This window comes from Rutidosis leptorrhynchoides, chromosome 4, assembly GCF_046630445.1.
Source record: "Rutidosis leptorrhynchoides isolate AG116_Rl617_1_P2 chromosome 4, CSIRO_AGI_Rlap_v1, whole genome shotgun sequence".
NCBI classification, from domain to species: domain Eukaryota; kingdom Viridiplantae; phylum Streptophyta; class Magnoliopsida; order Asterales; family Asteraceae; genus Rutidosis; species Rutidosis leptorrhynchoides.
Genome location: NC_092336.1, coordinates 145,914,251 through 145,986,339, shown reverse-complemented (window position 1 = coordinate 145,986,339; position 72,089 = coordinate 145,914,251). Strand labels below are relative to the sequence as shown.

The 72,089-nt window shown below is 33.8% G+C and overlaps 1 protein-coding gene and 1 pseudogene across 1 annotated transcript; one reads left to right on the top strand and one right to left on the bottom strand.

Moving 5' to 3' along the window:
* Positions 1-11,570: 11,570 nt before the first annotated feature.
* Positions 11,571-13,862, bottom strand: LOC139841104 (uncharacterized). The gene has a single exon (XM_071831337.1). It carries the CDS (start codon positions 13,860-13,862, stop codon positions 11,571-11,573), a length of 2,292 nt encoding a protein of 763 aa, XP_071687438.1.
* Positions 13,863-48,403: 34,541 nt separating this feature from the next.
* LOC139846039 (small nucleolar RNA R71) lies at positions 48,404-48,517 on the top strand (annotated as a pseudogene).
* The last annotated feature ends 23,572 nt before the right edge of the window (positions 48,518-72,089 follow it).

Below are 72,089 nucleotides of genomic sequence, written 5' to 3'. Positions count from 1 at the left end.
CTTAATGAACCAATCGTTAAGATCAAATACGTATAAGGTGTTGGTAAGTTTGTTATTGGGTATGACCCGACTTGGATCATAACATGTTAGCCACATTAATTAAATATGTCTCTCGGGCATACGAAAAACTTACAATCTCCCACTTGCACGAAAAACATAAGAAATTAATGCAAGTGACGGATACCACCTAACGACCGTCCATCACCCCCAATATGTTATGACTATGTGCCATTCAATAACATCATCCCTTTCGAGTTCCCATCTCGAATATGAATAGGTGAATCTTTTCATTATATCCTTTCATCCTAGATGTCATGTTAAATCCAAGAGATACAGAGTGATCACTCTCTTTCTAGATTTAACTTTATCAGGCCTTAGAAATCTGACTCTCAACGAATAAGAGGGACAAATTCCATCTTGACTACATACGTCCTAAATATGTACCTTGCATTGTACCTGAGCTCTTCCTTATGAACTACCATATTTCAGAATAGCGAAGGAAAGATTCAAGGCACAATACTTGGTAAATATCTGAACCCAATATGTATCTCAGGTCAGAGGATACAATGATATTCGCCTTTACTCAAGATTACATGTGATCAACCACAAAGGCTCCATTTAGCAAATCTTGAGGGCGGGTCTTCCAATATTTGCATCCCACAAATATCTATGAACCTTGGTAGCAACCTTGCCCCACATTCAGTCCGTGAATGTATACCAATCCAAGTTCATAATAGTCTAAACCTCACACTTGTTCCCACAAATGTGATCAACTACGGAATTTAGAATAATTGCTTATTCATGGATAAAATATGCAAAATAGGAACTTAACTCAAAATAAATTAAACCATAATTATATTAATGAGTTTGAACAATTTCGTTCCGTTACAATACTTAAAACAGATCATGACCAATCACTAGAATATCGAAGCCCTAATGCACAAACATGTCCTGCATGTTTTGATCCATGTAAGAGCTTCGTGAGAGGATCCGCTATATTAAGATCTGTGTGAACTTTGCGAATACATATCTTTCCCTTTTCAACTTCATCCTTTATATAGTTGAATCTCCGCTCAATGTGACGGGTCTTTTGATGAGCACGATGTTCCTTGATTTGAGCAATCGCACCCTCGTTGTCACAAAAGATCTTAAGAGGGTCCTGAATGGTAGGGACTACTCCTAAGTCGTCGACGAATTTCTTCATCCATGCAGCTTCCTGAGCTGCTAATGATGCGGCGATGTACTCCGACTCTGTAGTGGATAGAGCAACAACATCCTGTTTTGAACTCTTCCAAGAGACCGCACCTCCATTTAATGTGAAGACATAACCGGATTGTGATCGAGAATCATCACGATCAGTTTGGAAACTCGCATCCACGTAACCTTTTACAGCGATTTCCTCCTCACCAGACCCATATATCAGAAACATATCCTTAGTCCTCCTAAGGTATTTCAATATACTTTTAACAGCAATCCAATGACTGTTTCCTGGGTTATTCTGGTATCTACTTGTCAGGCTAAGAGCGCATGACACATCCGGTCTAGTGCATATCATTGCATACATGATTGACCCAATGGCAGAAGCATATGGGACTTTCTTCATTCTCTCATGTTCATCTTTCGTGGTGCGGCACTGAGATGAACTGAGAAGCGTTCCCTTTTGAATAGGTACCAAACCTTTCTTAGAGTTCTCCATCTTGAACCTTTTCAAGATCTTTTCAATGTATGCACTTTGATTTAAACCTATCAGTTTCTTGGATCTATCCCTGTAGATCCCAATCCCCAAAATGTATTGTGCTTCTCCAAGATCCTTAATGGAGAAGCATTTGCTTAACCAAGTTTTAACACCTTGCATTGCCGGAATATCATTTCCAAATAACAATATATCATCCACATATAGTATAAGGAACATGATAGTGCTCCCACTAGCTTTCTTGTATACACAAGCTTCATCACCATTTTTAATGAAGCCAAATTTCTTGGCCTCCTCATTAAAACGATGATTCCACATTCTAGATGCTTGTTTCAATCCGTAGATTGACTTCTTTAACTTGCATACCTTTTTAGGATATTTCGGATCAACAAAACCCTCAGGCTGAACCATATAGACATCTTCCTCAAGATGTCCATTTAGGAAAGCGGTCTTGACATCCATTTGCCATATTTCATAATCATAATGAGCAGCAATGGCAAGTAATATCCTAATAGACTTTAGCATTGCCACAGGCGAAAAAGTTTCATCATAGTCAACCCCTTGAGTTTGAGTGAAACCTTTTGCTACAAGTCTAGCTTTATATGTATCCAAGTTTCCATGTATGTCGGTTTTCATTTTGAAAAGCCATTTACAATCAACTAGCCTTGAGCCAGCAGGTTGTGTAACAAGTTCCCAAACTTGGTTGTCATACATGGATTGCATCTCAGCGTTCATGGCTTCCTGCCATTTATCTTTATCATTCCTTGATAAAGCATCTTGGTAGTTTATTGGTTCATCCAAATCAACCACATAGCAACCATCCATGAGAAACCCATATCTCTCAGGAGGATTACTAATCCTACCAGATCTGCGAACGCCTTGTGTATTTTGATCATCCATTTGATCATTCTCAACATTTTCATGTTGAGTGCTAGTGTCAACCAATTGTGTATCATCTACTTGATCTTGAACCTCCTCAAGATCTATCTTCCTTTCACTATTTCCTTCCATTAGGAACTTAGTTTCAAGGAATTCCGCCTTCCGAGCAACAAATACATTCTGCTCGGATGGATCATAGAAATAATATCCCATATCATTCTTGGGATATCCTATGAAGATACACTTCGTGGATCGAGCATTCAACTTATTAGGGACGTAACGCTTAGGGTAAGCTTCACATCCCCATACCTTTAAGTATGATAGAGATGGAGGTTTTCCAAACCACATCTCATGAGGTGTTCGTTCCACTTTCTTGGTTGGGGCCATATTTAAAATACGAGCCGCGGAGCATAGACAATAACCCCAAAATGATAGAGGTAACGAGCTTCTAGCCATCATAGATCGAACCATATCCATTAGGGTTCGGTTCCTCCTTTCGGAAACTCCATTCAGTTGGGGTGTTCCAGGAGGAGTGAGTTGTGAGATAATCCCACAACTTCTAAGATGATCTTGGAAGGCATCGCTTAGGTATTCACCCCCTCTATCGGTACGCAGTACCTTGATTGTCTTGTTGAGTTGATTTTGTACTTCGTTTTGATATTCTTTGAATGCTTCAAAAGTTTCATCCTTATGCCTTAACAAGTAGACATATCCGAAACGACTGAAGTCGTCAATGAATGTAACAAAGTATCTTTCACCATTCCTAGTCATGGGCTTAAAGGGACCACACACATCCGAATGTATTAATCCCAATAAGTCTTTAGCCCTTTCATAGGTCCCTTTGAAAGGTGCTTTAGTCATTTTGCCTTGTAAACAAGATTCACATACATCAAACGAGTCCATCTCATTTGATTTTAAAAGTCCATTCTTTTGAAGTGTATGCATTCGGTTCTTGTTTATGTGACCAAGGCGACAATGCCATAAGTAGGAATCACTCAAATCCCTTTTGAGTTTCTTGGTGCTTGTATGGTACATTGAGCTACTAGATGATGTGTCATCATGAACCAATTCATAAATTCCATTTGAAGGCGAAGCCTTGAAATAGAATACATTATCTAAACAAACATGGATATCATCATTAATAAAATTAACATTAAAACCATATTGTTTCAAACGGGAAACAGAAATAATGTTTCGACACAAGTCGGGTGCATACAAAACATCATTCAAAATAAGTTCCATGCTACTTGGAAGTTTTAACACAAAGTCTCCTTGAGCTTTCACTTGCACTTTAGCTCCATTCCCCATGAAGAGACTTGATGTTCCCGTTTGCTTGTTACTTCTTTTGAACCCCTGCAAAGAATTGCAAATGTGAGTTCCACATCCAGTGTCTAATACCCATGTATTAGAAGAAGTAATACTAAGATCTATATATACCATATATATATTACCTGAGGATTGCCCCGCATCCCTCTTTTCCTTTAACTCCTTAAGGTAGACCGGACAGTTTCGTTTCCAATGACCCATCTCACCGCAACCGAAGCACGGGTCTTCCTTGGGGTTTGCTTGTCCGGCAACCTTTTGCTTCTTGTTCTTGTTTTTGGTTGGGGTAACCATCCTCCCCTTTCCCTTGCCTTGATGGGCGGGTCCTTTCCTCTTAGTCGCCTTTAGCTTAGAGGTGTTGTTACCTTTGGACCCACCATCATTGATCATTAGCACGGGTGAAGCCCTCTTACCCATGCTAGTTTCCGCCGTCCTTAACATGCCATGAAGTTCACCAATGGTCTAATCCATCACATTCATATTGTAATTAATTACAAATTGGTCAAACCTTTTTGACAGGGAGTTTAGGATAAGATCAGTGGCTAGCTCATTAGATATGTTGAGATTAAGACGGTTTGCGCGATCAATAAGGCTTTTCATTTTGAGGACATAAGAGGATACGGATTGGGTGTCATCCATACGACATGCATGTAACGCTGGAACCATTTCGAAGCGCTCGACACGTGCTTGTTGAAGGAACATCTCCTTCAATTGCGTAATCATGTCATATGCACTATGATGTTCGAAATCCTTTTGGAGTTCGGGTATCATAGTCCAAGCATTAGGCAAGCGACTTGCACCGAATCGGCGCAATACTTATCCCAATAAGCCATGCCTTCCATATCATCCTCGTCGGGTTGATCGGGAATGGGGTCTTCCAACACATACGCCTTATCCTCAAGTTTGAGGACAATTATAAGATTACGAAACCAATCCATAAAGTTCGTATGGTTGAGTTTGTCTTTCTCGAGGAGAGACCTTAATGATAGGTTGTTCAAGTTAATAGGTGCGTTTTGTATGTTGTTGTTATTGGCGGCCATCTACAAAATTTTAACAAAGTAGTTTAAGTATCAATTTTAATTTAATAATCAATACCTTTTAAATCCAATTGATATTTATTAAATTTTAGAATCCAACGGTGAACCAAATTTCGGTTAGGTGACCTTTATCCCGTCATTTGGTTTAGCTAGGTAGTCATTATATGACAATTGCAATCCTTTTGCAACTTCTATATTATGGGATCATGCAATCCTTTTGCATGGCATATTTATCCCATCAACGCCTATTTGTTCCTCATGCTTCGGTGACCCTAAGTTCATGATTCCCAAATCAAGTCGTCCTACTTGTGTAAACATGTAAAATTAACATACAAGTGGTTAGGTGACCTTTATCCCACAAGCATGCGAATTTTACCTTAACCATATTAGTTAGCTCATAACGGTTAGGTGACCTTTATGTCATTATGAATTCCCTACTATGTTTAAGTGTCCCACAAAAGGATGGCGTTAAACTTGTTTACCTTGTCGATTAAGGGATTTTAAGTTTTCGTTAATTCTAGTTTAAGAAAACATTTATGCCATACACCAACATGCATTTAGTGTATGGTTCATTTGAAATCCATTTTCAAGTCTTGTAATTTGCCAATTACTTGATATAAACCATTTTATATATATGTGATCCTTTTCTTGTTCTTAATAACCATTTATTTAGGTCTTTAGTTGCTTTTAATTTAACCAATTAAATTGTCATCTTGCATGTTATTAATACGTCTAATTTAACCAATTAAATTGTCGTTTTGCTTGTTGTTATCTTGTGATTAATTGTATCAACCAAACATACAATACAATAAACAACAAACAACCACACATGCAAAACAAGTATGTTCACAATCTAGCCATCTTGGTGGACATTTGTTTAGCCGAAAACAAATGTCACCGGGTAAAGGGGTAATAATACAAAGTAGGAGATTTCAAATCTCCCACTTAACCTTGAATCCATATGCTCCTTGTGTTCTTCAAGTCTTCATCATCTTGTATCTTCATTTTACAAAATATGTATCCTAATACATTTTTATCTAGAAAATGAAAATACAACCTATTCTATTTTACATACCAAATATAAAATAAATTACATAACCAAATGAATTATTACATGCCAAATGAATAAATATTATTACAAACCAATTGAATAAATATTAATCAACCATGCATGCAACCAAACACAAGGTCAAGGCATAGATTGTGAACTTACAACATACAACAAAATTGACCAATTTGCAAGTTCCAAACCCACTTTTGGAACCCTTAAAATTCGGCCAAAATCATGAACCCACCCAAACCCGAATATTTTTACATTCTACTTTCATGCATGTACATAGAATGCAAAGTTGGTGGGTTTTAAAGACCATATATTAGAAGCATATTTCATTGACTTCGGCTCTAGATACCATTGATGGAATTCGATATAAAAACATGTTCATAATGTTAACATAGTCACAAAACCAATTTTATGAAATTTAAAGTAAGCGGAAGCATGATGATTAAGAAAACAAGTTTATATCTTAAACCATTTTAAGTGAATTCCATGTATGTATCAAGTCATGAAAATAAGCTTACATATAATTAACAAGGAAGTAAGGTTCAATACCTCCTCAAGCTAGTTGAGGGTTGTTTGATACAAGAAGATGATGAACAAATGTGTTGAAACTCCAAGCTTTTGATGCACCAACACCACCCTTGAGCTTAGTTATGTTTTAAACACTTAATCACCTTTAAACCAAGCTTGTAACCCACTTCCTTTGAACCCAAAATTCTGGACAGCAGCTTGTCAAAAGATGATGGTGAATGGAGTCTCAAAACTATGAAACCTCAAGAGATAATACCCCAAACTTTGCGCCAACACCCTAGCTATTGGTTAGGATTTATTTACACTTGAAATTAGCTTGCAAAAATCAAATTATGAAGCCTTCTTTGTACCAAAAAGGCCACGGCAGTAGCAGCTGAATGCAGTATTTTTTTTCAGTTTTTGCAAGCTTAAACTTTGTAGTTATCACTTGAAAGAATCATTCAAACTTTGGTTAAAGTGTAGCACAAGTTCATAAGGAGTTGTGTAGTATAAAAGGTAACAAAACAAGCATGTGTGGTCTTTCTTGGAGACCCAAAAAACTTCCACACATTATCTTTATTAATAATACTTGTAAGTTTATAAAAATTTATAAACTTGTTATAAACTTATGTATTATTTTGTTACATATACATTTTATAAAACCTTTTATAAAATATAACACAATATAATCATTTAAACCTATAAACAATTATATATAAATTATCCAAATAATTTATCTCAAGTGACAATATTTTAGATAACCCGATTTTCTAAAATTCAAGTGTCGCGTATTTGCTTAATGAACCAATCGTTAAGATCAAATACGTATAAGGTGTTGGTAAGTTTGTTATTGGGTATGACCCGACTTGGATCATAACATGTTAGCCACATTAATTAAATATGTCTCTCGGGCATACGAAAAACTTACAATGTATATATATATACATATATGTATATATATATATATATACATATATGTATATATATATATATACATATATGTATATATATATATATATATATATGTATATTTATATATATATATGTATATATATGTATATATATATATATACATATATATAATTTTTCCCCATTTTAAACCCCTAAAACCGGCACCAGCAAAATTACACTGGCGTAAATTACGCCGGATCTGGCGTAAAATACGCCAATACAATTTCTGGCGTAAAAACCTGGCATATTTTTACGCCCAAGATGCAAATTTTTTCTGACTCCACGAGTTACATAGGCGTAAAATACGCCAAAACTGGCGTAAATTACGCCAACACTCAGGTACCAAAATTTTTTTAAATTTCCATTTTCCACATTCTTTTCGCACAAAACATTTTTGGGACTAAAAACCTTGACCCCCTCCCACACTTTAAGCATTGCATTGTCCTCAATGCATAAAGTTAGAGATGGTCATTTTAAACCAATCCCATTTTAAGCCTCAAAATGGTACTTTGCCCCGCCCGTATGTACAAAACAAAATAAAAACTTACAAACTTTACAAAGGTGTGCGGATTTTTGATGGAGTCGCGCACTCGACTCCTCTTCCGGATTAGCATTCGTCCGGATCATCGGCCCCGTTGTTGCTAGAGCCGAATCCATCTTCTATACGGAGCGTGATCATGTTATCTTCATCTTTAATTATCAAAGTCCCCGTATCAAAATCTAGTGACATCCTTGCGGTTGCTAGAAATCCTCGTCCCAATACAATTGGAGTGTTTGCATCCGGTTCACAATCCATAATGAAGAAATCTTCTTTGTAACCAATACCGTCGATAATGACAAGAACATCTTCTGCAACCCCGATTGGGTCATCAACAGTTTGATTTCCAAATCGAATACTCGTATTAGTTCAAACCAACTCCCGGATGCCTATTGATTTTGCAACCTTAGTTGGCATCATATTAACACTTGCACCCGAATCTAGCAATGCCCTGTAAGTCTTCTTCTTTTTAAATTGACACATAACCGAAAACTCACTCGGATCTCTATATTTTATACGAGGCTTAAATTCACATTGTGGTTTAGGCTTAACATACTCAACTTCAATCGTCCAACCCTCGTCATCAATGAAAGACGTCCTGGTGTTGTTCATGAACTTATCTGTATTCTTTTTACCCCACATACTCTCAAGCGTATTTTGAACCTCTTCTACATCTATATCTGATCCTTTATCTAGCTCCGGTGTTTCCTTAACCGTGTTCTCACTAATACTTTCAACTTTGCTTGAATTCTCTTCACTCTTCTTCTTCAATTGTCTTTCCAAATAGAAGTGAAAAGACTTCTCTTCTTCTATAACCTCTAGAAGCACATCATGTTCTTCCGGACTTAACTCGAACAACATCTTCTCGGTTAACTTGTGGTCGCTCCTAGCTTTTTTGAACTCCTTATACTTTCGTTTCATGGAGTCATACACAATTTTAGCTCGTTCATCTTCGCTTAACTCAGAGTCTAAGCGTTGATCAAAGCGAATACCCCCACACTCAACACTTTGATAGATTTCGTCCATGTCTATAGTATCCTCTACCATTTCTTCACTAACTACTTCATTTGTGTTAACCTCTTGTATCCCAAGCATCATACAATAACACTCATCAAATTCTCTCTCAACTATATATGCCGAAGGAAAACGCATATTTTTCGAATTACAAAATCTAAAAGTTCCGTTTCCTCCTTCAAAAGCGATAGAACCTGCACCCGGGTCTATTTTACAATCCGCGGTTACAATGAATCCACGCCCTACTAACAATGGAACATCTTCATCCGTAGGCATATCAAAAATGGTGAATGGTACTTCAAGGAAAACACCTTTCACACTAACCATCACATCACGAAGTACACCAAGTGCCTGAAACTTAGTATTGTTGCCAAGTGTGATGACCGCATCGGATTTAGTCAACGAACATAAAGAATATTTGTCATGAAATAATCACTTGTACGTCACGTATGACATGATATTAATTGTAGACCCCGTATCGGCAATCACCTTGAATTCACGATGATCGTTAGCGAAGTGGGGTAAGACCCTAATGAAACTCAATTCGAACAATACTTCCCCTGGATCTTCTTCATGATGACGAAACTCCGGCCTTCCCTTAACATCTTCTTCCAATGACAACTTTTCATCAAACTCATCAAAACATTCATCTGAAATAACCTCAGACACCTCGTCCTCGGGCGTATCATCAAATCGCCCATCATCATCCCAAACGTCACAATTGGGCATACGACTAATAGTAATATTTTGATCAAGTCACGCATCAATGTTCTCTTTACTAACATAATTCTTTTATTCATTCACCCGAATTGTTCTAAGTTGATGGACTTTCATGGGTTCAAAATGAACCGTTTCAACTACCTTGGAATCTTCAAGCGATGAATTTAAAGCAATTTTTAACCGCTGCCCATTAACCAAAAACAGTTCTCCACCTTTTGGATCTTGTATTTCAATTGCCCCATGTGGAGTAACCTTGGTAACCACATAGGGACCGTTCCACTTACTTCTCAACTTACCTGCAAATAACTTTAGCCTTGAATTAAACAACCACACACTTTGCCCCACTTCAAACGTCTGCCTTATGATTTGCTTATCATGAAACGCTTTCGTTTTCTCTTTGTAAATTTTTGAACTTTCATAAGCATCGCGTCTCAACTTATCCAGCGCCGATAGGTCTAACTTTCTTGCTTTTCTTGCCTCATCCATATTCATGTTCACCTGTTTAATAGCCCACTCTGCATGATGCTCAATTTCAACAGGTAAGTGACATGCCTTCCCATAAACAAGTCGATAAGGTGAAGTACCAATAGGGGTTTTATAAGCTATCCGGTAAGCCTAAAGCGCATCGTCTAGTCTTAAAGACCAATCTTTGCGATTAGGATTTACGGTTTTTTCAAAAATCCTTTTTAATTCCCTATTAGATACTTCCACTTGCCCACTTGTTTGGGGATGGTAAGGCGTATAAATTCGGTGATTTACCCCATAATCCCTTAAAAGGTTAGCAAAATGCGAGTTCTTAAAGTGGGAACCCCCATCACTAATTATGGCCTTAGGTACACCATGACGACAAAAAATATTTTTCTTAATAAACTTTAGGACAACTTTGTGGTCATTGGTCTGAGTAGCCTCAACCTCCACCCACTTGGAGACATAATCAACGGCTACTAGTATATACTCAAACCCAAAAGAAGGTGGAAAGGGTCCCATAAAATCTATGCCCCAAACATCAAAGATTTCACAAACCAAAATTGGGTTCATGGGCATCTCATTATGCTTATAGATTCCCCCCATCCTTTGACACCTAGCACAATTTTTAACATACTCACATACATCTTTGAAAATAGTAGGCCAAAAGAAACCTGAGTCGAGTACTTTGTACCCGGTTTTCTTTACCCCGTAGTGTCCTCCACATGCGAAAGTATGACAATGAGCTAGAATGTATTTATGCTCATCTTCCGCCACACATCTTCTTATGATTTGGTCAGGTCTAATTCGGTAAAGAACCGGGTCCTCCCAAATATAATGCTTAACCTGCGATAAAAAGTAATCCCTCTTGTGCTTGTTCTAATGCTCCGGTATCTTGTCAGTCACCAAATAGTTAACAATATGCTCGAACCAAGGTACCTGCACAACACTAAACAAACACTCATCCGGGAAATTCTCCTGGATCGGTTTAGCAAGGTCAAACGGTGGCGGGGGTATCCTAGATAAATGGTCGGCTACCACATTCTCTGTACCCTTTTTATCCCTTATTTCTAAATCAAACTCTTGTAGCAACAAAATCCACCTAATCAATCTAGGCTTAGACTCTTTCTTCTCCAGCAAGTGCCTTAGGGTACTATGGTCCGAAAAAACAACTACCTTAGACCCCCACAAATACGATCTAAATTTGTCTAAGGCAAACACTACTGCTAATAATTCTTTCTCGGTTGTTGTATAATTCACTTGGGCATCCGAGAACGTCTTACTAGCATAATAGATAACAACCGGTTTCCTATCAATTCTTTGACCCAAAATAGCCCCAGCCGCAAAATCACTAGCGTTGCACATAATTTCAGATGGTTTGGTCTAATCGGGTGATTGCAAAATGGGTGCTTCGGTCAACTTACGCTTAAGGGTGTTAAAGGCCTCCTTACATTGGACATCAAAGTCAAAAGGTGCGTCTTTTAATAACAAATTACACAATTGTTTAGAAATAACGCTAAAATCTTTGATAAACCTACGATAGAATCCCGCATGTCCCAAAAATGATCTTACCCCCTTAACATTGGTCGGTGGAGGTAATGTAGCAATAAGTTGAACTTTTGCTCTATCTACTTCAAATCCCCGCTCAGACACAATGTGTCCCAAAACCACCCCTTCCCGAACCATAAAGTGGCTCTTTTCCCAACTAAGGACAAGGTTAGTCTCGGTACACCTCTTTAAAACTTTTTCCAACATATTCAAACACGACTCAAAAGACTTGCCAAATATTGAAAAATCATCCATAAAGATTTCTAACGACTCGCCTATTAACTCTGAGAAAATACTCATCATACACCTTTGAAAAGTAGCCGGTGCATTACATAGACCAAAAGGCATTCGCCTAAAAGCATAAGTTCCATAAGGACACGTAAAAGTCATTTTTTCTTGGTCATTAGGGTGAATAGGTATTTGGTTATATCCCGAATACCCATCTAAGAAACAATAAAATTTCTGACCTGACAACTTTTCAATGATTTGATCAATAAAAGGCAAGGGAAAGTGATCCTTTGAAGTCACAGCATTTAGCTTCCTGTAATCAATACATACCCGCCAACCCGTCACGGGACGGGTTGTGATCTTTTCACCTTCTTCGGTTTCCATTACCGTTATCTCAGCTTTCTTTGGCACTGTTTGTGTGGGACTTACCCACTGACTGTCTGAAATAGGGAAAATAATCCCTGCGTCTAACCACTTGAGAACTTCCTTCTTTACAACTTCCTGCAAATTCGGGTTCAACCTGCGTTGCGTATCATGAGCAGGTTTAACCTCCGGATCTGTAAATATCCTACACATACACACTGAGGGACTTATCCCTTTCAAATCAGCTATTGTCCACCCTACTGCAGCCTTGTACTTATGAAGCACTTCCATTAAAGCTTTTTCCTTCACACCTGTCAAATTTGAAGCAATAATAACTGGCAAAGTGCCATCAGTACCTAAAAATGCATACTTCAAATGAGAAGGTAAGGGTTTTAACTCAAGAGTCGGTGGTGACTCTAGTGAAGGTCTCGTATTAGTATCAATGGATTTAGGTAGTGGCTCATATTTATGAGTCCACGGTGGCAACCTAGCATCCATTGTACTTGCTACTGGTAATTCGACTGCCTTAACCTCTTCACATTCAACATCCTCTTCATCACCTAAGCAAAATACTTCTATTGGGTCATTGGTTATTAGGTGAGAAGTATGTTTTTCCACTAATTCATCAACCACATCTATCCGATAGCATTCATGGACATTCGGTGTATGAAGAGAATTAAAGATATTAATCCTCATCTTGCGATTACTGAAAGATATGTCCATAGCTCCCGTTCGACAATTAATGTGAGCATTAATGGTGGTCAAAAATGGGCATCCCAAGATTATAGTGGGTTGGGCATCTCTATTCCTAGGTTCAATATCCATAACAACAAAGTCAACTGGGTAATAGAAATCCTCCACTTTTACTATCACATCTTCTAATATCCCCCTAGGAGTTTTGACTGACTGGTCCGCTAGTTGAATAATTATGTCAGTTCTTTTCATTAGACCCAATTCAAAATGGTCAACTAAACAAAAAGGTAAGATATTAATGCTAGCTCCTAGGTCCAATAACACCTTTTTCACATTCACGTTTCCTACTGTCACAGCTATCAATGGGGTCCCTGGGTCCTTAAACTTAGGTGGAAGTGTACCCGAAACAACCGCACTAAGGTTCTCGGTTAACTCCACCTTTTTGGGTAAAGTCGCCCTTTGCTTCCTCTTTTGAGTGCAAAGATCCTTTAAAAATTTAGCATAAGACGAGACTTGCCTAATAGCATCGAGGAGGGGTAAATTTATCTTAACCTGTTTAAACGTTTCCCACATGTCCTCTGGTTGTGGTCCCTTTTTCCCATAAGGGAATTGGTTTGGAGACTCTAAGGCCTTGGGAAATGGGACGGGTTTTGATTCCGTCTCCGATTTCCCGGTCTCATTAACAATTGGGTCCTTATTTTTCACCCCTTTTCCCTGGTCATCAACTTCACTTACCTCTTCCTCATCAAGAACGATAGGAGACTTACTTGACTCTTGTTGCACTACCTCTTTTTCACTAACCTTGTTGTCATACTTCTTTCCACTTCTCAAGGTATCTACCATGTTAACACTATGCCCTTTTCCTTGATCCTTATGATTCGGATTTAGAACCGTGTAGCTTGGAATTGTACCTGGTTCCCTGTTTCACTTACTTGCGTGTAGAGACCTGTCCTAATCTATCCGGATGAAGTCCATATCGGTTATAAATGATTCACAACAGTTGATTACATCGCGAGGTACTTGACCTCTATATGATACATTTTACAAACATTGCATTCGTTTTTGAAAAGACAATCTTTCATTACATCGAAAGTTGACTTCGTGCATACCATTTTATAATATATCTAACTATAATTGACTTAATAATAATCTTGATGAACTCAACGACTCGAATGCAACATCTTTTGAAATATGTCATGAATGACTCCAAGTAATATCTTTAAAATGAGCAATTGCACAGCGGAAGACTTCTTTCATACCTGAGAATAAACATGCTTTAAAGTGTCAACCAAAAAAGTTGGTGAGTTCATTAGTTTATCATAAAGAATCATTTCATATTTCCAATTCTCATAAACATACGTCCCATGCATAGATGAAATGTCCCGTTCTTATTGATTAAAAACGTTCCATATTAATTGATTTCGTTGCGAGGTTTTGACCTCTATATGAGACGTTTTTCAAGGACTGCATTCATTTTTAAAACAAACCATAACCTTTATTTCATAAATAAAGGTTTAAAAAGCTTTACGTAGATTATCAAATAATGATAATCTAAAATATCCTGTTTACACACGACCATTACATAATGGTTTACAATGCAAATATGTTACATCGAAATCAGTTTCTTGAATGCAGTTTTTACACAATATCATACAAACATGGACTCCAAATCTTGTCCTTATTTTAGTATGCAACATCGGAAGCTCTTAGTATTCACCTGAGAATAAACATGCTTTAAACGTCAACAAAAATGTTGGTGAGTTATAGGTTTAACCTATATATATCAAATCGTAACAATAGACCACAAGATTTCATATTTCAATACACATCCCATACATAGAGATAAAAATCATTCATATGGTGAACACCTGGTAACCGACATTAACAAGATGCATATATAAGAATATCCCCATCATTCCGGGACACCCTTCGGATATGATATAAATTTCGAAGTACTAAAGCATCCGGTACTTTGGATGGGGTTTGTTAGACCCAATAGATCTATCTTTAGGATTCGCGTCAATTAGGGTCTCTGTTCCCTAATTCTTAGATTACCAGACTTAATAAAAAGGGGCATATTCGATTTCGATAATTCTACCATTGAATGTAGTTTCACGTACTTGTGTCTATTTTGTAAATCATTTATAAAACCTGCATGTATTCTCATCCCAAAAATATTAGATTTTAAAAGTGGGACTATAACTCACTTTCACAGATTTTTACTTCGTCGGGAAGTAAGACTTGGCCACTGGTTGATTCACGAACCTATAACAATATATACATATATATCAAAGTATGTTCAAAATATATTTACAACACTTTTAATATATTTTGATGTTTTAAGTTTATTAAGTCAGCTGTCCTCGTTAGTAACCTACAACTAGTTGTCCACAGTTAGATGTACAGAAATAAATCGATAAATATTATCTTGAATCAATCCACGACCCAGTGTATACGTATCTCAGTATTGATCACAACTCAAACTATATATATTTTGGAATCAACCTCAACCCTGTATAGCTAACTCCAACATTCACATATAGAGTGTCTATGGTTGTTCCGAAATATATATAGATGTGTCGACATGATAGGTTGAAACATTGTATACGTGTCTATGGTATCTCAAGATTACATAATATACAATACAAGTTGATTAAGTTATGGTTGGAATAGATTTGTTACTAATTTTCACGTAGCTAAAATGAGGAAAATTATCCAATCTTGTTTTACCCATAACTTCTTCATTTTAAATCCGTTTTGAGTGAATCAAATTGCTATGGTTTCATATTGAACTCTATTTAATGAATCTAAACAAAAAAAGTATAGGTTTATAGTCGGAAAAATAAGTTACAAGTCATTTTTGTAAAGGTAGTCATTTCAGTCGAAAGAACGACGTCTAGATGACCATTTTAGAAAACATACTTCCACTTTGAGTTTAACCATAATTTTTGGATATAGTTTCATGTTCATAATAAAAATTATTTTCCCAGAATAACAACTTTTAAATCAAAGTTTATCATAGTTTTTAATTAACTAACCCAAAACAGCCCGCGGTGTTACTACGACGGCGTAAATCTGGTTTTACGGTGTTTTTCGTGTTTCCAGGTTTTAAATCATTAAGTTAGCATATCATATAGATATAGAACATGTGTTTAGTTGATTTTAAAATTCAAGTTAGAAGGATTAACTTTTATTTGCGAACAAGTTTAGAATTAACTAAACTATGTTCTAGTGATTACAAGTTTAAACCTTCGAATAAGATAGCTTTATATGTATGAATCGAATGATGTAATGAACATAATTACTACCTCAAGTTCCTTGGATAAACCTACTAGAAATGAAAAAAATAGATCTAGCTTCAAAGGATCCTTGGATGGCTTGAAAGTTCTTGAAGCAGAATCATGACACGAAAACAATTTCAAGTAAGATTTCCACTCGAAATAATATTGTTATAGTTATAGAAATTGAATTAAAGTTTGAATATGATTATTAACTTGTATTAGAAAGATAACCTACTGTAAGTTACAAAGGTTTCTTGATCTTGGACGATTACTTGGAATGGATTTAGAAAACTTGGAAGTAAACTTGCAATCTTGGAAGTATTCTTGATTTTATGAAACTAGAACTTTTGGAATTTATGAAGAACACTTAGAACTTGAAGATAGAAATTGAGAGAGATCAATTAGATGAAGAAAATTGAAGAATAAAAGTGTTTGTAGGTGTTTTTGGTCGTTGGTGTATGGATTAGATATAAAGGATATGTAATTTTGTTTTCATGTAAATAAGTCATGAATGATTACTCATATTTTTGTAATTTTATGAGATATTTCATGCTAGTTGCCAAATGATGGTTCACACATGTGTTAGGTGACTCACATGGGCTGCTAAGAGCTGATCATTGGTGTAACAATCCTCACTTTTCGACTTCTAAATTACTGAATTAACCCTAGGGTTATATGTCTGACTATATGTATTAAGGGTTGTTATATACAATTAAATATTGAATGAATAGTAATTTTTAGTCAACAATGTACGCTTAAATAAATAATATATTATTAATTTATATAATTTGACATAATTTAACTAAGTATATAAACTTTGTATCACTTTTATTATTTAGTTAATGTATTATATATTTAACTATATAATAAATCCAATTATATATAAATGTAATAATATTTACAAACTTACTAAAACTATAGTTTAATAATTAAAATCATAATTATTGTTAAAAATATAAAATACCGAATTATTTATTATTTTATGCAAAATTTGTATTTATTAATTAAATAAAACAAAAATAAAAAAATATTATTGACAAATATTCTTGGAAAAGCATTAAATTAATTTGTTTATTTATATAAAAAAAATCCTTAAAATAAATGAAAAAAAAATAAATAAATAAATAAATTACTTTTTAATTAAAAATTGTAATGGAAAAACTACTTTTATTATTTTATTTTGTGCATTATCCCATGACCTAACATTTAATACCTTTTAATTTTAAAATCCCATTAAGAATTAAAATATTTCTTTTTATTTTAATTATTTTATTCTTTTTACCTAATTTTTTCAAGTATAAATACCCCTCATTTCTCATTCAAACTCACACCAAAATTTCTCTCATTCTCTCTTTGAAGAATTACTACTAGTAAGTATTCTTTTCTTACTTTTTATTTTTTTACTTTTTACTTTTTACTTTTTACTTCGGTTATTATTTTTACCGAAACATGTAAATAATGTTATAAATTATATGCAATTAAAAATAAAATAAATAACATGTATACACTATTACTATTACTAGCACCTATAACCTACTACTTATATTGTAACATAAAAACATTTTGGGATATGTATTAGAGATGTATAGATCTTCGAACTTTCTTTACGAATGGTTTCTATGAGATTCTAGGCAGAGGGTTTGGATTTCCGATTTAAAGGGTCCTATGGCTCAAGCCTCTAGATCTAAATTAGCCATTCGAAGGGAAAGGGGTGATTGGAAGCTTATCTAATACGGCAAGTATCCTAAAATGGAAAACACTGATAAAAGTAGAAACTCTCTAGTCATAGAAACTTAGTAAAATAAGAAACTTCCTAAAAATGAAAACTTTATAAAAATAGTAACTTACTAGGAATAGAAACTTAGTAAAATAAACTATACTTAAACACATACTTAAACTTAAACATGTGCAAAACACTTAACTACTCTTAAATGTCAATAGGTTGACTTTCCTGCTCACTCGTTCAACTCTTTATTCCGAGGAATAACTCTCTCTCTACTTACTAAGGTGAATTCATAGCCCATCTTTAATTGCTAGCAAACTTACTTACTTTTACTTGGGGTGAGACACATGCTGTTTTTACTTTTACACTTTAGACACAAGTACCAAACTGTTAAACTATGCTATACCCGGCTATGTCCGACTAAGTCCCTACAGTGATATTTTTAATTGCTGCGGCATGCTTAATTATTGGGGGTAGGCCTATCGGGAGTAACGTCCCCGATACATTTGACCAAGTCATTGTATTACTTAATAATGAAATTAAACCGACAAGGACAGACACAACTTGTCATGGGGCAAACTTGAACGTTTAGTCTAAATATCACGCATTGGCATAACTTTTTGATCCTGCGGGAGATCAACTTTACAAACTAAATCTTGTGGTCTAAAACAACGACAAACTTTTTGTTAAACCTATGAACTTGACTCAACCTTTTTGGTTGATACTTTAGCATGTTTTGTCTCAGGTGCTGTTTGATTCAAGCTCTTATACTTACTGCTTATGTGATGCTACTTGGACATAGCATCAAGAGATATCGCATTTATTACTTCTGCATGTGAACATTTACGATATTGTTATTCCTGTCATTGTAACGACATTTCATTTTCCGCTGCGTACTCATTAAAGTTAAATTCATCATTTAGTATTGTTCTCGTTTATTATAATATGTTGGTATGTTTTGATAATAGTGACGTTCCTTCCAGACCCTATTGGAAGGACGTTACAGATTGGTATCAGAGCATAACCAGACTGTTATAGAGAACCAGAATTGCATTTTTATGTGTGCCTTACTTGTTAGCTAGGGTGCCTTAGCAATCTAGGAAACTATAACCTTTCCTGCCTTAGAATTAAAGCACTTAGGATTGCCCCATAATCTTAACGATTATGCTTAAAGATTCTAATCAAAATATCCTTCCTAATGTTAGGATGTCTAATTATCATCAAACGACCAAAATGAATCTTTTCAAGCCAACTGAAAAAGATACTGAAAGGTCTTCCACAGAAAGACCAGTCCAAAGTCCACCTTATGGCTTTGGTGGTCCTCCCTCACCAAATTATAGCCCAAATACTACTCTAAAGTTACATGGGTCTCCTGAATACTATCCAACCCCGAGGAATAAAGACAAGAGGAAATGTCTTGAAGAAACTGGGCCGTCAAAGAAAAGATCCCGATCTCCTTTCTACGATGAAGTTGATGCCAAGTACGAGCTCATGAATCTGCGAAAAACTACCGATGACCTAATTCGCCATATTGCAAGGATCGATTTTCAAATGAAGGAAAAAGACCTAGCGATCAAGAAGCTCATGGAGGAAAATGTTGAACTAAAGAAAGAGATAAAGTTGGTGAAGTATGAAGGTGATAGAAATACCCGATGGGGGAAGCAATCTCTCTCCTACCTAAGAGAAGATGTTGACCTTAGATTGAAGATGGAGGAAAACCGCGTGAATAATCAACTTTCTATAAGGGACCACAAGTACCATGTAATCAACAATGAAGTTTCTAACCTTTATGATAACCTCGAGTTCCTGCATGAGAAACAAAAGGCGAGGAATGAGAAAGTTGATAAGTTTATGAAGAAGGTGGAGGATGAGAAGAAGAAATATGAAGATTACTTCAATCTTAATATTTCCTAGATTATTTTTCCAATTCCTTGTCTATGTAAAGGCTATGCCTTAAACTATTTCTATTTCCGAATCGTGTAATAAAGGCTTATTTAATGCCTCGTTCTAATAATATAAAGTGTTTTATTAATATCATGCGATATCAATACTTTATTTTATTCATACTTGTGATTGCTCAAACTTATAACTTGTTAAACTTATCAAACATATGTTCACTTTTATGTAGTGACATCATGGTTCGTTCAGCTGCACCTACCGTTAACAACGTTGTGTTAACTACTGAACAATTCCAACAGTTACTCGCTGCCACCCAAGGCAACGCCCAAGCTAATCATGCTAATACTTAACCGAAACCTTGTTCCTACAAGGATTTTTCAAACTGTCATCCTCCTGCATTTAAGGGGACTGAAGAAGCTGTCGAACTAGTCCGTTGGTTCGAGAAGATGGAATCCATTTTTCGTATTTGCAACTGTGGTGATAACGATCGAGTAAAGTATGCCACTAGCTCATTGGGTGGCAATGCTTTAACTTGGTGGAATGCTCATGCCAAGTCCGTAGGAATTGATAATGCTAATGCAATTCCATGGGATGAACTCAAAAGCATGATGGTCAACAAATTCTGTCCTCGAAGTCAAGTTCAGAAACTTGAAGCTGAGTTCTGGGAACTCAAGGTCAAGGGTACTGACATTGAGCGGTATATTGAAGGTCTTCCCAAGGATGTTCAAGGGAATGTTATTGCTGCTAAGAAGGTTACTTTGGATGCTGTGATTCTCATGGCACAAAATCTCATGTTGGCCAAGAGAAGAAGGGCGTCGACCAATAAGCAAGTTGAAACCAAGGGTAATGATGGTAAGAGGAAGTTTGAGCCATCTCAAGGTTCGGCTCAGAATGATAATAAGAAGCCTGCGGATGGTACAAGGTCGAATTATAAGGGTACTTATCCTTTCTGTATTCGTTGTGAGAGGCATCACCTGGGGAAGTGTACTGCGGTTTGTGCGTTGTGTAAGAAAGTGGGACACGTTGCTAAGACGTGTAAGACTCCTCTGAAGGATAAGGCTATTGTTCCGGCCAAAGCTCCTCCTACATGCTATACTTGTGGAGAGAAGGGACACATTAGTCCGAATTGTCCTAAGAAGAAAGATAATCCCGCTACTGGAGCTAATGCTACTACTGCGAAGGGTCGTGCGTTTGTTATTACTACTGCTGAAGCCCGAGATGAAGATGAAGTTATCACGGGTACGTATCTTGTCAATAATTTCTATGCAACTATTTTATTCGATACTGGTGCCGACAGAAGTTACGTGTCTAGTGATTTTTGTACCCTCTTTGCTGAAAAGCCTCAACCCTTAGAAACTAAAAGATTAGTAGAAGTAGCCAATGGAAAGGTCATGCAAGTCGATAAAATCTATAAAAACTGCAACCTAATCTTAGCCGATAAAGAATTTAAGATAGACCTTTTGCCGGTCGAGCTCGGAAGTTTTGATGTCGTAGTTGGAATGGACTGGTTACGTCCATTGAGAGCTGCCATCATGTGTTACGATAAAACCATTCATGTTCCATTGGGAAATGGAGATACTCTCATCATCCAAGGTGAAAAGAGTGGTTCTAATCTCAATATCATCTCCTATATCAAAACTCGCAAATACCTTATGAAAGGTTATTCAGCCATTCTAGCCCACGTTAAGCTGATCGAATCAGAAGAGAAGCGTATTGAAGATGTACCAGTGGTTAGAGACTATCCCGATGTGTTTCCCGAAGATCTTCCTGGTCTTCCACCTCCTCGACAAGTTGAATTTCAAATTGATTTAGCTCCCGGTGCTGCTCCTATTGCTAAAGCACCATATCGTTTAGCACCTTCCGAAATGAAGGAACTTTCCAACCAGCTCCAAGAACTATTGGATAAAGGTTTCATTCATCCAAGCTCGTCCCCATGGGGAGCTCCTATTCTATTTGTTAAAAAGAAGGATGGTACGTTAAGGATGTGCATTGATTACCGCGAACTTAACAAGCTTACTATCAAGAACCGTTATCGGTTGCCACGTATTGATGATCTATTCGACCAACTTCAAGGGTTAATTGTTTATTCAAAGATTGATTTGAGGTCCGGATATCACCAACTTAGAGTCAAGAAATCTGATATTCCTAAGACTGCTTTTCGCACTCGTTATGGGCGCTATGAATTCTGTGTCATGCCTTTTGGTTTGACCAAGCTCCTGCCGTTTTCATGGATCTCATGAACCGTGTCTGCAAACCTTATCTCGATAAATTTGTCATTATTTTTATTGATGACATTTTGATCTACTCCAAGAGTGAGAAGGAACATGAGCAACATCTGCGCGTGATTCTTGAACTCTTACAAAAGGAACAACTCTACGCTAAGTTTTCTAAGTGCGAGTTTTGGCTCAAAACCGTACAATTCCTCGGACACGTTGTTGATAGTAATGGAATACATGTCGATCCAGCTAAGATTATCGCTATCCAGAACTGGGAGATACCAAAGACTGCGAAGCATATTCGTCAATTTTTGGGACTTGCCGGTTATTATCGGAGATTCATAAAGGATTTTTCCCTTCTTGCCAAACCTCTTACGAAGCTAACTCAAAAAGGGAAAAAGTTTGAGTGGTCCGAAGAACAGGAATCTGCTTTCAAGATTCTAAAAGAGAAGTTGACCACAGCCTCGATTCTATCTTTACCTGAAGGTACTGACGATTTTGTTGTTTACTGCGATGCCTCAAAGCAAGGCTTTGGTTGTGTTTTAATGCAACATGAAAAGGTTATTGCCTACGCATCTAGACAGTTGAAGAAACACGAGGAGAACTATACCACACACGACCTTGAGTTAGGTGCCGTGGTATTTGCATTAAAGATATGGAGACATTATCTATATGGTACAGTCTTCGACACATCTTTGATCAAAAACAGCTGAATATGAGGCAAAGCTGATGGCTCGAGTTATTGAACGATTATGACTGTAAGATGGAATATCATCCTGGCAAGGCAAACGTAGTTGCTGATGCCCTTAGTCGAAATGACGATGTTAAACGTGTTCGTGCCTTAAACCTGAAAATAAAATCAAATCTTATATCACGAATCTGCGAAGCTCAACTGGAAGCTATTAAACCAACACTTATCGAAGGTGAAGGACCTATCGGTTTCGAGAACCAACTCCAAGTGAAAGCTAATGGTACACGGTACTTTGGCAACAGAATTTGGGTTCCTCGCTTCGGTAATCTCCGTGAACTAGTCTTGGATGAAGCGCATAAGACTAGGTATTCTATTCATCCTGGTTCCAGTAAGATGTACCACGATGTGAAGGAATACTACTGGTGGCCTAATATGAAAGCCGACATTGCTACTTATGTTAGTAAGTGTCTCACTTGTTTGAAAGTCAAGGCTGAACATCAAAAGCCTTCTGGTCTGTTGACACAACCCGATATTCCGCAGTGGAAGTGGGAATGTATCGCTATGGACTATATTACTAAATTGCCCAAGACTTCTAGTGGCAATGATACTATATGGGTCATAGTAGATCATCTTACTAAATCTGCTCATTTCTTACCGATCAAGGAGACCGACAAGATGGAGAGATTGTCACAACTGTATATCAAAGAAATTGTCTCTCGTCATGGTGTTCCTATATCAATCATATCCGATCGCGACAGTAGATTCACTTCCAGATTCTGGAAATCCTTACAATCTGCTCTTGGAACTCAACTCGACATGAGTACTGCTTATCATCCACAAACCGATGGTCAAAGTGAACGAACCATTCAAACATTGGAAGACATGCTTCGCGCTTGTGTTATCGACTTCGGCAAAGGCTGGGATAGACATTTGCCTTTGGTTGAATTCTCTTACAATAATAGTTACCACTCAAGTATTAAGGCTGCACCTTTTGAGGCCTTATATGGATGAAAATGTAGATCCCCACTGTGCTGGGATGAATTAGAGGACAGACAGTTAACTGGTCCTGAAATCATACACGAGACAACCGAAAAGATAGTTCAGATTAATAAACGAATAGAAACTGCCCGCAGCCGACAGAAGAGCTATGCTAATAAAGGTCGGAAAGATTTGGAATTCCAAGTTGGTGACAAAGTCATGTTAAAAGTATCCCCTTGGAAAGGCATCGTTCGTTTTGGTAAACGAAGCAAACTAAATCCGCGTTTTGTTGGACCCTTCAAGATTACTGAAAGGATCGGACCCGTGGCTTATCGATTAGAATTACCTGCTGAACTTAGCAGCGTACACAACGTATTTCATGTCTCGAATCTTAAAAAGTGTCTCACTAAAGACACTCTCGTTATTCCTTTGTATGGCATTCGCATTGATGATAAAATGCACTTTATAGAGGAACCCGTAGAAGTCATGGATCGATCTGCTAAACGCTTAAAATAAAGCACCATACCTATTGTTAAGATCCGTTGGAATTCACGACGTGGCCCCGAGTATACCTGGGAACGTGAAGACCAAATGAAACAGAAATATCCCCATCTTCTCAACCGCTGATGCATCCGAGAAGTCTACCTAAAACTTCGGGACGAAGTTTTTATTAACGGGGAGGTACTGTAACAACCCTCACTTTTCGACTTCTAAATTACTGAATTAACCCTAGGGTTATATGTCTGACTATATGTATTAAGGGTTGTTATATACAATTAAATATTGACCGAATAGTAATTTTTAGTCAACAATGTACGCTTAAATAAATAATATATTATTAATTTATATAATTTGACATAATTTAACTAAGTATATAAACTTTGTATCACTTTTATTATTTAGTTAATGTATTATATATTTAACTATATAATAAATCCAATTATATATAAATGTAATAATATTTACAAACTTACTAAAACTATAGTTTAATAATTAAAATCATAATTATTGTTAAAAATACAAAATACCGAAGTATTTATTATTTTTATGCAAAATTTGTATTTATTAATTAAATAAAACAAAAATAAAAAAAATATTATTGAAAAATATTCTTGAAAAAGCATTAAATTAATTTGTTTATTTATATAAAAAAAATTCTTAAAATAAATGAAAAAAAATAAATAAATAAATTACTTTTTAATTAAAAATTGTAATGGAAAAACTACTTTTATTATTTTATTTTGTGCATTATCCCATGACCTAACATTTAATACTTTTTAATTTTAAAATCCCATTAAGAATTAAAATATTTCTTTTTATTTTAATTATTTTATTCTTTTTACCTAATTTTTTCAAGTATAAATACCCCTCATTTCTCATTCAAACTCACACCAAAATTTCTCTCATTCTCTCTTTGAAGAATTACTACTAGTAAGTATTCTTTTCTTACTTTTTATTTTTTTTTTACTTTTTACTTTTTACTTTTTACTTTTTACTTTTTACTTTTTACTTCGGTTATTATTTTTACCGAAACATGTAAATAATGTTATAAATTATATGCAATTAAAAATAAAATAAATAACATGTATACACTATTACTATTACTAGCACCTATAACCTACTACTTATATTGTAACATAAAAACATTTTGGGATATGTATTAGAGATGTATAGATCTTCGAACTTTCTTGACGAATGGTTTCTATGAAATTCTAGGCAGAGGGTTTGGATTTCCGATTTAAAGGGTCCTATGGCTCAAGCCCCTAGATCTAAATTAGCCATTCGAAGGGAAAGGGGTGATTGGAAGCTTATCTAATACGGCAAGTATCCTAAAATGGAAAACACTGATAAAAGTAGAAACTCTCTAGTCATAGAAACTTAGTAAAATAAGAAACTTTATAAAAATGGAAACTTTATAAAAATAGTAACTTACTAGGAATAGAAACTTAGTAAAACAAACTATACTTAAACACATACTTAAACTTAAACATGGGCAAAACACTTAACTACTCTTAAATGTCAATAGGTTGACTTTCCTGCTCACTCGTTCAACTCTTTATTCCGAGGAATAACTCTCTCTCTTCTTACTAAGGTGAATTCATAGCCCCTCTTTAATTGCTAGCAAGCTTACTTACTTTTACTTGGGGTGAGACACATGCTGTTTTTACTTTTACACTTTAGACACAAGTACCAAACTGTTAAACTATGCTATACCCGGCTATGTCCGACTAAGTCCCTACAATGATATTTTTAATTGCTACGGCATGCTTAATTATTGGGGGTAGGCCTATCGGGAGTAACGTCCCCGAAACATTTGACCAAGTCATTGTATTACTTAATAATGAAATTAAACCGACAAGGACAGACACAACTTGTCATGGGGCAAACTTGAACGTTTAGTCTAAATATCACGCATTGGCATAACTTTTTGATCCTGCGGGAGATCAACTTTACAAACTAAATCTTGTGGTCTAAAACAACGACAAACTTTTTGTTAAACCTATGAACTTCACTCAACCTTTTTGGTTGATACTTTAGCATGTTTTGTCTCAGGTGCTGTTTGATTCAAGCTCTTATACTTACTGCTTATGTGATGCTACTTGGACATAGGATCAAGAGATATCGCATTTATTACTTCTGCATGTGAACATTTACGATATTGTTATTCCTGTCATTGTAACGACATTTCATTTTCCGCTGCGTACTCATTAAAGTTAAATTCATCATTTAGTATTGTTCTCGTTTATTATAATACGTTGGTATGTTTTGATAATAGTGACGTTCCTTCCAGACCCTATTGGGAGGACGTTACAATTGGAGTGTATATACCAATAGTACATACATCTAAAAGCTGTGTATTGTACGAGTACGAATACGGGTGCATACGAGTAGAATTGTTGATGAAACTGAACGAGGATGTAATTGTAAGCATTTTTGTTAAGTAGAAGTATTTTGATAAGTATCTTGAAGTCTTTCAAAAGTGTATGAATACATATTAAAACACTACATGTATATACATTTTAACTGAGTCGTTAAGTCATCGTTAGTCGTTACATGTAAGTGTTGTTTTGAAACCTTTAGGTTAACGATCTTGTTAAATGTTGTTAACCCAATGTTTATAATATCAAAAGAGATTTTAAATTATTATATTATCATGATATTATGATGTACGAATATCTCTTAACATGATATATAGACATTAAATGTCGTTACAACGATAATCGTTACATATATGTCTCGTTTCAAAATCATTAAGTTAGTAGTCTTGTTTTTACATATGTAGTTCATTGTTAATATACTTAATGATATGTTTACTTATCATAATATCATGTTAACTATATATATAACCATATATATGTCATCATATAGTTTTTACAAGTTTTAACGTTCGTGAATCACCGGTCAACTTGGGTGGTCAATTGTCTATATGAAACTTATTTCAATTAATCAAGTCTTAACAAGTTTGATTGCTTAACATGTTGGAAACACTTAATCATGTAAATAACAATTTCATTTAATATATATATAAACATAGAAAAGTTCGGGTCACTACAGTACCTACCCGTTAAATAAATTTCGTCCCGAAATTTTAAGCAGTTGGAGGTGTTGACGTATCTTCTGGAAATAAATGCGGGTATTTCTTCTTCATCTGATCTTCACGCTCCCAGGTGAACTCGGTTCCTCTACGAGCATTCCATCGAAACTTAACAATCGGTATCTTATTTTGTTAAAGTCTCTTAACCTCACGATCCATTATTTCGACGGGTTCTTCAATGAATTGAAGTTTTTCATTGATTTGGATTTCGTCCAACGGAATAGTGAGATCTTCTTTAGCAAAACATTTCTTCAAATTTGAGACGTGGAAAGTGTTATGTACAGCCGCGAGTTGTTGAGGTAGCTCCAGTTGGTAAGCTACTAGTCCGACACAATCTATAATCTTGAATGGTCCAATGTACCTTGGATTTAGTTTCCCCCGTTTACCAAATCGAACAACGCCTTTCCAAGGTGAAACCTTAAGCATGACCATTTCTCCAATTTCAAACTCTATATCTTTTCTTTTACTGTCCGCGTTGCTCTTTTGTCGACTCTGGGCAGTTTTCAATCATTGTTGAATTTGGATGATTTTCTCGGTAGTTTCTTGTATTATCTCCGGACCCGTAATCTGTCTATCCTCCACTTCACTCCAACAAATCGGAGACCTGCACTTTCTACCATAAAGTGCTTCAAACGGTGCCATCTCAATGCTTGAATGGTAGCTGTTGTTATATGAAAATTCTGCTAACGGTAGATGTCGATCCCAAATGTTTCCGAAATCAATAACACATGCTCGTAGCATGTCTTCAAGTGTTTGTATCATCCTTTCACTCTGTCCATCAGTTTATGGATGATAGGCAGTACTCATGTCTAGACGAATTCCTAATGCATGCTGTAATGTCTGCCAGAATCTTGAAATAAATCGGCCATCCCTATCAGAGATAATAGAGATTGGTATTCCATGTCTGGAGACGACTTCTTTCAAATACAGTCGTACTAACTTCTCCATCTTGTCATCTTCTCTTATTGGCAGGAAGTGTGCTGATTTGCTGAGACGATCAACTATTACCCAAATAGTATCAAAACCACTTGCAGTCCTTGGCAATTTAGTGATTAAATCCATGGTAATATTTTCCCATTTCTATTCCGGGATTTCGGGTTGTTGAAGTAGACCTGATGGTTTCTGATGCTCAGCTTTGACCTTAGAACACGTCAAACATTCTCCTACGTATTTAGCAACATCGGCTTTCATACCCGGCCACCAAAAATGTTTCTTGAGATCCTTGTACATCTTCTCCGTTCCAGGATGTATTGAGTATCTGGTTTTATGAGCTTCTCTAAGTACCATTTCTCTCATATCTCCAAATTTTGGTACCCAAATTCTTTCAGCCCTATACCGGGTTCCGTCTTCCCGAATATTAAGATGCTTCTCCGATCCTTTGGGTATTTCATCCTTTAAATTTCCCTCTTTTAAAACTCCTTGTTGCGCCTCCTTTATTTGAGTAGTAAGGTTAGTGTGAATCATTATATTCATAGATTTTACTCGAATGGGTTCTCTGTCCTTTCTGCTCAAGGCGTCGGCTACCACATTTGCCTTCCCCGGGTGGTAGCGAATCTAAAAGTCATAATCATTCGACAATTCAATCCACCTACGCTGCCTCATATTCAGTTGTTTCTGATTAAATATGTGTTGAAGACTTTTGTGGTCGGTATATATAATACTTTTGACCCCATATAAGTAGTGCCTCCAAGTCTTTAATGCAAAAACAACCGCGCCTAATTCCAATTCATGCGTCGTATAATTTTGCTCGTGAATCTTCAATTGTCTAGACGCATAAGCAATCACCTTCGTCCGTTGCATTAATACACAACCGAGACCTTGCTTTGATGCGTAACAATAAATCACAAAATCATCATTCCCTTCAGGCAATGACAATATAGGTGCCGTAGTTAGCTTTTTCTTCAATAATTGAAACGCCTTCTCTTGTTCATCCTTCCATTCAAATTTCTTCCCTTTATGCGTTAATGCAGTCAAGGGTTTTGCTATTTTGGAGAAATCTTGGATGAATCTTCTGTAGTAACCAGCCAATCCTAAAAATTGACGTATATGCTTCGGAGTTTTTGGGGTTTCCCACTTTTCAACGGTTTCGATCTTTGCCGGGTCCACCTAGATACCTTCTTTGTTCACTATGTGACCGAGGAATTGAACTTCTTTCAACCAAAATGCACACTTTGAAAACTTAGCGTACAGTTTATCTTTCCTCAATACTTCTAGCACTTTTCTCAAATGTTCTTCGTGCTCTTGATCATTCTTTGAGTAAATAAGTATGTCATCGATGAAAACAATGACAAACTTGTCAAGATATGGCCCACACACTCGGTTCATAAGGTCCATGAACACAGCTGGTGCGTTAGTCAATCCAAACGGCATAACCATAAACTCGTAATGACCATAACGCGCCCTAAAAGCATTTTTTGGAATATCATCCTCCTTTACTCGCATTTGATGATATCCAGAACGTAAATCGATCTTTGAATAAACCGACGAGCCTTGTAGTTGATCAAATAAGTCATCAATTCTCGGCAGTGGATAACGGTTTTTGATGGTAAGTTTGTTCAACTCTCTGTAGTCAATACAAAACCTAAATGTACCATCCTTCTTCTTGACAAACAAAACAGGAGCTCCCCATGGTGATGTGCTTGGTCGAATGAAACCACGTTCTAATAGTTCTTGCAGTTAGCTTTGCAGTTCTTTCATCTCGTTGGGTGCGAGTCTATAAGGAGCACGAGCTATTGGTGCAGCTCCTGGTACAAGATCTATTTGAAATTCAACAGATCGATGTGGAGGTAGTCCCGGTAATTCTTTCAGAAATACATCGGGAAATTCTTTTGTGACGGGAACATCATTGATGCTCTTTTCTTCAGTTTGTACTTTCTTGACGTGTGCTAGAACAGCATAGCAACCTTTTCTTATTAGTTTTTGTGCCTTCAAATTACTAATAAGATGTAGCTTCATGTTGCCCTTTTCTCCGTACACCATTAAGGGTTCTCCTTCTTCTCGTACAATGCGAATTGCATTTTTATAACATACGATCTTTGCTTTCACCTTCTTCAGCCAGTCCATGCCAACTATTACATCAAAACTCCCTAACTCTACTGGTATCAAATCAATCTTAAATATTTCGCTACCCAGTTTAATTTCTCGATTCCGGCATATATTATCTGCTGAAATTAATTTACCGTTTGCTAATTCGAGTAAAAATTTACTATCCAATGGCGTCAATGGATAACTTAATTTAGCACAAAAATCTCTACTCATATAGCTTCTATCCGCACCCGAATCAAATAAAACGTAAGCAGATTTATTGTCAATAAGAAACGTACCCGTAACAAGCTCCGGGTCTTCCTGTGCCTCTGCCGCATTAATATTGAAAACTCTTCTGCGGCTTTGTCCATTCGTGTTCTCCTGGTTCGGGCAATTTCTAATAATATGGCCCGGTTTTCCACATTTATAACAAACTACATTGGCATAACTTGCTCCGACACTACTTGCTCCGCCATTACTTGTTCCGACACCATTTGTTCCTTTCGTTCTGTTAACCCCTGGTCCGTAGACCTCACACTTCGCCACGCTATGACCATTTCTTTTACACTTGTTGCAAAATTTGGTGCAGAACCCCGAGTGATACTTTTCACACCATTGGCATAGCTGCTTCTGATTGTTGATGTTGTTGCGGTTGTTATTGTTGTTGGGATGATTGTTGTAGTTGCTGTTGTTGTTGTTGTTGTTGTTGTTGTTGTTGTTGGGCCGTTTTTTGTAGTTGCAATTGATGTTGCGATTGTTGGGATAATTGTTGCGATTATTATTGTAATTGATGTTGTTATTGTATTGGTGATTCTTATCGCCGTTTTCCTCCCACTTTATTTTGACTTGCTTCACATTGGCCTCTTCAGTAGTCTGTTCTTTAATTCTTTCTTCAATCTGGTTCACTAGTTTGTGAGCCATTCTACATGCCTGTTGTATGGAGGCGGGCTCGTGTGAACTTATATCTTCTTGGATTCTTTCTGGTAATCCTTTCACAAACGCGTCGATCTTCTCTTCCTCATCTTCGAACGCTCCCGAACACAATAGGCACAATTCTGTGAATCGTCTTTCGTACGTGGTAATATCAAATCCTTGGGTTCATAACCCTCTAAGTTCTGTCTTGAGCTTATTGACCTCGGTTCTGGGACGGTACTTCTCGTTCATCAAGTGCTTGAATGCTGACCACGGTAGTGCGTACGCATCATCTTGTCCCACTTACTCTAGATAGGTATTCCACCATGTTAACGCAGAACCTGTGAAGGTATGCGTAGCGTACTTCACTTTGTCCTCTTCAGTACACTTACTTATGGCAAACACCGATTCGACCTTCTCGGTCCACCGTTTCAATCCGATCGGTCCTTCGGTTCCATCAAATTCCAAAGGTTTGCAGGCAGTGAATTCTTTATAGGTGCATCCTACACGATTTCCTGTACTGCTAGATCCAAGGTTATTGTTGGTATGTAGCGCAGCCTGTACTGCGGCTATGTTTGAAGCTAGAAAAGTACGGAATTCCTCTTCATTCATATTCACGGTGTGTCGAGTAGTCGGTGCCATTTCCTTCAAAATAGTCAAATGGAACAAGTTAATCATACAGAATATTAAGAGTAGTTAATAGTATTTCGTAGCATAATATGAACTCATTTATAAAAGCTTTTTCTTCATATTAGCGTTTTATAAGTTTAAATTCGGGTAGTACCTACCCGTTAAGTTCATACTTAGTAGCTAATATACAATTCAACTACTACAATTCTATATGAAAAACTGATTATAATAATATTTCGCGTTCAAACTTTTATACAATATTTTACAAACTTACAATACCGCTTATTTTACATAAAGCATGAAATATAGCACACAATAACTTTGATACAAGATAGTTGTGAAGATAATTCTAGCTAGTACACAAGTCGTTCAGCAAAGGCAATAAAGACACGTAATTCATACGTCCAGAAACAAGTCATGCATTATGGTTTTACTAGGACTACTTTCCATCCTTGGTCTTGTGGAACATAACCGTTATGGCCGTTGATAAGTATAATATATATATATATATATATATATATATATATATATATATATATATATATATATATATATATATATATATATATATGTATGTATGTAACGTCGTTAAAGGGACGAGGGTTACGTAATGACCAACAGTCTCGTAATAACATAAAAACCTCATTTCTTACCCCAATTACCGACTCCGTCACTTGTGGAAACGTTTTGTTTAATAGTTGTAGCCCGATGTTCTTTTTCTCACTTTGGTGAGAAGCGAACATTACTAACCCGTAAGCATAGCATGCTTCTTTATGTTGCATGTTAGCCGCTTTTTCTAAATCATGAAGTCCTATATTCGGATACATTGAGTCAAAGTAATTTCTTAACCCGTTGCGTAAAATAGCATTTGGGTTCCCCGCAATATATGCGTCAAAGTAAACACATCGTAACTTATGGGTTTCCCAATGTGATATCCCCCATCTTTCAAACGAAAGTCTCTTATAAACCAAGACATTCTTGGAATGTTCTTCGAATGTCTTACAAACTGATTTCGCCGTAAATAGTTGTGTCGAAGAATTCTGACCGACTCTAGACAAGATTTCATCAATCATATCTCCGGGTAGGTCTCTTAAAATATTAGGTTGTCTATCCATTTTGTATTTTTATACTGTAAAATAGACAAGAGTTAGATTCATAAAAAAAGTTACTTATTAATACAAGCAATTTTTACATATATTATAAAGCATAAGCACACTATATTACATATATTACACCACACGAATACAACTATCTTATTCTGAATCGCTCGTTTCTTCTTCTTCAGTTTTGTTTCGTTTTGCCAAGTTTCTAGGGATATATGATGTTCCCCTAATACGAGCCGTCGTTTTCCACATTGGTTTAGAAAAACCTGGTGGTTTAGAGGTTCTCGGGTCATTGTTACAACTTAAGGGCTTCGGGGGTTGACGATACATATAAAGTTCATCGGGATTGGAATTAGATTTCTCTATTTTTATGCCCTTTCCCTTATTATTTTCTTTTACCTTTTTAAATTCAATTGGGGTAATTTCTATAACATCATCGGAATTCTCGTCGAAATCCGATTCATCGGAGAATTGGTAATCCTCCCAATATTTTGCTTCCTTGGCGGAAACACCATTGACCATAATTAACCTTGGTCGGTTGGTTGAGGATTTTCTTTTACTTAACCGTTTTATTATTTCCCCCACCGGTTCTATTTCCTCCTCCGGTTCCTCCTCTTCCGGTTCTGATTCTTCTTCCGGTTCCGACTCTTCTTCCGGTTCCTCTTCGGGAACTTATGAATCAGTCCACGAATCATTCCAATTTACATTTGACTCTTCATTATTATTAAGTGAGTCAATGGGACTTGTTCTAGAGGTAGACATCTGTCACATAATATCAAAGGCGTTAAGAGATTAATATATCACATAATATTCACATGTTAAAAATATATAGTTTCCAACAAAATTTGTTAAGCAATCATTTTTCAAGTAAACACGGTTGAAGTCCAGACTCACTAATGCATCCTAACAAACTCGATAAGAAACACTAATGCAAAATTCTGGTTCTCTAAGACCAACGCTCGGATACCAACTGAAATGTCCCGTTCTTATTGATTAAAAACGTTCCATATTAATTGATTTCGTTGCGAGGTTTTGACCTCTATATGAGACGTTTTTCAAAGACTGCATTCATTTTTAAAACAAACCATAACCTTTATTTCATAATTAAAGGTTTAAAAAGCTTTACGTAGATTATCAAATAATGATAATCTAAAATATCTTGTTTACACACGACCATTACATAATGGTTTACAATACAAATATGTTACATCGAAATCAGTTTCTTGAATGCAGTTTTTACACAATATCATACAAACATGGACTCCAAATCTTGTCCTTATTTTAGTATGCAACAGCGGAAGCTCTTAGTATTCACCTGAGAATAAACATGCTTTAAACGTCAACAAAAATGTTGGTGAGTTATAGGTTTAACCTATATATATCAAATCGTAACAATAGACCACAAGATTTCATATTTCAATACACATCCCATACATAGAGATAAAAATCATTCATATGGTGAACACCTGGTAACCGACATTAACAAGATGCATATATAAGAATATCCCCATCATTCCGGGACACCCTTCGGATATGATATAAATTTCAAAGTACTAAAGCATCTTGTACTTTGGATGGGGTTTGTTAGACCCAATAGATCTATCTTTAGGATTCGCGTCAATTAGGGTGTCTGTTCCCTAATTCTTAGATTACCAGACTTAATAAAAAGGGGCATATTCGATTTCAATAATTCAACCATAGAATATAGTTTCACGTACTTGTGTCTATTTTGTAAATCATTTATAAAACCTGCATGTATTCTCATCCCAAAAATATTAGATTTTAAAAGTGGGACTATAACTCACTTTCACAGATTTTTACTTCGTCGGGAAGTAAGACTTGGCCACTGGTTGATTCACGAACCTATAACAATATATACATATATATCAAAGTATGTTCAAAATATATTTACAACACTTTTAATATATTTTGATGTTTTAAGTTTATTAAGTCAGCTGTCCTCGTTAGTAACCTACAACTAGTTGTCCATAGTTAGATGTACAGAAATAAATCGATAAATATTATCTTGAATCAATCCACGACCCAGTGTATACGTATCTCAGTATTGATCACAACTCAAACTATATATATTTTGGAATCAACCTCAACCCTGTATAGCTAACTCCAACATTCACATATAGAGTGTCTATGGTTGTTCCGAAATATATATAGATGTGTCGACATGATAGGTCAAAACATTGTATACATGTCTATGGTATCTCAAGATTACATAATATACAATATAAGTTGATTAAGTTATGGTTGGAATAGATTTGTTACTAATTTTCACGTAGCTAAAATGAGAAAAATTATCCAATCTTGTTTTACCCATAACTTCTTAATTTTAAATCCGTTTTGAGTGAATCAAATTGCTATGGTTTCATATTGAACTATATTTTATGAATATAAACAAAAAAAGTATAGGTTTATAGTCGGAAAAATAAGTTACAAGTCATTTTTGTAAAGGTAGTCATTTCAGTCGAAAGAACGACGTCTAGATGACCATTTTAGAAAACATACTTCCACTTTGAGTTTAACCATAATTTTTGGATATAGTTTCATGTTCATAATAAAAATCATTTTCCCAGAATAACAACTTTTAAATCAAAGTTTATCATAGTTTTTAATTAACTAACCCAAAACAGCCTGCGGTGTTACTACGACGGCGTAAATCCGGTTTTACGGTGTTTTTCGTGTTTCCAGGTTTTAAATCATTAAGTTAGCATATCATATAGATATATAAAATGTGTTTAGTTGATTTTAAAAGTCAAGTTAGAAGGATTAACTTTTATTTGCGAACGAGTTTAGAATTAACTAAACTATGTTCTAGTGATTACAAGTTTAAACCTTCGAATAAGATAGCTTTATATGTATGAATCGAATGATGTTATGAACATCATTACTACCTCAAGTTCCTTGGATAAACCTACTAGAAATGAGAAAAATAGATCTAGCTTCAAAGGATCCTTGGATGGCTTGAAAGTTCTTGAAGCAGAATCATGACACGAAAACAATTTCAAGTAAGATTTCCACTCGAAATAAGATTGTTATAGTTATAGAAATTGAATTAAAGTTTGAATATGATTATTACCTTGTATTAGAAAGAAAACCTACTGTAAGTAACAAAGGTTTCTTGATCTTGGACGATTACTTGGAATGGATTTAGAAAACTTGGAAGTAAACTTGCAATCTTGGAAGTATTCTTGATTTTATGAAACTAGAACTTTTGGAATTTATGAAGAACACTTAGAACTTGAAGATAGATCTTGAGAGAGATCAATTAGATGAATAAAATTGAAGAATGAAAGTATTTGTAGGTGTTTTTGGTCGTTGGTGTATGGATTAGATATAAAGGATATGTAATTTTGTTTTCATGTAAATAAGTCATGAATGATTACTCATATTTTTGTAATTTTATGAGATATTTCATGCTAGTTGCCAAATGATGGTTCCCACATGTGTTAGGTGACTCACATGGGCTACTAAGAGCTGATTATTGGAGTGTATATACCAATAGTACATACCTCTAAAAGCTGTGTATTGTACGAGTACGAATACGGGTGCATACGAGTAGAATTGTTGATGAAACTGAACGAGGATGTAATTGTAAGCATTTTTGTTAATTAGAAGTATTTTGATAAGTGTCTTGAAGTCTTTCAAAAGTGTATGAATACATATTAAAACACTACATGTATATACATTTTAACTGAGTCGTTAAGTCATCGTTAGTCGTTACATGTAAGTGTTGTTTTGAAACCTTTAGGTTAACGATCTTGTTAAATGTTGTTAACCCAATGTTTATAATATCAAAAGAGATTTTAAATTATTATATTATCATGATATTATGATGTACGAATATCTCTTAACATGATATATATACATTAAATGTCGTTACAACGATAATCGTTACATATATGTCTCGTTTCAAAATCATTAAGTTAGTAGTCTTGTTTTTACATATGTAGTTCATTGTTAATATACTTAATGATATGTTTACTTATCATAATATCATGTTAACTATATATATAACCATATATATGTCATCATATAGTTTTTACAAGTTTTAACGTTCGTGAATCACCGGTCAACTTGGGTGGTCAATTGTCTATATGAAACCTATTTCAATTAATCAAGTCTTAACAAGTTTGATTGCTTAACATGTTGGAAACACTTAATCATGTAAATAACAATTTCATTTAATATATATATAAACATGGAAAAGTTCGGGTCACTACAATAGAGACAAAAATCATTCATATGGATTGAACACCTGGTAACCGACATTCACAAGATGCATATAAGAATATCCCCATCATTTCGGGATCCTCCTTCGGACATGATATAAATTTCGAAGTACTAAAGCATCTGGTACTTTGGATGGGGCATGTTGGGCCCGATAGATCTATCTTTAGGATTCGCGTCAATGAAGGTGTCTGTTCCCTAATTCTTAGATTACCAGACTTAATAAAAAGGGGCACATTCGATTTCGATCATTCAACCATATAATGTAGTTTTAATTACTTGTGTCTATTCCGTAAAATATTTATAAAAGTAGCGCATGTATTCTCAGTCTCAAAAATATATATTGCAAAAGTATTTAAAAAGGGAGTAATGAAACTCACTTAATGTATTTTGTAGTAAAAATACATACGACGACATTGAACAACGCAGGGTTGGCCTCGGATTCACGAACCTATATCATTTGTATATATATTAAAATATATAATTGTAATCTAACAAATTTATGCATTATTATAAATGGTTATTTTAGTAACTTGTATGTTTCATTAATAATTAAATTAACTATATTTATTTTATATACATTAGATAAATAATTAGTATTTATTATGAAAATAATAATGTTGTTATGTGATATGTAGTAAATACATTCATATATAGTTACTTACTAAATAAGATTTGTATCTTTTTATGATAGTAATAATACTATTAATAATACTTTTAATAATAATAGTAATAATAATCTTAATATAAATTTTAAATGATGGTAATAATTACAATAATAATACTTATAATGATAATATTAGTATTAGTAATAACAATGATAGTAATAATAATCCTAATAATAATAATACATATGTAATAATAATATCAATAATACTTAGTAATGGTAATAATATAGCAATTTTAATAATACTAGAGTAATATCAATAACAATCTTAATAATAATAATAATAATAATAATAATAATAATAATAATAATAATAATAATAATAATAATAATAATAATAATAATAATAATAATAATAATAATAATAATAATAATAATAATAATAATTAGGAACTACCTTATAAGCTTGTCTTAAAAAAAATGCCCCGAACCGGGCTCAAATCCGAGACCTCTCGATACCCCTACACTCGCTTAAACCATTAGTCTGCTGCTTTCATATCTGTTTTAATTCGTTTTTAATTTGTTTTAAACCATTTACGAATTTCTTCATCTTCTTCATGCCTTAATCGACTAAGAACCAATTTAATCACATTATGAAATCGATTTCAGGATTTAACAACAAAATGTAAAACGCTTGCAAGTGTGATTACAATTTATCAGACACAATCACAAACAAAAAAAAAATATTACCCAGGCTGCTGTTCGAAAAAGAAAAAAAAAATATATGAACTCAAATTTTGATTTAAGAATTTAGACGTTTTTAGACTAAAGTTTCTTCATGAAATATGTTGTAAAACCTTTATAGAAGCTCTCTGGATTCTAAATTTCAACAGAACCTTCCTGTAAACCTTTAATTCGATCATTGAACACCCGTTTGACTTTTTGCTCAAGAACTTTGACTTCAAAAATTCGTGTTTGATTTGTAAAATTGGAAGCGGAAATTTTACACAAACATTCACAACATGCTTTAGAACCACACTGCATTTATCGATTTTTAATTAGAACAAAAATTCGAATTTTGGCTAAACGGGTACAAGAACAGAGAACAACTGGCTTTTGTGCTTTTCTGATTAAATCAAATCGACTAACACAAGTGCAGTTGTTAATCGATAGTAATGGTAAAACAATAGAATGATTTATGTCTAATAATGTGAATCAAATTGTTTGTTTTATAGCAAGTTTTCGACATGAAGCATCAACCAAGGCCAAAAGAAAGAAAGAAAAAAAAAAGATGATACCGACCTGAATTTGTATTATATCTGTGTTTGGATTCGTTTTTATCACTTTTACAAACAAGAACAACAATCACTACAGATGAAGTATCCGTGAACTGAACTTAATCCTATATTCCTGATTCTATATATTTATTATTATAAATCATTAATTATAATTGTATTATAAATAATAATAATAATATTATTAATAATAATAATAACATTAATAATAATAATGATAATAATAAGAGTAATATAATATGTCATAATAATAATAAGTTTTAGTGTAATTGATAATAATAGTATTTATATATGTATCTATTTATAATAAATATATACCTATTAATAATAATATTGTTGTTAATAATTATAATAATAATAATATCTAATAATAATAATAGTAGTATTAATGACAATGATAATAATAATTAATGTTAATAATAATTAAATACAAATAATAATAATAATTATTTTAATAATGATAATGATATTATTTATCATAGTACTTTTGTTAATAATAAATATAAAAATAATGCTAGAAAAATCTTATAATAATAAGTAATAATATTAATAACTATTAATAAACAATATTGATAACAATAATTTGTATGTTTCAATTTCTATATATGCCATTTAATAGTTATACATTTTATATACTATAAGATACCCACAATATATATATATATATATATATATATATATATATATATATATATATATATATATATATATATATATATATATATATATATATATATATATATATATATTTTTGAAAATAACTTTATTATTTGATATACTATTTTACATACTTAACTATAATGATCAATTTATATTTTAAAATTTCTATTTATTATATCTACTTACATTTATATACATATACATATTTATTTACAAACAATAGTTCGTGAATCGTTGAGAATAGTCAAAGGGTAACTCAAATATATAGTTTCCAAAATTTTTGAGACTCAACATTACAGACTTTGTTTATCTTGTCGAAATCATATAAAGATTAAGTTTAAATTTGATCAAAAATTCCCGGGTCGTCACAGTACCTACCCGTTAAAGAAATTTTGTCCCGAAATTTGAGTGAGGTCGTCATGGCTAACAAAAAAGATGTTTTTATGATGAATATGAGTCGATAGATAGAGTTTTATCATTATTGATTAATATAGACAAAACGATTTGATTATGTGAAGCGTACGAGTGAAGCTGTCACAAAAGATTGAGATGAGTAAATGCAGATTTTGTCTTAACTGGTGACGTAGTCATGGTTGATTTTCGGAAATCAAAGAATTTTAAAGAAAATCTTTGGAAATCTATAAGATTTGATTCTTCGGTGAATTAGGAAATCAGGATCTCTCTAATTAAATGCGGAGATCTGCCTTGATTACTCTGTCTGGTAATTCCATTATAAATTAAACTCTTCTGTTCCATTATCCTTACCATTCCTATACTTTCTTTCTTAGTTCATACATTCAAAAGATTATGAAAATGCTTAATCCAGTTCTAATCCTTGTCCTTATCCTTACTATCACAACAATCATTCTCCTTTTCCAACTTCCACTGGAGGAATCTGTTTTCTTCTACTTTGCCCTTGGGGTTATAGTGTTTTTAATTCTCCCGTGTCTTTATGTTGCGATAAACATTGACATACACGGTTTATAATTTACGTGTTGTTGTTGGGTTTTATATCTTCCCTTATGTTTCGGAGTTCTTTGTCTTTTTAATCTCTTCTCGATCTCTAGTAAAACGAGTAATGGTCCAGAATTTGTAAGTATGGAGTTTCTAATGATTATAGTATTCTAAGCAGAAAGGAAGGTATTAGCACGATTTGATTTATCAAATTACCAGAATCCCTGAGGATGGAACTATCAAGAATATATTTTCTTGATATGTTTAGAAGTTAATCAGAATGAAAGAGTTATGTAACATGACTCATGATGATAGTATGATCTACTGTGAACCATCATCACGTTTCATTAAAAACTCAGCATGACTTACTGTAATATAATCACGTTGGCCGGGCGTCATTATATTATACTAACCCATACTTCAATTCCCAACACTTCTCCATAATTCATTCATAATTTATACTTAAATTTTACAGAAGTTTTCAATATAATGGAATACAGAAAATACGAAGAGGTAGATAATTTCGAACAAGAATTTTTATGAAACTATCCTCAGAAATATCGAAGATATTTATGATGATATTTTGGGATTTCTAAGTTCGAAGATTGATGAAGAAAGATTTTCCGCAAGATTTTAACATGAATAAGGAGCAAGATATTCGTTGAAGACTTCATTGGATCCAGCGTTACCTGGATTCTTTGAATATAGAATTTGGTCCTTGTATTTGTCCTTGGTCTCCTTCAGGGTTAGTTCAATCCGTTTTTCAGTACCAAATTTTCTATCGAGCGTTCCTAACATTCCATTCTTTATCATCAAACTTTTGGCCATTAAGACCATCTACAGTTTTGCTGCTTCATCAGCATTTAATGTTACCATATCTGAATCATCGATTATCAATCCGAGGTGGTTTCAAGAGAATTGTGTTTTTAGATGATTAAACGTTGATGGTAATATAGTGGAATATAAAAGGTTCCCCGGTAACAGTAAAAGAGCACGCATATATTTCAAGGTTATAATAAAGTTGTTTTGATTGAAAAGTCGAAGTTGTCTTGCTGGAGCTGTGACAAAATTTGCTACCTTGAAAAGGGATTGTAAAGTCATTTTCGGTAATAACAACACCAAAGGAGTTAGCACAGACATGTTTTAAACGTTTACTCAGGTTCCGAGTGTTTTCAGGTACATAACTATATGCATAAATCTTTCCTTCCGTAGATGAAGTGTGGTTGGTTCATCTTCTCGATTGAGGTGTTTTCAAGAATCATGAAAGGTTTGAACGCAGATAGGAATTGTCAAGATACAAATGAGGTTTAAGATGTGATCAAGTGGCAAACTTGAAGAATTATTTAGTTTCATATATTATAATCAATATTTTAATTCATTTTAATTGTGCAATGTCATTAGTCCATAGTCGATAATCCACAGTTAACAGTCCAATAATTCATATATAATTTAATATATAATATTCGAATTAATTAATACGTATCGTGACCCGTGTACATGTCTCAGACTCGATTACAACTCAAAGTATATATATTATTATAGAATAAACCTCAAGCCTGTATAGAGAACTCGATCATTACTGCATATAGAGTGTCTATGGTGATTCCAAATAATATATATAGATGTGTCGATATGATATGTCAAAACCTTGTATATGTGTCCCGATATTTAAAGTGCGTAAAATAAATAACAGAAATTAAATGACGATAAATAAAATTGCGAGAATTTAAATTGCGATAAATAATTTGCGATAAATAAAATGTAATACGGAATTAACAGTTAGCTAGGAATAGTTAGCTAGGAATAGTTAGCGTAGATTCTTAACAAAATTTCTCATAATTAATTTGTTTGTTTCTAACAAATTTTATTTTGTCAAATGTTTTCTTCATTATGCCACTTGTTGGATTCAGATAAATCAAAATCCAAATATGAAATTGGATGAATATGGTTATTCTGTGTGAACGGATACGTATATCAGTGGATGTAAGTAGGATAGTAAATGAATATTGATTCAGATTTGAAGAATGTACAGTGTAACTTATTAATGCGAAATCTAAATATTCTCCGGGTATTACCTACCCGTTAAAATATTTTCACCATTAACAGTTTGTACAATAAAAATTTTAATTACAATCTCTATGAAAACATATATACATATATATTTTCTTCAGACGTAATCATGGATTTAATGAGTCAATGTGATATTAAACTCATCAGATTTACGGCTAGATCTAGAGTACATAATCTCTAAAACATTAGACTCTACATAATCTCCATGAAGGACGAAGATAGTTTATGTAGAACAATTCGTAGAACGATTCATAGAACGATGATTAGGCTTGAGGTATAGATTGCAAGGTTGAGATGTGTGATGATGTTGTTGTTGTTGGTACTGGTTATGCTACTGGTGCTGCTGATGGTGGTATTGTTGCTGTCGGTGCTACAAGTGTTGTTGGTGCTGAGGTTGATGATGATGTTGGTGTAGTAAGTATAGCTTGTAAATCACGCACCATTCTTGTCAGGTTTCTATCCTACCCTCTATCATTTCTATCCATCCACTCATCTGATTCGATAGATCTTGATTATCAATTCGAAGTTCCCTAACTTCTTCTAATATTCCCCTTCGATTGGTATTCGGAAGTAGAGGTTGAATATTTTCTGAGATTGCAGTAACGCGACCTTTGAGGTGGAAAACTTTAGCAAGAAGGGTGAATACAGTGTTGCGTATAGGTTCACCGGTGAGTACTTCGTTTTCTCCGATGTTAGGAGGTAAGTTTGGTTCGCGGTAGGGCTCGCCTTCATCATTTCTCCATCGAGTGAGCAAGTCTCGGACCCATCCCCATCTCCTCTAGAAAGAAAAATAACAAAATGGTTGAGGCACTTCTGGTTCATTGACTTTGGTGTCTGCTTCAATATACATCTCGAAATCGCTTCTGGAACTAATGAAATACAAGCTAGGGGTAGGATCCATCTCTCACGATCAGTTAAAGGGTTTTGATATGAAATGATTTTCGAATATCGAATGATATTCTAATTATATATAGAATATTTATACATATTTCTAAAGATCCCGTGAATTACGGAGAAAATTAAGGAAACGTGTCAGATAAAGTCTACAGTGACAGATACGCTAAGATATGGATTAGTAGATATGCTAAGATATGAATTTTGTCTATACACTATTCATGCAATCATTACAGTAAGATGTGTCTAGACTAAGAATGATAAGCATGTAATATCTTAAGGATGATAAACTGATGATTTCCGACAAAAATGATAAGCAAAATTTTTGACATGCAGACACGGTCGAAGTCCAGACTCACTAATGCATCCTAAAGACTTATCAGTTATACACACTAATACAGACCTGGTTCGCTAAGACCACAGCTCTGATACCAACTGTAGAGACCCATCCTAATCCATCCGGACAAAGTCCATATCAGTTATAAATGATTCACAACAGTTGATTACATCGCGAGGTACTTGACCTCTATATGATACATTTTACAAACATTGCATTCGTTTTTGAAAAGACAATCTTTCATTACATCGAAAGTTGACGGCGTGCATACCATTTTATAATATATCTAACTATAATTGACTTAATAATAATCTTGATGAACTCAACGACTCGAATGCAACGTCTTTTGAAATATGTCATGAATGACTCCAAGTAATATCTTTAAAATGAGCAATTGCACAGCGGAAGACTTCTTTCATACCTGAGAATAAACATGCTTTAAAGTGTCAACCAAAAAGGTTGGTGAGTTCATTAGCTTATCATAAAGAATCATTTCATAATTTTAATAGACCACAAGATTTCATATTTCCAATTCTCATAAACATACGTCCCATGCATAGAGACAAAAATCATTCATATGGATTGAACACCTGGTAACCGACATTCACAAGATGCATATAAGAATATCCCCATCATTCCGGAATCCTCCTTCAGACATGATATAAATTTCAAAGTACTAAAGCATCTGGTACTTTAGATAGGGCATGTTGGGCCCGATAGATCTATCTTTAGGATTCGCGTCAATTAGGGTGTATGTTCCCTAATTCTTAGATTACCGGACTTAATAAAAAGGGGCATATTCGATTTCGATCATTCAACCATATAATGTAGTTTTAATTACTTGTGTCTATTCCGTAAAATATTTATAAAAGCAGCGCATGTATTCTCAGTCCCAAAAATATATATTGCAAAGGCATTTAAAAAGGGAGTAATGAAACTCACTTAATGTATTTTGTAGTAAAAATACATACGACGACATTTAACAACGCAGGGTTGGCCTCGGATTCACGAACCTATATCATTTGTATATATATTAAAATATATAATTGTAATCTAACAAATTTATGTATTATTATAAATGGTTATTTTAGTAACTTGTATGTTTCATTAATAATTAAATTAACTATATTTATTTTATATACATTAGATAAATAATTAGTATTTATTATGAAAATAATAATGTTGTTATGTGATATGTTGTAAATACATTCATATATAGTTATTTACTAAATAAGATTTGTATCTTTTTATGATAGTAATAATACTATTAATAATACTTTTTATAATAATAGTAATAATAATCTTAATATAAATTTTAAATGATGGTAATAATTACAATAATAATACTTATAATGATAACATTAGTATTAGTAATAACAATGATAGTAATAATAATCATAATAATAATAATACATATGTAATAATAATATCAATAATACTTAGTAATGGTAATAATATAGCAATTTTAATAATACTAGAGTAATATCAATAACAATCTTAATAATAATAATCATAATAATAAAAATTGGGAACTACCTTATAAGCTTGTCTTAAAAAAAAATGCCCCGAACCGGGCTCGAACCCGAGACCTCTCGATACCCCAACACTCGCTTAAACCATTAGTCTGCTGCTTTCATATCTGTTTTAATTCATTTTTAATTTGTTTTAAACCATTTACGAATTTATTCATCTTCTTCATGCCTTAATCGACTAAGAACCAATTTAATCACATTATGAAATTGATTTCAGGATTTAACAACAAAATGTAAAACGCTTGCAAGTGTGATTACAATTTATCAGACACAATTACAAACTAAAAATAAATAAATATTACCCTGGCTGCTGTTCGAAAAAGAAAAAAAAAATATATGAACTCGAATTTTGATTTAAGAATTTAGACATTTTTAGACTAAAGTTTCTTCATGAAATATGTTGTAAAACCATTATAGAAGCTCTCTGGATTCTAAATTTTAACAGAACCATCCTGTAAACCTTTAATTCGATCATTGAACACCCGTTTCACTTTTTGCTCAAGAACTTTGACTTCAAAAATTCGTGTTTGATTTGTAAAATTGGAAGCGGAAATTTTACACAAACATTCACGACATGCTTTAGAACCATACTGCATTTATCGATTTTTAATTAGAACAAAAATTTGAATTTTGGCTAAACGGGTACAAGAACAGAGAACAACTGGCTTTTGTGCCTTTTTGATTAAATCATATCGACTAACACAAGTGCAGTTGTTAATCGATAGTAATGGTAAAATAATAGAATGATTTATGTCTAATAATGTGAATCGAATTGTTTGTTTTATAGCAAGTCTTCGACAGGAAGCATCAACCGAGGCCAAAAGAAAGAAAAAATAATAATAAAAAATAAAAGATGATACCGACCTGAATTTGTATTATATCTGTGTTTGGATTCGTTTTTATCACTTTTACAAACAGGAATAACAATCACTACAGATGAAGTATCCGTGAACTGAACCTAATCATATATTCCTGATTCTATATATTTATTATTATAAATTATTAATTATAATTGTATTACAAATAGTAATAATAATATTAATAATAATAATAACATTAATAATAATAATGATAATAATAAGAGTAATATAATATGTCATAATAATAATTAGTTTTAGTGTAATTGATAATAATAGTATTTATATATGTATCTATTTATAATAAATATATACCTATTAATAATAATATTATTGTTAATAATTATAATAATAATAATATCTAATAATAATAATAATAATAGTATTAATGACAATGATTTTAATAATTAATGTTAATAATAATTAAATACAAATAATAATAATAATAATTATTATTTTAATAATGATAATGATATTATTTATCATAGTACTTTTGTTAATAATAAATATAAAAATAATGCTAGAAAAATCTTATAATAATAAGTAATAATATTAATAATTATTAATAAACAATACTGATAACAATAATTTGTATGTTTCAATTTCTATATATGCCATTTAATAGTTATACATTTTATATACTATATGATACCTACAATCTTAATTTTTGTATAGAATCATATATATATATATATATATATATATATATATATATATATATATATATATATATATATATATATATATATATATATATATATATTTATTTATTTATTTATTTATTTATTTATTTTTGAAAATAACTTTATTATTTGATATACTATTTTACATACTTAACTATAATGATCAATTTATATTTTAAAATATCTGTTTATTATATCTACTTACATTTATATACATATACATATTTATTTACAAACAATAGTTCGTGAATCGTTGAGAATAGTTAAAGGGTAACTCGAATATATAGTTTCCAAAATTTTTGAGACTCAACATTACAGACTTTGCTTATCGTGTCGAAATCATATAAAGATTAAGTTTAAATTTGATCGAAAATTCCCGGGTCGTCACATTGCCGCTACATTACTGATCTCTTTAGCCAATGCACCAATCGACTTATTTTGCACTTTTATCATTTTTCACATTTTGGAGATAAACGCATCCATCTTGGCATTCGAGCTAGATGGTTGATTGGGTGAAGTACTGTTTTGATTTTGGTTTTGGTTTTGGCCTTGATTTTGGTAATTGTTTTAGTTATGGTTTCGGTTGTAGGGATAAGGATTTTGATAGTTTCTTTGGTAGTTGCCTTGGTTCTGAAAGTTACCCTGGTTTTGAAAGTTGTTTTGTGGTCTAAGTTGGTTCCCTTGGTTAGCATTCACAGCGTTGTTATTGCTCCAACTGAAATTAGGATGATTTCTCCAACCCGAATTATACGTGTTGGAGTATGGATCAAATCTCTGTCCCTGAACCTCGTTAACTTGTTCTTCCACTATTTGCGGATTTACCGGTGGAATCCCATTTCTACATCTGAATGCAAAGTGAGAAGGATCTCCACAAATCTCACATACTTCCTGAACCTGCGAAACATTACAAGCAAGATCCTGGTTTGGGTTATTAAATATAAGTATTTTCAAATCATCAAATTCCTGCTCTAAGTTCCTAGATGAACCACCCAAATCGAAAACATGATTCACTCGGGAGGTACTAGGTTGTTTACGATTAACCGAAGCTTGGGTTTTTGAACCCTTTCTTAACTGTTCAAAGAACGTCCATTCATCATCACTAGACCGAGTTAAGAATGCCCCACCACTAGCCGCCAAAAGAAACTGCCTGTTTTGGGAATCTAAACTATCATAGAAAATTTTAACCAATTCCCACTTGGGTATCTCATGGTGTGGACATGCCCTAAGTAACTCCTTCAGACGTTCATACGCTTCATGAAATAATTCACCCGGTAATTGTTTAAAAGATTTTATTTGAGTACGCATGTCTGAAGTTTTACTTATGGGGTAAAATTCTTCTAAAAATCGTTTTTTCATTTCCGCCCAAGTATTAATACTCCGAGCGGGCAAGGAGAGAAACCATCTTTTTGCCTTATCCTTAAGTGAATAAGGAAATAATCGAAGACGTACCTCATCATCAGTGAAACCGTTTACCTGATTAGTAGCACATATCTCATTAAATTCAGTGATGTGTTCATATGGCTCCTCATTAGCCATACCTCGGTAGGTTGGCAAGATTGAAATGAGTTAAGGTCGGACCTCAAATCGTCGGTTGTTACCTCCTGCCGGTGCAGGATAAATAATGGGTGAATGATCCTCAAAATCACCCGGTTGGTAGTAGGTGTCTACTCCCCTTGGTAGTTCGGCCATCTCGTCTCGTTGATCAAAAACTTCTTCTTCAGTATCCGAATCTGATTTAGGAGAGTTTGGTGGAACAATAGGATGTGTCTCTAACTGTGGTTGAGTGGATGCTGAAGCCACTGTTGAACCCTTTAAGATTCTTGTAGCTTTTCGATTAGCTTTTGCAGATTTCTCGATTTCCGGGTCTAAAGGCTTAAAATTTTAATCTCCCGAACTCCGAGTTTGCATACACTAACCTGCACTTCAATAAAAACAAGAACACTGAGCGTAAAACTGACAAAAACAAAAATAAACAAAACACTATTTTTGGATTTTTATTGATTTTATAATTTTTATAGTTTTTTTTCTAATCAACACAAAAGCAATAAAATAAGAGCTTGCAAATCAAGCGCACACCTCCCCGGCAGCGGCGCCAAAATTTGATCGATGTCGAAGGGTCGACCAAAAATAGCCTAATTACTCTACTTTAGATAGGGTAAGCAGGATTCGTTCCACGAGAAGTTATGGTTAACAAGCAAGTAATTTCCAGATTGAGTTGTTGGTTTAACTAAAGACTACTTAGATTAATCACTACTTAAAACTTAAACTTAAACTAAAGTGCAGTTGAAAAGATTGAAATGTAAACAATAAGATTAAAGCCTTTATCCTTTCACAATCCCAATTTCACATGTATTTATTCAAACAAGCATTATGTTTATCAATTGTTGATCAAATCTCATAGACAAGACTTCTTGAGTTCATTAATTCTATTATCTTGGGATTAAACTATACAATCTAGACAAAGTGTCTTTATCCCTAATCTAATTAACACTAAGTTGGATCAAGAACACACTGTTAAATCACAATAATTCACTTTGCAATAACAAAACATAGAACTTGCATTAATCAACAATCAATGTGATTCACAATATCCTAATCCACAAGTATTAAACATCACAACTCACATAATCTTGAATGAAATCATACATGTTGGTGATGGTAATCAATGAGTTTCTTGATGATTGCATGATGAACAACACCTTGATCTTGATTTGATTCCTTGAATAATGATGATTGAATGGTGTTTTGAGGTGTTTGGGAATGTTTTCTGCTGCCAAAACTGATGGAAAAAAGGTTGGTTTCGTAACCCTAGTGCTCTCCTTAAATAGGGGTTAGAAAACTTAATCACCAAGCTAATTTTCGTATTTCCCGGCACCAGAAATTTTGGCCAGGCGTATTTTACGCCACATCTGGCGTAATTTACGCCAATGTAAATTTTCTAGGCGTATTTTTACGCCACATCTGGACCTTCTGTTCTGCATAGACCTAAGACCTGGCTTATTTTACACCAAAAATGGCGTATTTTATGCCAATACAAGTTTCCTGATCACTCTTTAAGCTCTCAAATCTTGTCCATAATCCACTTTAAACCGCTGTTTTGTACCATATTTCGCACCAACATCTTTCTTACCTGTAGAACATAAAACCACATCAAAGTATCTCCTTTTTCACTCACACATAGTTAATTTTGCATATTTAAAGATAAATAATCATGACAAATAAGGAACGATCAACAACCTAATTCCATTCACTAACGTCATATAAGTGCGTGCAAAACAGACATATACGCTAAAACCCCTTTTTATGAACAAAATAAATTTGATCTAGCTTCTTAAAAGTTTACCATTTTAAAGTACTCTTCATTACGATTCCAACGATATTTGATTCATCAAAAACGGAGTTGCGGTTCAAAAGTTACGATCAAAACAAATTTCAGAAAAAGCTGACCAGACGCAACCGCACGGATGCACCTGCAACCGTACGGTTGCACCTGCAACCGCCCAAAAACACGTGCAACCGTACAGTTGCACCTTGTAACTGCACGGGTACTGTTCATCAGCACCAGGATGCTGTTTGGACCGATTTTTACCCCAAAACAAAGATTTCGAGCCGTTTTTGGTCAATTTAAAGTCCACGAAACTTATCGAACATATATACATCGATTATCAAGAATCAAACAACATTAACAAACATTTCTTAGCAAGATTTATGCAAGATTTCAATAAAAACCTCAAGAACACACTTTTGTACAAATTCCTAGATTAATCTCATTTCAAGCATGTTGTTGATCTATTGACAGTCCACAAAGCTCATATAACATACAAACAACATATATTGAGCATCTAACAAGCTTAACTAACATCAATTAGCAAGATTCAAGTATAAAACTCATAAAAAACCCATTTAGACCCAAAACCAAATTTCTATGAATTAAAGTACGAATTTAAGCAAGCAAACCTGATTAGATGATCACAAGGATGCTAGAAATCAGTCACTAAACCCTCTTGATTCAATTTATCACTTGGATTAGATTAGGGTTTCTAGAGATGGGATAGAAAGAGTACGGGATGTTTAGAATATTCAAGAAGAAATGAGAAAATGAGCTGTATAAGCTTATATATTTAAGCCAAACACCATACCCCATCACACACGGGTATTTACCAGTTATCTAATAACTTTCGTACTAAATTTGACTGGCCTAACGGAGTCCAAATTAAATAAACAAACCTGTTCTGTGACCCTTGTCACAAACTGGTCTTAACCAAATACACAAATAATTATAAACATATAATTATTAAAATCACTAATTAACACCATACAAGGGCAATTTGGTCATTTCCACCTAAGCCCGATCTCAGGATGTTACAAATCTACCCCCTTAAAGAGAGTTCGTCATCAGAATCTTGTCAATCAAGGTCAACAAAGGTCATGGGTATTACAAAACACCACAACGGTTACAACTAGACCTAAGTCAAAACATGTCTTATGGTCATACGCCTTAAAAAGCTCCATCCATTCTCGTAGGTCAAAAGCTAACTTACCGGTCTAAATTCAAACACACCATCTGCTAATCTACTACCTAAGGGTCAAGACCCGCTATATGCCGATCTGTAAACTTACTTACACTACACGATATCCGAAACGTTTCTCACATTCTGGTCTAGAAATCAGTCTTTACCACTGGCTAAAGAAATTCAATGCTGAAATCCTACCGTCTAATAACTTAACAAGTATAATTTCGTCTGAATTCCAAACTTGATCTATCATCAATCTTACAAAATACTACGAAAATTCCATCTCAAGTCTAGGTTTTACATACTAACTCTCGAGTCACGACTAATGACCCACTACATGAAATCAGTCAATCAAGATTTGAGGTTATCCCCGAGTCACCTTCATCGAATTTCTAGACCAACTCAGTCTAAAACACTGAATAATGGCTATCATTTACCTTAGAACACATAAACTTGGCTAATTTCATCACTACAAAATCGCCAAGTCAACTCGGATTACACTAAATTACCCAAACTCCGTAATTTAGTACCTGCATCAATCCTGATATTTAAGAATTTCGTTGAAATTTGCTTATCTGGGTCAATATTCACCCAATTATTCAATGACTAAATCGTGATTCTGGTCAACTCAATCATAGTAGAAATGATTACCAACCCAATTTCAATTCAATTTAATCATTACATCACAAATCTTGAGTCCTCACATTCTAGAAGTAATTATCCAAGTGTTAATTCCCTCAAGTAATATCAATACACACGTCCAACATTGCTACAGTTACATCAGAATCACCTACTAGAGTAACTAAATACCGCTATCGACTCACCACTTTATATCGATCAATTTCATCTTAGGGTTATTTCATAAATCATTTTCATCGAAATTTCAGTATTACTTAGGTCCATGTCACAGATCAAAGACTAACACTAACCTCTATACACAAAGAAAAATATCCAATTCTTCAAATAATTTAATGCTAGGTCAACACTGGTCACAACAAAATATCCCGATATCTGCAGATAGATACCTAGTTCAAACTCATTATTTAAGAGTTTCGTCATAAATCACTCATCTAGGTTGATACTTACCCAAAATTCATCACTAAAAGCATGGCTTCATTCATATCATCTTTAGAAGAAACACTTATGCAATATTAAACCAACATTAATCATTCGAACATGGATTTCAAGTCAACGATATCTACTAACACATGCAATAAACATCCATCTAACAATTAAGTCCGTCAAATGACATTAATACACGTGTTGGACATCGCTAAAACTATCTCTGTATCATCTTAATTTTGCTTAGAACCTCATCAGAACTCAAAACCAAAGCTTATTCGATCATCAATAGCCTAAGTCCATATATTGTTCAACTAGCATTACTATGTCGAAAAAGTCTACTCTAGGTCAACATTCATCGAAAATTGCATCAATCGTCAAACAATATCCGATCTAACACTTGTTACATCTCTTTCAACTCGCGAAACTACTGTATGATTTACTACAATGTATTTCCGTTGGCCAGACGTAATACATCATTCTAAATCATACTTTCATTTCGAGTATTTCGGAACAAGATCTTAATCGAGTTCATCAATACAGCACGGTCTATTTTCTCAAGTCACTGGTAGTTATAAATCTCCACTCTTGAAAGAAAACACCTAAATTGGTTCTAGTTCGATCTTAATTCTACTAAGTCCTCTTTAGTAACCACATTCGTAAATCTGATCCAACATCCAATAAACTATACCTACTTACATCATCTTATTTGCAAATACTATAATCGTCCATCCTCAACCTTACATTCAAATCTTCAAAAGACAGAATATTCACAACAGTCACTATCGAACTACTAGATCAATGATTCTACCTTAACAGTAATATGATCACTGTTCTAGTCACGTCTCCTGACCTAGTCAAGATTCATCATAATTCAGCTTGAACTGAATCCCTATTCCTGTTAAGGTCTTCTCTACTTCCAAGAAAGTTGCTAAATGAACGTCTCCTATACTGGCATCTAATGAGTCACATCAATTCACCAAAGTCAATAACTTTCAGGACAACTCTACGGGTCCTACATAGCTAGTCAAATCCTACAACGGTACAGCCAGGCTAGTAATACTCCTCTCACAACAACAAAACATAGTTTTCCTATCTTCAGTCAAGACTACATGGAAAGCTCCGTTCAAACTTACTTCACAAAGGTCACCACCAACTCACATGAGTCTATAGTAGGAAAAGAGATTCCTCAAGGTCTTACTACGGTTACAATCATCTGAACCAAAAGTCAACACCATACGTGATACGCAAACCACTTACATATGACAGCAACAAACAGGGTCCGGGTCCTCTTATGAGAAGACAAGGAAACTACTACTCTATTCCAATCCTTATGGGCCACTACATGTGTCACGTCGATCCATGGAAAGGAATTACATTTCACCTAAGTCCAACACAACAAGTCCCGTCATACTATAATATCATAGGGTCCGTCATCTATTGGTTCAGTCACGGTCGACAAGCATGAAGACTACACTTCACATAATTACACAATATGGTTCGGCACTTTCACTAATCATCAAGGGGTCACTACTCTAATCAGTCTTTACGGGTCACTACGCGTGTCCCATCAGTTAACGGTAAAGAAAAGACTTCATATTCGCCTTGGTTATTACTAACAAATCATTCACCTCAATTCTTCATGTCTAGGCCAACGGTAGTCTCACGTACAGTATAACAGGCCATATAAAAAACAATTCACAACAGTGTAACACAATATCATAAGGTCATATCGATAAAGTCTCACATAACATGGCAGTCAGTCTAAGGGAATAAAATCCTGTTAGTGGCAAGGGTAGCTCCAGAGACAATCGTCGTAACTGGATTCGTCAACTGTCATCTATTTCTATGTTACAGGAAAAAGCAATCAATCGCAACTAGAAACACTAATCGCCACATGTTATCATTACAACAAACACAAAATTTGACAAACACAGGAATACAACCTACATGTACAATAATAATAATTACAGTAATGTAACAAAAATGTACCTTTATGAATAAGAAGACATCTTCTGTACCTATCAACACCTCGATCGCACCCGCACCCTTGACCCCCATCAACTTATGCAACTGAATCCTTATCCTTGGAGCCACATCAACTAATACTCGTCAATTCCTTCGTCCAAATTGGCATCAAACACGTCCACCGAAGTTCTGTCAGCACTAAGGGTCAACGGGGCACCAGTAGGGTGGAATCAATCTTCATACCTGTCGTATCACAACATCTCACACACAAAAGTTTAGTAGATAATCTGTTAGTTTCTCCCAACTAACTTGTCAATACCTACTTCATTCACTTAACCCACCCCCAAGATATGTTTGACTCGACACACGGTTTGGGAACATGTCACTTTCGTGCACATGCTGCCAAAACTACGCTCTGATACCAACTTTTAACACCCTAGATTTTTTTTAAATACAGCGGAAGATCAATTTAACAAATACATAATATAAACATGTATATATATACAATCCACTTAATGATAAACACGTAAATAATTAAGACAGGGTGTTATATTAAAACGTAAATACAACTTTAATAGAAAATACGCGATATCAGAGTTTCGACTAGTCAAACATATCTCCCAACAATCCGTCTCCCTGAAATCTATCAAGTATGCAACAGTCAACCTGCAGTGAAGAGGAGGGGGTTAGCACGAAGCTAAGTGAGTGCAACTAACTACAAGTAATAGCATACAGAAACCGTCATACTAATCATGTCACATAGTCTAACACATAAACATCACCCAAGTGCCATCTACAGAGACTCTGGCAGCTCGGCCAAACCATTAACCACCAGCTGATCGAACTGGGGCTTACCAGAAGTTCCTCTACCACCGTATTGTATATATATAATCCACACACGACAGACGCGTCATTCATACATATATACACCACGACTGTCTAGGCTACCACAGAGGAACCCAACCCGCAGATTGATCTCTCTTAACGAGGCTACCACATAATAGGGACGTACTGGGCTCCAGCAGACAAGCATCAACTAACATGCATTCATTACAACATACTAACTAACCATAGTAGCAAGTATATCTAACAAGCATGACAATCATAATATAACATGCTACTCTATACTATATACTCCAGTTAGTCCTACTCACCGATACCGACATCACTCGGTAGTCTAATATCTCCGAGTCTTCTCTTCATCTTTATTACCTAAAAACAATACACACAAGTTAGTAAATCATATTCTAAATACTAGCAATATCACAATCACAATGTGTATATTTATACATACACACACACACACCCATATATATACATATATCCACACATACACACATATATACACTTATATACATACACATATACTCCATCACAACATTAAACCAATTCATAACATCTTATAATCATCATTGGATAAGTCTACAACCTAATTCCATTCACTAACGTCATATAAGTGCGTGCAAAACAGACATATACGCTAAAACCACTTTTTCTGACCAAAATAACGTTTGATCTAGCTTCTCAAAAGCTTACCATTTTAAATTACTCTTCATTATGATTCCAACAATATTTGATTCATCAAAAACGGAGTTACGGTTCAAAAGTTACGATCAAAACAAATTTCAGAAAAAGCTGACCAGACATAACCGCACGGATGCACCTGCAACCGTACGGTTGCACCTACAACCGCCCAAAAACACCTGCAACCATACGGTTGCACCCTGCAACTGCACGGGTACTGTTCATCAGCACCAGGACGCTGTTTGGACCGATTTTTACACCAAAACGAAGATTTCGAGCAGTTTTTGGTCAATTTAAAGTCCACGAAACTTATCTAACATATATACATCGATTATCAAGCATTAAACAACATTAAAAAACATTTTTTTTTACCATTATCAGTTTGTATGAAAGAATTTTTAATTACAATCTTTATGAAAATATATTTACATATATATTTTCCTCAGATGTAATCATGGATTAAATGAGTTAATATAATATTAATCTCATTTGATTTACCGTTAGAACTAGAATACATAATCTCTAAAACATTAGAGATTACATAATCATCATGAAGAACGAAGATGTAGAACGTCATGTAGAACGATGATTATACTCGAGGTACAGAATAAGATGTTGAGGCATGTGATGTTGAAGCTTGGGTTGTTGGTGGTACTGGTATTGATATTGGTGATACTGTTAGTGCCGGTGATGTTGTTGAAGCTGGTACGTTTTGCACTATATTTTCCAAGGCTACAACTCGGGCGCGAAGCTCGTTGACTTCTTCTATTATACCGGGATGATTGTCGGTTCGGACGAGCGGAAGGTTTAGAATCTGAGATAGTATATGATCATGACGAGATACTCTGGAAATGAGAGAGAAAATGGTGTCTCGAACAGGTTCGCCGGTAAACGTTTCAGGTTCATTGTCAAGAGGTGAATTCGGTTGATGGAAAGGATCGCCTTCTTCGCGTCTTCATTGATTAAGTCGACTACGAACTCATCCCCAATTCATCCAGAATTGAAGATGACTAGTTGGTTTATTCATTTCATTTACACTGCATTCGGAGCTTAGGTGAATATCCATGTCGGAGTAGCTATCGAAATAACTATCAGAATAGCTATCGGAATCTGAGGGACTCGAACTGGTTGAGGATTCATCTCGTACGATCAGATGAAGGATTTTCTATAAGAAATAGATTATAGGATGTAGATTAGTACCCTGGAATACATAATTTACATATGCATATATAATACCAAAATCCCATAAGTTACGGAGGAATCTACGGAAGCTGTCAGGAAAAGTTAACAATAATAGATACGCTAAGATATGAATTTTGTCTATACACTATTCATGCAATCAATGCAGTAAGAAGTGTCTAGACTTTAAGGATGATAAGCAGGTAATTTCCGACACTAAATGATAAGTAAAACTTTTGACATGCAGATACGGTCGAAGTCTAGACTCACTAATGCATCTAATCAACTATCAATTAGACACACTAATGCAAGACCTGGTTCGCTAAGACCACCGCTCTGATACCAACTCTAATGACCCGTCCAAATCTAACTGGACGAATACATTACATTTGGTTACATCGCGAGGTACTTGACCCCTATATGAAACATTTTACAAACATTGCATTCGTTTTTAAAAGACAAACTTTCATTACATCGAAAGTTGACGGCATGCATACCATTTCATAATATATTCAACTATAATTGACTTAATAATAATCTTGATGAACTCAACGACTCGAATGCAACGTCTTTTGAAATATGTCATGAATGACTCCAAGTAATATCTCTAAAGTGAGCAAATGCACAGCGGAAGATTTCTTTCATACCTAAGAATAAACATGCTTTAAAGTGTCAACCAAAAGGTTTGTGAGTTCATTAGTTTAACATAAATAATCATTTCCATCATTTTAATAGACCACAAGATTTTCATTTTCATTTCTCATAAATATACGTCTCATGCATAGAGACAAAAATCATTCATATGGATTGAACAACTGGTAACCGACATTAACAAGATGCATATAGAATATCCCCATCAATCCTGGACACCCATCAGACATGATAATTTCGAAGTACTAAGGCATTCCAAATTCCAGAATGGGGCTTGTTGGGCCCGATATATCTATCTTTAGGATTCTCATCAATTAGGGGGTCTTTTCGCTAATTCTTAGGCTATCAAGTTTAAAAGGGGCATATTCGGCTTCGATCCATTCAACCATATAATGTAGTTTCAATTACTTGTGTCTATTTCGTAAAACATTTATAAAAGAAGCGCATGTATTCTCAGTTCCAAAAATATATATTGCAAAAGCATTTAAAAAGGGAGTAATGAAACTCACCATACTGTATTTTGTAGTAAAAATACATATGACGACATTAAACAAGTGTAGGGTTTGCCTCGGATTTACGAACCTATATCATTTATATATAGATTAACACATATAATGGTAATCGAACAAATTATGTATTATTAGTGTATTAATTGTTACTATAGTTATGTTTTTCATTAATAACCTAATTAGTTACATTTATTATTATTTATTGTAAAAATATTAATATAGTTACGTTATATGTAGTAAATATGATTTTACATAAATAATAGTTATTCGATAAAATAATATTGATAATAGTAGATAAAAAGGTGTTTCATCCTATAATAATAATAATAATAATAATAATAATAATAATAATAATAATAATAATAATAATAATAATAATAATAATAAAAATTCTAATATTATTAATAATAATAATAGTAGAAGTGGGTAAACTACCTTTAAGCTTTTCCAAAAACAAATGCCCCAGCCAGGGCTCGAACCCGCGACCTCTCGTTCACCCAACCATACGCCCAACCATTGAACCGTTAGATATTTTTTGTTATAACTCGCCCTTCTAATTATTTAACAAATAAAACGGTGCTTGCTTTTCTCCTTAAAACCTATTTCATCATCGTGATCAACATCATCTAATCTAATCATCTCCTCATTAACTTATCATCACATCATCATTCGTTCACATCATTACCACTATTATCACGACATCATCCATCATTCTATGCATCATTATCATATACATAAAATCACGAATCATAATCATAGTAACCGAATCATCTTTATTATTTTATGTAATATCTTAATCGATCATTTCATCACGATATCATCTATCGTTATCGTTTAACTTATGTATCATCCTAAAAACACCATTCTCTTGTGATCTTCATGACTCCATTAATACTTGATATCAATATTATCTTCGTCGCTAAAACATCTATAATATCTATCATCATCATCATAGTATCATATCTATCATAATCATAATCATAATCATATCCATACCTACATCATTCTTGCTGTATCTTCCTCCCATCTCATGTTATCACCATAGCTCGACATTAAAGAAATTTCACTCCCCAAGTACTAATCACTGATCGTGGCCCAACTAATACTGAACCTGGTCACCTATTTTGATAATAACAAGTTCACTTTCCATTCCTAATTTGTCGGCCACAATTGTAATTGTCCCACCACAATTTAGACCCATGTTCTATTGTAATTATGATTTCAACAGCCAACCGACAAATTGATTTATGACTGGTATTCATACGCTTTTAAAAGGTGTAATCAGGATAGACATTGTGGGGAAACAATCATAATCACTTTAATCGATTTTATCTTTATCCTAGCATGATACACTTTTCATTATTTATATAACAACCATTATTATTTTACTTCACCATAATCATAGACGTTTAACATATCCTTTGTCGTAACTGAAGGAACAATAAAACTTACAGCAGTAGTGACTCCTAAACAGAATATCAATGAGTCAGCGAGTAGTCCTTCGTGCAGGTTGGTTTTCAAAAGTTTTGATCATATTATTGTTCATCATTTGTCCAATCATCTTGGCTTAAAGTGTTGATATACCACAGAAAAACAACAGCAATCCATCTTACAGGTTGCAGGTCAGTGCTAAACAGAAAAACAGTATGTGACGATGTGTGTTGCTGCACAACAGAAATTATGCCAGTTGTGGTTCGTTTCTTGGTCACAATTAGATAAAGGAGTGGAGAGAAAGAAAAAATAAAGAGACGGTGGTTTTGGGTTGAAGATGGGTGTTCATGGATTAAGGTGGTGGTGATTATTGTTCGTTCACGAAGAAGGATTAGAGAGAGATAAAGATATTGGTGATCGATGGTTTGGTTAAAAATATCAAGAACATAGGTTAACGGATTTTTGTTACATTTTTCTTGATAAATTTGATTAAGTTACAAGTTGTAAAAAGTGTTTGTGATTTAGTTGATAATGTAAGGTCTAATAAATTCTTATCAGCTGGAATTGCTCGTTTATCATATAGAATAGATCGTAGATAGGAAGAATCATTCGTACGCAACAAAATATAGAAAAATAAAAGGGCGATGTCTGCTGTTAACAGAATTTGGATTTACTTGTTTGGTTATATTGTAATTCGTACTAGTTTGAAATAGATAACTAATCAATTACAGATTAAAGTTGATTTGAAATAGAATTTTGAAATTTTTTGTATTTAGATTTATATATATATATATATATATATATATATATATATATATATATATATATATATATATATATATATATATATATCATTATTTATATTTTTGTTATTCTGTATTATGAATTAATAATATAATTTATTAATAAATTCTATTAATATTATTAATTTTTAATAGGGATAATAATAATAATAATAATAATAATAATAATAATAATAATAATAATAATAATAATACAATTAATAATAATAATCATATTAATACTAATATCAAAATAATGTTAGTAATGATAATAATAAAAATTTTATATAAAAATGATAATTATATTATTTTTAAAGGTAATAACAATAATGATTTTTAATGATAGAGGTATTCATAATATCTAATTATAATACAAGTGATAATTAAGATACAACAAATTATTTGTATCAAATTTTATGTTAAAAACAATATTGTTAATAATACTGATATTACTGCAAATATTAATACATAATGATAATAATGAATGTAATAATAACATGATAACTATATTGTAATTTGTAATTAAATTCAATATTTTAATATTACATATTATTAATTGTATATCATTTGATACTTATATCTATATACAATAACATCTAATATTTATACTTTTTATATATAATTCAATATATATATCATAATAATTATTTAAAGAATCCGTATACATTTATATATAGCTTTATTTTAATAATCCTATAATGTATTATATACTAACTCTTATTAAATATTTACATTTTATAAATATTACAATATTATAGTAATCATATAAATTCATTTTAAATTACACTTAATTATCGTATATCTTATCTTACATATTTAATTCTAATGTTTAAATCATCTTTTATAATTTCAAATTATTTATATACTTATATATATATATATATATATATATATATATATATATATATATATATATATATATATATATATATATATATATATATATATATATATATATATATATATTTACAAAAAAATGTTCGTGAATCTCGGGCATAGTCAGAGGGTAATTAATTAATGAACATAGTTGCAACATTTTCGAGACTCACTATTACAGACTTTGCTTATCGTGTCGAAGTTATATATTGACTTAGATTTAAATTTGATCAGAAATTTCTGGGTCGTCACAATAATACTTATCATTCAAGTATTGGGATGCTGCCTTATGAGATGTTATATGGTCGCAAATGTAGAACGCCGACTTGTTGGTTAGAAGCCAGAGAGAAATAGTTTGCAGGTCCAGAATTAGTTCAGATAACAGCCGACAAGGTAGCAATAGCACGTGAAAAGTTGAAAGTGGCACGTGATAGACAGAAAATGTATGCCGATCCACGTAGACGTCCAGTAAATTTTGAGGTGGGTGATCGGGTTTATTTGAAGGTTTCACCGTGGAAAGGAGTTATCCGGTTTGGTAAGCGAGGTAAGTTAGCTCTGAGGTACATTGGGCCATTCAAGATTATTCAAAGGTTTAACGACCAGACTGTTGTGTTAGAACTTCTAGTTGAGTTGACTGTGATATAGAAAAATTTCAACGTATGTTATCTTAGAAAGTGTAAGGTTGATGATGAGACGCAACTGGTTCCATTAAGCGATTTTAGGGTTGACTTGAATCAAAAGCTAGTTGAAGAACCGGTTTGGATTGTCGATAGAAAGGTGACAAGGCTGAGAAATAAGGAGATTCATATGGTGCTTGTTGAGTGGAAGCATAGCTTAGGATCGAACCTTACGTGGGAGATCAAAGAGATGATGAAGGCTCGTTATCCACATCTGTGTGACCTTGACCAGATTATGAGGACGGAATCTTCTTAAGGGGGTTGGATTTGTAACAACCTCAGATCAGGCTTAGATGTAAGATGATCTTCTTGCTCTTAGGCATAATTGTGTGGTTATTTATGCCTTTATTTTAATTATATGTTTAGTGTTATTTTATTATTTGATAAAGACCAGTTTGTGACAAGGGTCACAGAACAGGCTTTTTTATTTAATTTGGACTCCATTAGGGCTGTCAAATTAAGTACGAAAGTTATCAGATAACTGGTAAATACCTGTGTGTGATGGGGTATTGTGTTTAACACTAGTATTTAAGCAAGTCACCAGCCTTTTCTTACATCTTCTTGAAACTTCTAAAATTACTCCGTACCTTAACTCTCACCATTTGAAAACCCTAATCTCTATATCTTGATTTGGAGCTTAAATTGTGTTTAAAATCAATTTTTTGTGTCATTGTGAGTCTATCAAGGTAAGAATTGCGTGATTTCATGTCCAAATCAGTGTTTTATTTGGGTTTGAAGTTAGGTTTTTGATAAATGTGATTTTGGTGTCTTAATGCCTAAATTTGGTGTTGTTTGGCTCAAAACTTGTGGGTTTATACTTCTAAATGTTGTGTGTACAAGTTATAAGTGGTTTTGAGGTCAAAAACGGGTCCAAGATTGAGATTTGGGTGATTTTGGTGCGAAACCCGTCAGTTTCTGCTGCTGCTGCATGAAGAACACAACCGTACGGTTGCAGCCTGCAACCACACAGGTACATTGTGCAACCATACGGGTGCATGCAACCGTACGGATGCAGTGGTGTTGGTGCAACCGGGCAGTGAGTGTGCAACCGTACGGATGCACGATGCAACCGTACGGATGGAGTTGCAACCGTACGTGTAGTGACCCGAACTTTTTCATGTTTACATTTATTAAATGAAATTGATAATTACAAGATTAAATATTTCCAACATGTTAAGCAATCAAACTTGTTAAGACTTGATTATTTGAAATAGGTTTCATGAAGACAATTGACCACCCAAGTTGACCGGTGATTCACGAACGTTAAAAACTTATAAAAACTATATGATGATATATATATATTGATATATATATATATAGTTAACATGATATTAGGATAAGTAAGTATTTCACTAGGTATATTAACAATGGGTTATATACATAAAAATGAGATTAGTGAGTCAAGAAATTCTAAACGATATTTATAACGATTATCGTTATAACAACGTCTTACTAAATACATATGTATAATATTAAGATATTGTTACACTATATTTAACATTATAAAATGATAATTATATATCATTAAGTATGTTAACAATGAACTACATATGTAAAAACAAGACTACTAACTTAAGAATTGGGAAACAAGACATATATGTAACGATTATTGTTGTAATGACATTTTAATGTATATATATCATATTAAGAAATATTCATACATCATAATATCATGATAATGTAATAATTTAACATCTCATTAGATATAATAAACATTGGGTTAATAATATTAAATGAGATCGTTAACTTAAAGGTTTCAAAACAACACTTACATGTAACGACTAACGATGACTTAACGACTCAGTTAAAATGTATATACATGTAGTATATTAAGATGTATTAGTACACTTTTGAAATACTTCAAGACATATATCAAAGTACTTCTACTTAACAAAAATTCCTACAATTGCATTCTCATTCATTTTCATCAACAATTCTACTCGCATGCACCCGTATTCGTACTCGTACAATACACAGCTCCTAGATGTACATACTATTGCTACATACACTTCAATGATTAGCTCTTAGCAGCCCTTGTGAGTCGCTGATACATGTGGGAACTATCATTTGGCAACTAGCATGAAATATCTCACAAAAATATAAAGTAATGGAGGCTATATGACAAGCCATGGTTCACGAAATTCTTCACCAAACATTTCACTTTCATTTTCCAATTTTTATGAATCAAATTGATCTCTCTCAAACTCTCTCTTGATGTTCTAAGTGTTCTTCATCATCTTCATCAAAATCTACATCAATCTAGCTCTTAAATCCATACATAAACTAACTTACAAAACAACTACTCAAGAACACTTCAAGAACACTTTCAAGTTTACAAGTCTACTTCCAAGCTTTCTAATCCATTCCAAGTAATCATTTAAGATCAAGAAACCTCTGATATTTACAGTAAGTTATCATTCTAATTCATTGTATAATTCATATCCAAACTTTGATTTGATTTCTATAACTATAAACTATCTTAATTCGAGTAAAAATCTTACTTGAACTTGTTTTCGTGTCATGATTCTACTTCAAGAACTTTCAAGCCATCCAAGATCCTTTAAAGCTAGATCATTTCTTGTCACTTCTAGTAGGTTTACCTACTAAACTTTAGGTAGTAATGATGTTCATAACATCATTCGATTCATATATATATAACTATCTTATTCGAAGATTTAAACTTGTAATAACTAGAACATAGTTTAGTTAATTCTAAACTTGTTCGCGAACAAAGTTAATCCTTCTAACTTGACTTTTAAAATCAATTATACACATGTTCTATATCAATATGATATGCTAACTTAATGATTTAAAACCTGGAAACACGAAGAACACCGTAAAATCGGACATACGCCGTCATAGTAAAACCGGGGGCTGTTTTGGGTTAGATAATTAAAAACTATGATAAACTTTGATTTAAAATTTGTTCTTCTGGAAATATGATTTTTCTTATGAACATGAAACTATATCCAAAAATCAGGGTTAAACTCAAAGTGGAAATATGTTTTTTCAAAATGGTCATCAAGACGTTGTTTTTTCGACTGAAATGACTACCTCTACAAAAACCGCTTGTAACCTGTATTTCCAACTATAAACCTATACTTTTTCTGTTTAGTTTCATAAAATACAATTCAATATGAAACCATAGCAAGTTGATTCACTCAAGACGGATTTAAAACGAAAAAGTTATGGGTAAAACAAAATTGGTTAAAAATGGTTAATTTGACTACGGAATGAATTGACAAAAATCTATACTAACCATATCCTAACTAACTTATATTGTATTATACATGTATTCTAACATATATTATGTAATCTTGATAGACCATATACATGTATACAATGTTTTGACATATCATATCGACGTCATCTATATATATTATTTGGAACAACCATAGACACTCTATATGCGGTAATGTTCGAGTTAGCTATACAGGGTTGAGGTTGATTCCAAAATAATATATATACTTTGAGTTGTGATCGAGTCTGAGACTTGTATACACTGGGTCATGGATTGATTCAAGATAATAGATATTGATTTATTTCTGTACTACTAACTGTGGACAACTAACTGTGGACTACGAACGTTGGACTATTAACTTAACAAAACTTAAATCGTTAAAACACAATAAAACATATTGTGAATATATCACGATCATACTTTGATATATATGTATATATTTATTATAGGTTCGTGAATCGACCCATGGCCAAGTCTTATTTCCGACGAAGGAAAAATCTGTGAACGTGAGTTATAGTCCCACTTATAAAATCTAATATTTTTGGGATGAGAATACATGCAGTTTTATAAGTGTTTTACAAAATAGACACAAGTACTTGAAACTATATTCTATGATTGAATCGTTATACCGGATATCACCCTTTCAGCTTGGTAGCCTAAGAATTAGGGAACAGACCCCCTGATTGACGCGAATCCTGAAGATAGATCTATGGACCTAACAAACCCCATCCAAGTTATGGATGCTTTAGTACTTCGATTTTATATACAGATGAGTGTACTTGTATATTTGGGGATATTCTAGATGCATTTGTTAATGTCGGTTACCAGGTGTTCATCATATGAATAATTTTTATACAGATTTCATGTTGTTTATGAGAAATGGAAATATGAAATCTTGTGGTCTATCATTATGATTTGATAAATATATAGGTTAAACCTATAACTCACCAACATTTTTTATTGACGTTTTAAGCATGTTTATTCTCAGGTGATTATTAAGAGCTTCCGCTGTTGCATGCTAAATAAAGACAAGATTGGAGTCTGCATACTTGTATAATATTGTTTAAAAACTGCATTCGAAGACTTAAGTTGATATGTAATATTATTGTAAACCATTATGTAATGGTCGTGTGATAACGCTATATTTTAGATTATCATTATTTGATAATCGTCGAAATATTTTTAAAAACCTTTATCGATAAAATAAAGGTTATGGTTGTTTTAAAAATCGAATGCAGTCTTTGAAAAACGCCTCATATAGAGGTCAAAACCTCGCAACGAAATCAATTAATATGAAATGTTTATAATCATTATGAATGGGACATTTCAGTTGGTATCAGAGCGTTGGTCTTAGAGAAACAAAAATTTGCATTAGTGTGTCTAACCGAGTTTTTTAGGATGCATTAGTGAGTCTGGACTTCAACCGTGTTTACTTGAAAAACGATTGCTTAACACTTTTTGTTTGAAACTATATATTGTAAACATGTAAATATTATGTGATATATTAATCTCTTAACGTGTTTAATATTGTGTGATAGATGTCTACCTCTAGTACAAATCCCATCGACTCACCTAATAATAATGAAGAGTCGAATATATTTTGAGAAGATTCACAAATTCCCGAAGAGGAACCGGAAGAAGAAAAACCGGAAGAAGAGGAACCGGAAGAAGAGATTCCAGAGAAGGAAATATTAAAAACCACAGAAAAATAGATAAATAAAAGAAAATCCTCAACCAAAGGACCAAAGTTAAAAATGGTCAATGGTGTTTCCGCCGAGGAAGCAAAATATTGGGAAAATTACCAATTTTCTGATGAATCGGATCCCGATGAGGATTCCGATGATGTTATAGAAATTACCCCGACCCAATTTGATAAAGCAAAAGAAAACTATAAGAGAAAAGGTATTAAAATAGAGAAATCTAATTCCAACCCCGATGAACTTTATGTTAACATGAAATACCCTGATGGGAAATACCGTCAACACCCTTATTTCTTAAGTTTTAACTATAACCCGGGGACATCAAACTACCAGGTTTTTCTAAACCATTTGTGAAAACAACGGCTCGTATTAGAGGAACATCATATATCCCTAGAAAATTAGCGAAACGAACCAAGTCCGAAGAGGAAGAAACAAGTGAGTCGGAATGAAGAGGAGTAATCATGTTGTGTAATATATGTATTGTAGTGTGCTTGTACTTTGATGATATATGTAAAAATTTCTTGTATTGTTTGTTAACTATCTTTTACAAATCTAATCCTTATCTATTTTACAGTATAAAACATACAATGGACGTTAAGGATAGACAACCAAAAATTTTAGAAGACCTACCAGGGGATATGATTGATGAAATCTTATCTAGAGTCGGTCAAAATTCATCGGCACAATTATTTACGGCGAAATTAGTTTGTCAAACATTTGAAAGACGTTCCAAGCATGCCTTAGTTTATAAAAGGCTTTCTTTTGAAAGATGGGGTATATCACATTAGGGAGACTTTAAGTTACGCCGTGTTTTCTTTAAGGCATTAAATGCTGGAAACCCAGATGCAATTTTACGCTACGGGTTGAGAACCTATTTTGACTCCACATATACCAACATAGGACTTCGTTCTTTAGAAAGAGCTTCAAACATACAACATAAAGAAGCATGTTATGTTTACGGGTTAGTGATGTTCGCTTCTCACCAAATTGAGAAAAAGAACATCGGATTACAACTGTTAAATAAAACATTCCCGCAAGTGACGGATTCAGTAGTTGGGGTGAGAAATAAGGTTTTTAGATTGTTACGTGGCTGTTGGGCATTACGTAACCCTCGTCCTTTTTATGACGTTACAACATACTGTTTTGCCAATGACCACAACGGTTATTTTCCACAAGACCTAGGATGGGAAATAATACTAGTGAAACCCGAATGCATGACTTGTTTCTGGACTTATGAATTACGTGTCTTTATTGCTTTTGCTGAACGACTTGCGTATTAACTAGAATTGTCTTCACAATTGCCTTGTATCAAAGTTGTTGTGTGTTATATTTTATGCTGTATGTAAAATAGCGGTATTGTAAGTTTGTAAAATATTGTATAAAAGTTTGAACGTAAAATATTATTGTAATCAGTTTTTCGTATAGAATTGTAGTAGTTGAATTGTATATTAGCTACTAAGTATGAACTTAACGGGTAGGTACTACCCGAATGGAAAATTATAAAACGCTAATATGAAGAAAAAACTTTTATAAATAAATTCATATTATGCTACGAAATACTATTGACTACTCTTAATATTCTATATGATTAACTTAATTCTTTTGGCTATTTTTGAAGGAAATGGCACCGACTACTCGTCATAGTTGCAGTGCAGGCCGCAATGCAAAATAACAACAATAACTCTGGTTCTAGCAGTGGAACTAATTCCACAAGAAATCGTGTAGGATGCTCCTACAAAGAATTCACTGCCTGTAAACCTTTGGAATTCGATGGAACCGAGGGTCCAATCGGATTAAAACGGTGGACTGAAAAGGTTAATTCGGTGTTTGCCATAAGTAAATGTACTGAAGAAGACAGAGTAAAGTATGCTACGCATACCTTCACAGGTACTGCGTTAACATGGTGAAACACCTATCTCGAGCAGGTGGGACAAGATGCTACTTACGTATTACCGTGGTTAGCATTCAAGCACTTGATGAACGAGCAGTACCATCCCAGAAACGAGATCAATAAGCTCAAGGTAGAGCTTAGAGGATTACGAACGCAAAGTTTCGACATTACCACGTACGAACGACGATTCACATAGTTGTGCCTATTGTGTCCAGGAGCGTTCGAAGATGAAGAAGAGAAAATTGACGCATTTGTAAAAGGGTTATCGGAAAGGATTCAAGCAGATGTGAGTTCACACGAGCCCGCCTCTATACAAAAGGCAAGTCGAATGGCTCACAAACTCATAAATCAGATTAAGGGAAGGATTAAAGAACAGGCAGCCGAATAAGCCAACACGAAACAAGTCACGAGAAAGTGGGAGGAAAACAGTGACAAGGGTCACCAATACAACAACAATTACAACCAAAATCGCAACAACTATCCCAACAACTGCAACATCAATAACAACAACAACCATCCCAACAACAACAACAACCATCCCAACAACAACAACAATCGTCCCAACAACAACAATAATGACAACATGAGGCAGAAAACCAGGTGCTTAAGGTGTGAGAAATACCATCAGGATAATTACTGTAGGGAGTTATGCACAAAATGCAAAAGAACGGGTCATAGTGCTGCAAAGTGTGGAATCTATAGACCGAAGATTAACAGGATTAAAGGAACAAATAATGTCGGAACATTTAATGCAGCCATTACTTGTTTTGGGTGCGAAAAGACGGGCCATTACAAAACTGTATGCCCGGACGAAGTAAATAATAATGGCCAAAACCGTGAAAGAGTCTTCAACATTAATGCGGTTGAAGCGCAGGAAGACACGGAGTTTGTTACGAGTACGTTTCTTATTGACAATAAACATGCTTATGTTTTATTTGATTCGGGTGCGGATAGAAGCTATATGAGTAGAGATTTTTGTACTAAATTAAATTGCCCATTAATGCCATTGGAGAATAAGTTTTTACTCGAATTAGCAAATGGTAAATTAATTACAGCAGATAAAATATGTCAGAATCGAGAAATTAAACTGGTTAGCAAAATGTTTAAGATTGATTTGATACTAGTAGAGTTAGGGAGTTTTGATGTGATAATCGGCATGGACTGGTTGAAAGAGGTGAAAGCAGAGATCATCTGTTACAAAAATGCAATTCGCATTGTACGAGAAAAAGGGAAACCCTTAATGGTGTACGGAGAAAAGAGCAACGCGAAGCTAAATCTTATTAGTAATTTGAAGGCGCAAAAACTAATAAGAAAATGTTGCTATGCCGTTCTAGCACACGTCGAGAAGGTACAAACTGAAGAAAAGAACATCAATGATGTTCCCATCGCAAAAGAATTTTCCAATGTATTTCCTAAAGAATTACCGGGACTACTGATGTGTGCAGCGGTGTATACGAAATAGTTATTATTTTTACTGTGAAATACTACAAAATATGATACAAATTACACAAGTTTTATTTATTTATTTATGGAATATACCTAAACCTTGCTACAACACTTATAGGCAGTGTACCTAATCGTACAGTAGTGTAGTTTTTAGTAAGTCCGGTTCGTTCCGCAGGGAGCTATCTAAGTTTAACGTTATATTTTAAAAACTATATTTGTATGAAATATATATAATTATATATAGTAATATTATTATAAAAGGGGATTATTACCGTTCAATGACCGGTTTGTCGATTTTAAATAAAGTGTAAAGATAAATGACGATAATATAAATGACAGAATTTAAATTGCGATAAAGTAAATTGTAGTAATTAAAATGACAGTAAATAAAGGTACGATGAAATATGAAATAAAAGTATTATGCTTATTTAAACTTCCGTAATCATGATGTTCGACGTGTTGATTTTAATTTATTACCCGAGTTAATTGTCCTTTGTCCTGGATTATTTGATACCTATTTAGTTTTTGTCCATAATAGTCCATCGGTCATAATTATAAAATTCTCATCAAATTAACCTTATTCCCGAAGTCAAATATTCCAACTAATTAGGGATTCAAACTGTAACAAGGATTTAATACTTTGTTAATAATTACACCAGGTAATCGACTGCGCGTAATTCAAGGTTTTAATACTTTATTAACAATTACACCAATTATCCTTGTATGTAATCCACCCCTGTTTTAATGAGATATGAATATTAATTTACCCACTTGATCAGAATGAATAATCAATTACCTAATCCGAATAATTAATTAAATGATCGTAAAAGATGTCGTATAAACGTCACTAAATAGAACATACATAATCATTTTAATAATTATTAGATTAACTAATTTAAAGATAGGTTCGACAGGTTCCAATGAGTTGTCATTCAATTAGACAATACCCCCTATCTATTAATAGTCAATAGTCCAATGTCCACAAGTGTTGGTCTTTTGTCCAAACCTTAATTATGGTACAAAATCTAATAACCCCATCTTAATATTTAGCCTAACATCACGATTACTTTGGCTCAAATAAGCATAATAATAACTTAGTTACGAGACATTAATTTAAAAAGGAAGAACATAGCTTACAGTGGCGATTAATCGCGTTGCGTTACACGGACAGAGTTCTGACTTTAAAACCCGTAAAACATTTCTTACATTAACCCAACTAAACCATAATTTATTATTAATCTTAATTATAATTAAAATTATAATTATAATTATATATTACATAGAGAGAAAGAGAGATTGAAAAAGGTGTTTCTATTTCATGCAGAATTCGTCGCTTTTTATAGCACTTGGCCAGATTCTGATGCTCATGCGATTGCATGGATTTTGTGCCTTCTGGCCATTCGATCACATGGCCCTCTGATCCAGCTCACATGTTT

Bases quoted from the DNA above. Each gene is read 5' to 3' on its own strand.
- LOC139841104 (XM_071831337.1), bottom strand. From the start codon at position 13,862: ATGGTAGATACCTTGAGAAGTGGAAAGAAGTATGACAACAAGGTTAGT.